Raw genomic sequence first — 72,089 nt, 5'->3', positions numbered from 1 at the left:
CAGGGGGACGAAGGTGTGGGGTGTGAAGTGTCCTGACTGAGATAATGACGAGCATCAAAGGAAGGGAAGCCGTCCTTGCAATGTATCCCTCCTTCAGTCCTATGTACTTGCTTTGTCAGTTTTTACTGCAATTTTTTTGGACCTCTATACTTATAAATGTTAGTCTGTATTGGAAATGAGATTAATCTGAAGAAGTGGGTCTGTCCCAGTAAAGCTCATCACCAAATAAATCATGTTGTTAGTCTTTAAAGTGCTACACTTCTGCCACTTTGTTTTTTTGGAGTACAGACTAACTTGGCTACCTCTCTGTTACTATATATCAGGGGGTAGCCGAGTTAGTCTGTATCTTCAAAAACAACAAGAAGTCCTGTGGCACCTTATAGACTAGCAGATATTTTGGAGCATAAGCTTTTGTGGGCAAAGACCTGCTTTAGAGAGGGAGAGGAATGGAGGACCAGGAGATATAAAGGAGCATAGCACTACCAAAGACTGAGGGATTAAAAACAGGGACACAGAGAAAGATAGGCAAAGAGACGGGGGTGCAAAGGGACAAGGATGAAGACTAGGGCACAAAAGCGCTCAGGCTTTTTCCAGCCAGGGTTTCATCTGCACCACCTCTTTCCTCACATGATTCTCTATGCTTAGATCTGCTTTCCAGGGCACCTGCTCTTCTGGCTGGGCTGGATGTTTCCTGGCCATTTTTCCTCTACAGCCACACTGTTCCTGCTGCTGGCATTTCTGAAGCTGCTCCTCCACTCTGTGCCCACCCACCACCCCTGGCTCTCTGGATAAGGTTCCTATTTCCTTTTCAACACATTTCATGCATCACTGAGCTGGCTTCCAGGCCACAGGGAGTGGTGTTCCTTCCCTCATCTGGCACTCTCAGAAACAGCAGACCCATGAAGCCTGGCTGTGGAAGGAGAATAGGTGTGCCGTGTGCTGAGAAGCCTCAGGCTGCCTATTGCAATGAAAGGGTGGCAAAGGATGTCTAGCAGCAGAAAGGCAACATAATAAAAGCTACATCTACACTTTGGAAGCAGGTCTTTACCCACAAAAGCTTATGCTCCAAAATATCTCTCAGTCTGTAAGGGGCCACAGGGCTTCTTGTTATTAAAAACATAGAAGCACATTAATCAGACAGAGGCAGAGTGAAACAAGAAAGGTTTGGCATCATTTTAGCATAAACAATCAGGAGCTTAGACATGTAACCAAATTATCTGAATTCTTTGCAGTTCTTGTCCCACACTGGGCTGCACACATTGCTACCCTTCTCCTGTCTCCTCTCATTGGGTTTCAGCTACAGCCCACTCCCTTTTAAGCCTACCGGCTTGGCATAGGTAGTAATGCAATAAGCCTGCAAGCCTTAGCTAATTGAGGTATGAGTCCCCAACAGCCTCAGCAAAAGCAGTTTACCAGGTGGAACCAAAGATCATCCAATTTCCCAAGACAGAATGCTGCAATGGCTAAACAGCTGACATATAACCACAGGATACCAGTTTATACCAGCTTGAAGGATTTGAAAATTAGGAACACCAGCAGATGGCCAACCCCCTTGGTAACTAATGGATATCTGTGCTAATGAACTGGAGATAAAAGCGCTATAGTGTGAGTGAAGAGCTTCTGATATTAGTAGGGTGAGGAACTACAAATAAGGAAAAGGAGATGAACCCCATGTATTTGGCAGAACGATGGCAGGATAATCCGTCATAAAAGTTATTTCCTGGCTTGTGTGTCTTGGGAGATGTAGGTCTTGGGAAAAAGCCAGGTTATGGTGCTGAAGATGATAATGGTTAACACTTCAGGGTGTTTTGCAAGGTAGGTTTTATGGCCCCTTTGCACAGACAGAGCAGTGCAAAGAGCAAGCCAAGAGCCAGGCTCTTCCAAATGTATGACAGCAGCTGCCATACAATAAAAACTGAAATACTGAACTTTTCCCATTTACTTAGAACAGTAAATAACTCTGGTAACTCAGGTGGTGTTGCATGCTCACTCTTTGAAAGAGTTGACTTCTTTAAGGGTGGCTATTGTAGGGCCCAAATAATGCACTGTAACTTTTCCCCTCCTCCAGCAACACCAAAAGCTCTGTTAGTCTGTAGCATCACTTGCTGCAGGTCTCTAATTGCACCTGTAGAAAGTTGTATGTATCCCTGAGTTGCTGCACACCTTTGTTATGTTAGACTATGCATCAAACGTCTCACCAGCTAAATGTTAAGTGCTGCATTTCCTTCATTATTTTTATAATTCTATTGGCAAATGCAGTTAACAATGGAATGACCACAGAGTCTGATTCCAGGATCATGTTTCCAAAAGTTCCAGACACTTTAGGGGAAGATGGAAGAAACTGCACCATGGTTAGTTGGGGCACAATGTGCCAACAGATGTTTCTATCTACCACTTGTCATTTAGTATTTGGCTTATAGTTTGAAGCCTGTGGGGTTTATCTCTGCTACATTTTCTATAGTCTGTTTTAATGGAAATGTGAAGGTGCCCAATTCCCACCTAAATGGATGATCTCTTTGAATTCCAGTAAGCCCTGAGCTTGATATCAGCATTCCACCATGACTCCATTCTCCTTTCCCTCTGAGTGTTATGCACACGAGACCTTTCATAGGGGAAAAGGCCATACGCTGCATTTATTGAGAATACAACTGTAGCATATGGTTTTCAGTCACTCACACACAGACACCACACACACAGTCCTGCCAGATGATGTTATAGTTACCAGTCCAGAGCCTGGATCAATCTAGTAGCCAGCTAGATCAATCATAGAAGGGGAGCAGGGCCTTGTTGGTCGCAATCCAATGATCTCTGGAGTTGGTGGCAAGACGAACCCAAAGTACCATGGCAAAACACCCTGCTTTTATAATCCTTTCTCTGTTGAAGTCTATGGATTCTGCTGTGTCAGCCTGTGACTGGTGCATTGTCTTTTTGATATCAGTTGTTCCCAAAACATCTCCAAAAGGCTCATCATTCGTTTTTAGGGGTGCCTGCTCCATGCTTTAGAATCGTCAGTCTGCCAGTCTGACCACTTCTGTGCTGATGGTTCTGTCTGATGCCGTTGAGTCTGTCTTCCCCCACACTTTGCCCCTCCTTTCTTGGCCATCTGGCTCTGAGAAAAACCTTTGCACCTTTATCTTGACACGGACATACCACTTTCACATGTAAACAAAAATGTTACAAGGACTTTCAAAGAAAAAGCATTGTACCACAGTATCTCATATGGGGCAAAGCAAAGGGCATTGTAAATCAAGCAATTAAGACTTCAGCCTCCAACATTCCTCTAATCTCATTGACGTAGACACAATATTAAAATTCTGTCTCTTTACTTACTAAACTTACTAAACATTAAAACAAAGAGGCCTATATTCAACTAAAGAACTTAATTAGTAAAATTAATAAAATGTTAAACTGTTAATATTAACTTACATTGCTACATTACTGAATCTAAAATATGAATATAAAGAGAATAAAACTTTCAACTCCAACAAGAGTACTCTCTCTTTTGCCCCCTGCCCGAGTTTTTGTGACACCATGGCTACGTCTACACGTGAAGCCTACATCGAAATAGGCTATTTCGATGAATAACGTCTACACGTCCTCCAGGGCTGGCAACGTCGATGTTCAACTTCGACGTTGCGCGGCACCACATCGAAATAGGCGCTGCGAGGGAACGTCTACATGCCAAAGTAGCACACATCGAAATAAGGGTGCCAGGCACAGCTGCAGACAGGGTCACAGGGCGGACTCAACAGCAAGCCGCTCCCTTAAAGGGCCCCTCCCAGACACAGTTGCACTAAACAACACAAGATACACAGAGCCTACAACTGGTTGCAGACCCTGTGCCTGCAGCATGGATCCCCAGCTGCCGCAGCAGCAGCCAGAAGCCCTGGGCTAAGGGCTGCTGCCCACGGTGACCATAGAGCCCCGCAGGGGCTGGAGAGAGAGCATCTCTCAACCCCCCAGCTGATGGCCGCCATGGAGGACCCGGCAATTTCGACGTTGCGAGACGCGGATTGTCTACACGGTCCCTACTTCTACGTTGAACGTCGAAGTAGGGTGCTATTCCGATCCCCTCATGAGGTTAGCGACTTCGACGTCTCGCCGCCTAACGTTGAAGTTAACTTCGAAATAGCGCCCGACGCGTGTAGCCGCGACGGGCGCTATTTCGAAGTTAGTGCCGCTACTTCGAAGTAGCGTGCACGTGTAGACATAGCTGTAGCGGCACTACATAGCTAGACATAGCTAGACATAGCTACACGCGTCGGGCGCTATTTCGAAGTTAACTTCAACGTTAGGCGGCGAGACGTCGAAGTCGCTAACCTCATGAGGGGATCGGAATAGCGCCCTACTTCGATGTTCAATGTCGAAGTAGGGACTGTGTAGACGATCCGCGTCCCGCAACGTCGAAATTGCCGGGTCCTCCATGGCGGCCATCAGCTGGGGGGTTGAGAGATGCTCTCTCTCCAGCCCCTGCGGGGCTCTGTGGTCACCGTGGGCAGCAGCCCTTAGCCCAGGGCTTCTGGCTGCTGCTGCGGCAGCTGGGGATCCATGCTGCAGGCACAGGGTCTGCAACCAGTTGTAGGCTCTGTGTATCTTGTGTTGTTTAGGGCAACTGTGTCTGGGAGGGGCCCTTTAAGGAGCGGCTTGCTGTTGAGTCCGCCCTGTGACCCTGTCTGCAGCTGTGCCTGGCACCCTTATTTCGATGTGTGCTACTTTGGCGTGTAGACGTTCCCTCGCAGCGCCTATTTCGATGTGGTGCCGTGCAACGTTGAAGTTGAACATCGACATTGCCAGCCCTGGAGGACGTGTAGATGTTATTCATCGAAATAGCCTATTTCGATGTTGCTACATCGAAATAAGCTATTTCGATGTAGGCTTCACATGTAGACGTAGCCCATGTGACCTCGGCATGTAAATGTGGGGAGGAGGAGTGGACTTTGCTCTTTCGGGAATTATCATTCTGGTCAGCCCCACAAGGCAATGGCTCTGCCCCCTCAATGTTTCTAAATACCAACATGGTTTGACTCTGAACATCTCCACTGAACTTGTGAGCACGTCAAAGCATGTGATCTCTATTCTACACTAGCCACATATGGGTTTCCAGGTGAAGCCTTGGGTGTGGGCTTTGATGCATAAAACTCTAAATGGTTTTGAACCCAATTATATGAGCAATTGCCTCTTTCCCCGCGGTACGTTAGCAGATTTGAGATAAACAGAAATACTAAGTGTACCATTACATCATGTATTACTACAGAGGAGAAGGGACGGTGGCCAGGGGTTCTCTGGACCCTTATGGGTTACAATAGTCCCTTCCCCTCTGGTCTGAGATTGCCTGAATCTGGGGATCTTCAAGGCATATGGAGATAATAACACTTCTCCCCAAAAAATGTGAAAACTGAAGGCACTGTGGTGGGGAACATGAAGACCTGTTGAAGGGGAAGAGGATTTGAGGTCTTTTGTTCCCTGTCTTATTAGGGTTGGGTAATATTAAATTGTGCTGCTGCACTCTGAGCTTTTGATATATGTATGACAAGGCTGCCAAGACATATCAATAGGCATCTTGTTTAGCACTGCCACAAATCTAAATAAGTAGAGTGCTTATGGTCATTTAAGCTTTTCACACATAATGTTACCTAGTCTTTCACAGGAGTTCCTCATGCAGGTCCAATGGATGTTGGTTCTGGTGACACTGGATCTTTTTCAAGAATTAATTGATGTGAGCTTTTGATATTCCCTTAGCTCTGTATTATGGTTCTTGTGTTGTTTCTATGGTAGGTGATTTTTTTTTAAAATTCTTCATAATGGATGTTTTTCTTCCTTAAACCAAATTTAGTTGGATCAGTTGATGCATATAAAATATTTCTCAGTTAATTGAGAAGTGAATTTGGGAGAAAAAAATCAACTTTGTAATTGACTTGTGAGAACATTTAATAATTAAAACATTAATGGAGTTGTTTGAAAGCCACATGATTATGAAAATAAATACCATGAAAGCTTACAGTTACCCAACATAAATATTAGAAAATGAAAAAAGCATAAATGAATCCAACTGACGATGGGGGGCAATCCTTGCCTTTGGGGGAAAATATCATGAGAGAAAAGAAGCACCATGAAGTTTGTCAGTGTTAACTTTTTTGCAATAACTGGATATGTGGGTAATTATCACATATGAAAACCCAGCATGTGTGTTTGCCTTGTGAATTGAATACAAGGGTAAAATTGTCACTCTGTGAATATACAAGGTAAAGGCAGAAGCGGGTAGGAAGGTCTATGAATGGACTTAGGCGATGCAACACTGAGTAGCAAGATACCTAACTTCAAGGTGCCTAGAAAATCACATGAACTACAGTACAAAGCAGCAGAAGTGTAGCACTTTAAAGACTAACAAAATGATTTATTTGGCGATGAGTTTTCATGGGACAGACCCATTGATCTGTCCCATGAAAGCTCATCACTGAATAAATCATTTTATTCATCTTAAAGTGCTATATTTCTGCTGCTTTGTTTTGTTGGACTACAGACTAACGCAGCTACCTCTCTGTTACTACAGGAACAAAACTGATCTACGAAGGTGCCTAGGTTCTCTGTGCACTGTATGAGGTGAGATGGGTAAGAACGTAAGCAAGCACAGCCATATTGGGTCATAACACTGCTCCACCTTCTGACAGTGGCTAATGCAATGTGCATCAGAGCAAATGAACAGAACAGGCAATTTTCAAATAATCCATCCCGTCATCTATTCTGGGCTTCTGGAAATCAGAAGGTAGGGACACTGCACATGGGGTTGTGCTCCTGACTGTCCTGGCAATTTGCTATTGTTGGTCCCATCCTTCAGGAACATATCTAGTTTTTTTCTAGTTATACCCTTAATTCTTTGTATACCTCTAGTCAGATGGCATTCCTAATAACAGTAACAGGGCAACTTAGCAAAACGGAACTGATATATTACTAGTAATGATTAGTGTGTGTGTCTCTGTGTGTGTGTGTGTGCGTGTGTGTGTGTGCATGAAAAGGTTTTTCTAAACCTCAAATAAAACTTATGGCATTGAGTCTCAGAGCCTAGGTCAATTATCTTGAACTCGTGGAACTTGGACTGCCAGGCTAAAATATCAGCATAGATATTCAGGCTCAGGCTGGAGCTTGGTCTCTAAGACCCCCCCTCCCTTTGCTGGTTTCATTTCTGGTCTGACCATCAGCATGGTTATGCTTAACCCTGCTCCCCATGTGGTCCCCGTACATGACTCAGTCAGCTGAATTCCAGTCTCCACCCCTGTTTGTAGCTTATTCTGGGACTTATCTGGTAGGAAGGCAGCAGTGTCCACACTCAAAGCCAGGAAATCAGGTGCCCAGGGAACTTTTGCCCAAAAAAGGTAGGTCCCAGCTGAATGAGTTCAGGCACCTACAGGATGTGGAATAAAGCTTGTAGAGCCAAAACTGATATTTAGGCACCAAAATCTGCAAGTAGGTGTGTAAGTACCTAGTGGATACCATACAAAGACCCTTTCTATCCCTTTACCCTGTGTGCCCTCTCTTGACCAGGAATATTACTGTTAATATCAGTGGCTATGGCTACACTAGAGCAATCTGTTGAGAGAAGTTATGGTCAGAAAAGATCTCCCAACAAAACTGTCAACAGATTGTAGCCAGACTACAAAGCGGACTGAAAGAATGGTCTGCTGTGTCAACAGAGAGTGGCCACACTGTCTCCCCACTCTCTTGACAAAACAGCCAATCAGAAGGACTGCAGACAGGGCTGCCCAGTGTCCTTGAAGCCCTAGCTGTTGACAGAGGGCCCTCCCGGAACAGCCAGATTGGCTTTCTGTCAACAGATCTCTGTCATCAGAGGTGTTATTCCTCAAGGGGAACGGGGTACAGCTGTCGACAAAAGTGCCATGTTCTGTTGATTTACTGTTGACGGAAGATCTCAGGAATGTGGTTTGTCCAGTGACCAGACGTGAAATTAAGGACCATATGAGTAATGGGCAGGTACAAGCGTTATCATGATCAAACAACAAGAGCAAATATAGTTAGACATTCAAGTAGCTACATAAACAAAGGATATAAAAGATCTAACCCAGGTCCCTAAATTTGGTGTTGTTGGGATCCTGAAAGGATGTCAACAGGTTTGGGACCTGCCATCCAACGTGCTCCACTGATCACCTGCTATCAATGTTTTCCATAAACCTTAGGCATATGTAAGAAAGCCTATAATCCTATTTCTGTTTGTAGCTTTAGTCTGTTTAGTCATATTGACAAGTGGGTTTATTTAAATATTAAGTAAAGCTTGTACTTACTTCTGTCATCTGTCTCATCAGCTCCAGTTAGTCAATCAACCAATCAATCAATCAATCCCAATCAAGGATTACAAGAATCCTCTGATTAACCATCTCAGGGGAAATAATCTGTTTGTAAAAATAATTATAATAACTCTATTACACGTACTTGCAATAATTGATCAGGCTACATTATTACATTAGATGCAGCCTGACACATAACTGGCATATGTCACTAAACAATTGACCTTATCAATAGGAATGTATGTCATAATGGCTGAAGTCACAATCCTTTTGCCAGTTTTTAAGCCATACACCACGTTGCCAAGCTCTAAGTGTTCAAAAAACATGTCAGTCCTCCACACCCACTCCAAAAAATTCAGTTTTAAAAACTATTTTTATTTACCTTCTGGTTTTGTAATGAGATGATTCCGAAAGATGTTAAAGGCCCCCCTGTTAAAACACACAGGCATGGATTATCCCAGCGCCAGCGTTACCTGCTGGTCTTAATGGGAAGAAATACAACAAACAAAGGAAAGGAAACTCTAAGCCACTTTATTCAATGTGAGGTAAGTATGTAAAAAAAAAGAAACAACTCAGTGATTTGTGTTAGTATAAATCCCAGCCCCTTCCACCCCTCCCCCATCCCCCAGCATGTCTGATTAATGGTGACATTTGCGCTCTACAGATCAAAGTCCACCTCCAGGGAAGTTTCATCCGGTTGTTCATCTGTACTCTGGGATTTTGGATCTGGACCTGCTACTGTGCCCAGAGATACCAGTAAGCATAAGCACAGGCAGAACTCAAACTGTCTGAGGATTGGGACCACGATTAGGACAAGTAGTAGAGACATTGCCTCTTGGAGATCTCTGCAAGTGAATGTTAACCGAATGAGGTGCATGTGGTCTGTCACTGTGAAGGAAAGTGCCTCAGAGTTTGTTTACATGGGCTTTACACCCTTTGATAACTGCACAGGTTATGCAAATGGTACCAAAGTCCAAGGGAGGAAAGGGTAACCAAGGGCTTCTCAACAACCATCACGAGCAATCTAACACAGTGAGCTTGACCAAATCCCTAAATTGCTACATCACAACCAACACTACACCAAATAACTGTACAGTCTGAGCATTTAGGCTTACTCATTCATTTTTATTAAATAAAAGGTAATGTGATCACGTCTCCAGTACCTTGGGCTTCAAGAAAAACATGAAATATCACCAGAGTTAGCAGCACTGCCTGTATTTTCTTACCATGGAAGGTCTGAAAAATGTTACCCTACATGAAAGGCGAGGTCGTGGACAAGATTATAGCTTTTCCTGTGGTGTTATTCAAGGGAGTAAAGGGGAAAACTGGGCACTGGGCTGGACGCACCTTGGGTCTGAACCAGTATGGCTGTTCTTCTGTTAAAAGAGTACCACTTTTTGGAATAGTATCAGAGGGGTAGCCGTGTTAGTCTGGATCTGTAGAGCAACGAAGGGTCCTGTGGCACCTTATAGACTAACAGAAAAGTTTAGAGCATGAGCTTTCGTGAGTTAACTCACTTCTTCAGATGCATCTGAAGAAGTGAGTTAACTCACGAAAGCTCATGCTCTAAACTTTTCTGTTAGTCTATAAGGTGCCACAGGACCCTTCGTTGCTCTACTTTTTGGAATGTGGGACTTTCATTAGTCATGAGGTTAAGATTTGTTCTCACTTAGAGTGGATTAACAGTCAATGAATCAGTGACTGTGAAAGGAACTACATGTGGGCGCTCTATTGCTCTGTGGTTTTGTTTGTTTAAGTTTGTAAGGGCTTATATAAAGGTGTTGATTGACAGCCCTGAAGATGAAATTAATCTAGTATTTGTCCACAAAACTGCTGCAGCTCAAGCTGTCTCAGGGCAAGATAAGCTATGCTATCTTGTCCCACAAATGTTGTTTAGCCCCAATCTGGAAGAGCTACTTTTAGAGTTTGAAGGTAATTTAGTCTCTGTGTACATTCAGTGCTTGGGCTCTGGGCTGGAACTGCCAACAAAGCTACTGGCACCAGCTTTGGTTACTAGCAGCTACCACCAGACCAGAATTTCCTTTAAACAGTCTCCCCTGCAATGCCCAGCCCTCTCCTGGAACAAAGGACTATTAAGGCCCACTGCTTCTGTGGAGACAAATGCACTGCTGCTTCTTGTATTAGCAGATGTTAATAATCATTTCAGCTCAAACACGGTACAGTAAACCCTCGAAGTGCACGAGTTCGAGTTGTGCTTAACTCGCATTAACACGAGTTAAGCGCAATTCAAAATTCCACTCCACCCCAGCCCTGGCTCAAACCCGCCACCTCAGCCCTGCACAGCCCCGGTTAACCCTGCCCCTGCACCAGTTCAACTCCCTCCAGCCTCTGTTCAAACCTGCCGGTGGGCTGGCTCACCACCCGCGCATGGTAGCAGCTCACCACCCCGCGCGCAGCTCTGGCTCTGCCTCACCACCCCCACGCATGGCTCTGGTTCAACCCCCACACCCTGGTTCAACCTCCTCTGCCCCAGTTCATGTCCCCCCCCAACGCGCAGCTCCAGCTCACCACCCCTACATGGCTCCAGCTCACCCCCCCCATGTGCAGCTTCGGCTCAATGCCACACCCAACCCCCTGCTGCTATAACACACCCCAGGATTAACCCTCCTGTCCCCGTCCCATGGCCCCAACACACCACCAGGCTTAACCCTCCCCAGCTGCCCTGCCAACCCAAGGACTTACCTTTGAAAAGGAGCTCCAAGTGCTCCTGCTGCTTCCCCTCTGCAGAACATGCATTCCATTGAGGGAAAAAGCTGCCCCCCAACATTCTCAAAATCAAGTTATGTGAGGGTGTGTGGGAACACAACCCTTGCATAACTTGAGGAATTACTGGACAGGTGAAACTCTCGAGTCCTGCATCCTCGGGACCTGACTAGTGCCAGATGAGAGAATTTGCTGGACCACAGGAAACATAGTCTAGCAGCATTACCAACACTGCCACTACTTACTGGGCTCTTAGAAGGAAGGCATTGAGGGGTAAATGACAGCTAAATAACAGCACAGAACACTGAGAGCCAGGACTGGTGGCTGTAAACAAACTTTATGGGACTCTGGGAAACTTGGCCACACCCAGGATAAGTGGTCATCCAGCTAACTAAAATCATGCCAGATTACAGATGTTATGGATGTTGCCAGATGAGAGAGTGTCAAACTAGAGAGACTCAACCTGTAGTGGACTGATTTAGAAAAAAGAGAAAACAAGTTTATTTAATCAAAGAGAGAACGCTTTTAAGTATATTGGTCATGAGAGTGACACTGAACAGCCCATTGTCTCTTATCCTTCCAACACTTCTTTGTTTCAGGAAGCATTGTCAATTTGCCCCTTTATCAGGGTTTGTGTAATGAAGCCCTTACCGTGGTGAGTGCAGGCCAGCTAAGCTTTTCTGCACATTTCCTAATCAGTATGTTTCATCTGAAAGTATCCCATCTCTACCTCTTTATTCTTCGCTGTTTTGCGTAAGATCTTTGTAATTGCTTTACATTAATTACTACTCTAGCACATTTGGTCATATAGTTTGTATAAAATGAATTATAGGATGAGAGTGTCACACCACAGGGTGGATGGATTAATCAGTGTTAGGTTAGGATTTCACAATTTGGCTTTAACTGTGGTGGACTGGCGTGCCTCTTATAAACCAGACTATGGCTACGAAGACACAATCAGCCGCTGGATACGGAGTAGCCATCTGCTTTGTATGTCCAATGAGTGGCCCACAAATGTAGCATAAAGGCCAAATTCCATGCACAAATAGGAAGTCTCACAACCATGCCAGTTTAGTGTTCAGGGAGTGCATTTATGCATAGGACACCAATTAGAGAGTGAAAAAAGAGAACATAAGAACGGCCATACTGGGTCAGACCAAAGGTCCATCTAGCCCAGTATCCTGTCTGCCGACAGTTGCCAATGCCTGGTGCCCCAGGGGAGGTGAACTGAAGACAATGATCAAGTGATTTGTCTCCTGCCATCCATCTCTCGCCTTTGACAAAAGGCTAGGCACCATACCTTATCCCTTGCTAATAGCCATCTATGGACCTAACCTCCAAATATTTATTGAGCTCTTTTTTAAACTCTGTTAGAGTCCTGGCCTTCACTGCATCCTCTGGTAAGGAGTTCTACAGGTTGACTGTGCGCTGTGTGAAGAAAAAGAGGCAGCAACAAAGTGAAAAGCCTTGGGAAGTAAGAGAAGGGAACAAATGCTTTGTTAACATTTGTAGCTAAGCAAGCACAGTAGCTTTAAGAGCTTCAAGGCATATATTGACCATATTTATAGATCAAGATGAGCTATGAACAGCCTTTTGTAATTGGCTAGGTGCATTAAGGTATTTTGAGCTTTGTTGATGTGTTGTACCTTTGAGCTATGTTGCTCAAGCCCTGGTGCTGGATGCGTGCCCTCAGTCAATACTGCAATTTCTACGTTTCCATGAAGAAGGCAGCTAGATGTTCTCACCACTGTTATCAAGGAATAAAATTAGCTGTATAAAGCACCTCTCATAGCACAACCATCAACATCGGTTGCACAATGTATCTTTAGTTTGTTCTTTTATATTTGTGTTCTATCTTGTTGGTGAATTAGTCATGTGGAAAGAAATTTTGCAATTGCTGTTCCTTAGGAATTTTAGTAGCATAAGCGTTCTGATTAGAATCAGTTAAATCATGTCAGTAAAACACGTTTGGACAGCAGAAGGCGGCTGCCCTGTAGCAGGAAAACAATGTTCAGGACAAGTGTTGCATCTCGTCAAGCAGAAAGCTTAATGTACTGATGTTGGAGTCTTGAATCACTTTTGGAAGCAAGTTACATGACTCTGAAATGGAGACGGAGAAACCAATAGAAATAAATCTGATTTCTGTGCATTCACTGGTGAATTTACAGGCAGAAAGACATCTACTGAGATTCACTTTCTTCACTGACTATTGCACTTTCTGAGTATTTCCTTTATCTTTTGCAGGTGCTACAGATGTTAGTGTGTAAAGGAAGATTATGCTGGAAACATGCTCCGCTCCGTTCCAGTTCTCTTCTCAAGCCTTTATCCTATTTCTGTTTATCTGGCATGGGGTTGTGGGTTGGAGTGGGTGGGTAAGTCAAATCCCATCTAAGTTAAAAGAAGCAGAAAGCTGTAATTTAAAGATGGAAAATGCTTTTTAGAGAGGTCACCAAAGTTGCCATTTGCTTTCTTTATTTAGATAATCAAATTTGAAAGCATTTTAAAAATAAATCTGGATATTTGTAAATATTTTTATGAGACTCTCAAGATCAGAGCTGCAGCTCCTGGAATGCACAATATGTCTCGTCTAAATTTGACTTCACACTGCTTTGAGCACCAGATACTCATTCCTGTGTTATCTAAATTTGAGCCACCCAGCTCTCATATGAATCCTCTGCCTTTATCCCCACAACTGTTAACGGCAACTCTTTATTCCCAATGTGATGTAATCAGCTGCCCTAGATTCTAAACCTACTGTGTCAGCAAAGTGTACACAGGTTGTCAACCAGTGCCAACTTGATGTTTACCACTTCTAGCTCAGTTCTAGCCCTGAACATGGATTCCAGAATACAAAAGCTAGGTTCTGTATGCATTTGCAAGGCACTGCTTTAAAAGGAGAACTAGAAAAGACAATAGGATGTTCACGTTTAAGCTATTTTTCAAATGGACAGCTGTGTCTTTCTGTAAAAGTTTTTAAAAGTATATGTTTTAAATGTGTGTAAATTAAACTGGTTGGTTCTGGTCCCAGCACCTCTGTTTACATCTGCAGCACTGTAACAAAATACTGGACGGAAAATATCTCCCTTGTAAGTGAAATCAAAGTGAACTTTTCAACACAAGCGACACACAATCAAATTGTAGTTTACCTTTCCTTCCTTTATTGACAAATTAAATCCTCTCTTATCTTTGTTGTAGAAACAACTTCCTTTGACTTTTCAGATTGTGGTGGATAGTTTATAGTTAGTAATTCTGAATTAAAAATCAAATCAAACCAGTTCTTTCTCTCTTTTACATGCTCCTCCTCCCCTTATGTTTCAAGAAAAATATCTAGCTATTTACAGTTCAAGAACATCAATTACAAGTTCTTTGAGCTGTTTTTATTGTCCAGTCCAGGCTCTAGTGTTGCCACTGCTCTGTTCCCCCAATGACTCAAATTATAAACTTAAGGCCAAAGTATATCTGGTTTTGTGCTGGTGCATGACATGTGGAGAGTCCCCTCCTGCTAACAATGCATTCGCTCCAGTCAGGGAGCAGGGCAGTTGCTTAAAAATCTCTCTAGTGGAACTATGCCTTCCATAGACATAACTGTAATAAATCCTTCCACTGCCATTAGAGCAGTAAACATGGTCTTCCCAAGCCAGGGGGTCTGAGTCATATTTTGACCTTTATTTTTTTTGTTTTTGTTAATATATTCTAATCAAAATACTTACATGAAAAGACAGTTTCAAAGGGTATGGGGAAAAAAATGAAACAAAGAAAAATTATTTTAGTGAGAAGGTGATGGATGATCAGGTATTACGTACCATCTTAGACTTTCAGCAATCAATATCCTGGTTCACATATGAAGTGACCTACTATATACATGTGTAGAGAATTAGGCTGCATCTACACTAGCAATGAACTTAGAAGTTAAATTCAAAGTTAGGGGTTATTTTGAAATAGAGTTTGGAGCATCTACCCCCGTTTCGTGTTACTTCTAAAGTAATTTTGAAGTAAGGGAGCCCAACTTCAAGGCCCTTGCTTCATCCCCAGGCAGAGAGCTGAGAGTGTGAGAGAGGCAGGGGGACGACAAGCTCCCTTCTGCATGGCCACCTCTCAAAGCGTGTGAGCCACACAGCCCCAGCCAGCAGTGGCATCAAGCAGGAACCCCCTGCCCTTCCTGGAGCCCACCGGTAGGTCCTCGGAGGGCTCGCAGCAGCCAGTCAAGCTACGCCAGAAGAGGGCCCCTCTTGGACTGAGGCAAAATGGCAGGACCTCCTCAGACTGTGAGGGGATGAATAGGTCCTGCTCCACACAGGTGAATAGCAGAGGAATGTGAATGCATTCAAGTGGCTGGCCAGGGGGCTCACCGCCTGGGGCCACCCTATCTGGGCTGGGGACAGTGTCCGAACCAAGGTGAAGGAGCTGTGGCAGGCATACTGTTGAGCTAGGGACACTGCCAGCCACTTGGGGACACGGCCCACCCACTGCCACCATTACAGGGAGCTGCACTAGCTCCTGGGGCCGAAGGAGATGGCCCAGCCTTTGCACTTCATGGACACCGCCCCCGCCCCCAGTGGACATACAGGAGGAGGCGGGTCTGCCAGGCACCAACAACTCCACACCAAGGGACCAGGGCACAGAGGCTGAGGACGCCAGTGAGGGATGGGATCCTCATCATCACCCTCCCCTCTGAGACAACCAGCTAGGCCTCTTCCAGCTGTGCATCGCCCAAGGTCCTGGAGGTAGCAGCTGCTAGGTACGGGGCATTCTGGATGTCACAGAGCCTGGGGATGCCCATGCCCCTGAATATCTCCACAGTCCACATGCCCAGGTAAGGGGGGCACCAAACCCAGCCTGAACCTCACCATGTGGGAACCCCTCTGCCCCCAGGATCCCATGGGGCCCTCCAGGCCATCGGACAGCAGGGAAGCAGGGTGGGGGCCAGGGAGCGGGAGTCCTGGCCCCTGGGGTTGGAACACAGCCCTCATGTGCCATTCCCCGTCCCCTTCTGTCCCCACAGGTCCGCCATCCGGGAGCCATTCCAGCCCTGTGTCAGACCAGCCCACAGATCCACCTCCTCACCTCAACCTGCATCCCCACAGGGCCACACAACAGTGGCGATGGAGGGATGAGGTGGCCGCCAACCAGGTGGTTATGAGGGAGATGACCGCCTTGCTCTGGGACAGGCTGGTGGAGGAGCAGGGGGTGTGGGTGGCTGGTAGCCTGGAAACCCTCTCCCAGGCTGTAGCCACCGGCCTCACACAACCTCCCACCCCCTCACCAGCCCACCACTGCAGCAGCCCATCTCCCAGTGGACTTATCCCCAGCCACCCACAAGGAATTAGGACGTTAGCTCTTGGCCAGTGCAGGCACACCAGCAGTGGCCCCAGCACCCTCCCCCCACATGCACCTTGGAGAGGCTGAGCCTGCAGCACCCTCACCTTTCCCCTACCTCCCTGTGGGCCTGTCTCTGTCCCAGCTCCACAGGGGGACCCAGACCCGGGGTGGCAGAGGCACCCACAGCTGCCACAGCTCCCACCCCTCCACGCCAGTGGGCAATTGAGCCCTGGCCCTTTCCTGCAACTTAAGTCCCCCACCCCAGCCCCCTCGCATCCCTCCTGTACATAGTTTCCCCTATGTAAAAAGGTTCATTCATTGCCGCGGCATTGTAAAAAAGCATGTTCATTCCCTCTAACCTCAGTAAACATTAACATTCTAACCCTAACCCTGAGTCCTTAGCACATGGTGCAGAAGTCGTGAGGAAGGGGAGCGGGTGGGGGAGGTATGGTGTGGAGGGTGGCTGGGAGGGTCAGTGGCAAGCCCTGGGCAAAGGCCTCAGATCCTCACCCCATCCCTTCGAGCCTGGAAGCACAGCAGGGCTCCTGTCTGCTCTCCACAATATTGTAGAGAGCACAGCAGGTGGCAACCATCACAGGAATATTTGGGAGGCTGATGTCCAGTCTTGTGAGGAGGCAGCGACATCTTCCCTTTAACTTCCCAAACACCTGCTCAACATTGCTCGTGGCTTCACAGAATCACAGGGCTGGAAGGGACCTCAGGAGGTCATCTAGTCCAGCCCCCTGCTTCAAGCAGGATCAACCCCCACTAAGTCATCCCAGCCAGGACCTTGTTCAGCCAGGACTTAAAAACCTCAAGGGATGAAGAATCCATCACCTCTCTAGGCAATGCATTCCAATGCTTCACCACCCACCTGGTGAAGTAGTTTTTCCTAATATCTAACCTACACCTCTCCCTCTTCAACTTCAGACCATTACTCCTTGTTCTGCCATCTGACACCACTGAGAACAGCTTCTCACCTTCCTTTTTAGAGCTGCCCTTCAGGAAGTTGAAGGCTGCTATTAAATCACCTCTAAGTGTGCTCTTCTGTAAACTAAACAAGCCCAAATCCCTCAGCCTATCCTCATAGGTCTTGTGCTCCAGACCCTTAATCACTTTTGTTGACCTTCGCTGAACCTGCTCCAGCAAATCCACATCCTTTTTATACTGGGGGGCCCAAAACTGCATACAATATTCCAGATGTGGCCTCACTGGTGCCGAATAAAGAGGAATAACTACTCTAGATCTGCTTGAAATGCTCCTCCTAATGCACCCTAGTATGCCGTTAGCCTTCTTGGCTACAAGGGCACACTGTTTACTCATATCCAGCCTTTCATCCACCATAACCCCTAGGTCCCTTTCCATTGTACTGCTGCTGAGCCAGTCGGTCCCCAGCCTGTAACAACGCTTGGGATTCTTCCACCCCAGGTGCAGGACTCTACACTTCTCCTTATTGAACTGCATCAGATTTCTTTAGGCCCAGTCCTCCAATTTATCCAGGTCTCTCTGGATTCTCTCTCTACCCTCCAACCAATCTACCACTCCCCCTAGTTTTGCATCATCCGCAAACTTGCTGAGGGTGCAATCGAGTCCCTCATCCAGGTCATTAATAAAGATGTTGAATAACACTGGCCCCAGCACTGAGCCTTGTGGCACTCCGCTTGAAACAGACCTCCATCCAGATATTGAGTCATTGACCACTACCCATTGGGCCCGACCATCAAGCCAGCTTTCTATCCATCTTATAGTCCAAGGATCCGATCCATATTTCCTTAATAACAGAGAGGAAGCTGTGCTAGTCTATACACTATCAAAACAAAAAGCAGTCAAGTAGCACTTTAAAGACTAGCAAAATAGTTTATTAGGTGAGCTTTTGTGGGACAGACCCACTTCAGAGAACCAAAAACAGTAAGCAAGGAGGACATCAAAACACTCCAGATCCACAAACCAGTCAGTCAACATTTTAATGGAATGGGGCATTCTGTCAATGACCTAAAGGTATGTGTGTTACTGAAGAAGAATTTTCGCACCGTTCTTGAAAGGGACGCAGCTGAGCTGGCTTTTATATTAAAATTCGGCACATTAACACATGGTTTAAATCGTGATGGGAACTTTCTGAGTCACTATAAGGGCTCGTCTGCATACTTGGCTCAATCTAATTCTTGACCTTCCCCCCCACCCCTCCACTCTCTGATTTGCTCACCTTGGTTATCTTTTTCTGATTTGTCCTCCTTGCTTACTGTTTTTGGTTCTCTGTGCCTTAAATATTGAGTCTGGTCTGGTCTGGCTATGGTCTGAAGAAGCGGGTCTGTCCCACGAAAGCTCACCTAATAAACTATTTTGCTAGTCTTTAAAGTGCTACTTGCCTGCTTTTTGTTTTGATATTTCCTTAACTTATGGACAAGAATGTTGTGGGAGACCGTATCAAAAGCCTGGCTGAAGTCAAGGTATATCACATCCACCGACTTCCCCATGTCCACAGAGCTTGTTACCTCGTCATAGAAGCTAATCAGATTGGTTAGGCAGGACTTGCCCCTGGTGAAGTTTGGTTGAGGCAGCTGTTAAAAAGCTCTTGAGATGGGATGGTGTGTCCCATGTAAGGACATGTGAGCCATGGGTGCAGTGGGCAGGCGGCATCAGCCATGATACAGGGGAGCATCGTGATCTCCCCCAGTGGGAGCTCCCACAGGGAACTTAGGTGCCCTCCTCCATCCGGTGTCCCAGCCACGAATTTTGGAACACCCAGGCGTCATGCACCTTGCCCAACCACCCCACACAGATGTCCATGAAGCAGCCCCTTGCATCAACCAGGGCCTGGAGGACTACAGAGTGGCATGCCTTCCTGCTTCTCATAGGCACCCCCACTACTGTGGTCCAGGGCCCAGATCGTGATGTGGATTCCGTCCATCATGTCAAAACAGGGAACCCCAGCTCTGCAAAGCTGGCAAGGGTGACACCCAGGTCCCCAACATTGATGACACGGTAAAGGAGCACGTTGTCTATGGCTTGGATGACCTGCATGGGGTGGAAGAAAGACACGTCCATGAATGCCAGACTGGGTGGTCCCCTTCCCCGCTTCCTCTTCCCTGGCAAGACCCCCTTCCCCATACTCTGGCAGGGACCCCATCCCCCTTTCCTTTGCCCAGTAGCCCCCTCCCCTGGGTGGGGCTGTGGTCTGAGTCACGCTTACCTCAAGCAAGATTGCCCCGCTGGTGGCCTTGCCCACCCCAGGCTGATGGCTAACAGACTAGTTGCTGACTGGAGTGGCCAGCTTTCACAGTGCCATTGCCACCCTCTTCTGCACAGGTAGCGCAGGCCGCATGCATGTGTCATGGTGCTGGAGGACTGGTGCAAGTCAGTGGCACAGCTCCTCGAACATCCGCCTGGTCAGGCAGCCGTTTCTCAGCTACCTCTCATCATCCCAGTCCCCCAGCGATAGCTGTTCCCACCATTCCATGCTGGTAGGGAAGGCCCATTGGCACTGAATCAAAGGAGGCTGGGGACAAGGCAGTAGGGCCCAGCCCAGGGCCTGCAGGATGGGGCTCATGCAACCAGCCCTACCATGCTACTGAAAGATGGCCGCAAGCACCATGGCCACAGAAAAGAGCAGCTGCCCCGAGGGAGCAGCTGGAGGGGCATCTTGTCCCTGGCTAGCTCTGCTCCCTAGCACATGGTCTGCCCTGCTGTGTGCAGCCTGGCAGCCCTGAGCATGTGCACGGTGGGGGTTACTGGGAGGGGCCCTTTCAGGGAGCAGCTGGTTGCGAGCCTGGAAGGACTTGTCAGCTATGCAGCCCTTGTCTGTGTTATTTCCTGGCCTCTTATTTCAAAATAGGGGCTGCCTCTGTGTATACATTTCATTTCAAAGTAGTGGGACACTACTTTGAAACAAAGGCTGGGGACTTGGTGTGTGTAGACACGCTACTTCGAAGCCTGTTACTTTGAAATAACTGAAGTTGGGCTTCGAAACAGGCAACTTCTAAGTTACTGTGTAGTGTAGACATGGCCTTAGAGTGGAATACTGGCAACCGCCATATTTAACAGTAGTTGCTGCTGCTGGCATGTTGCTTTCTCCACTTTTCTTACAAGTATGCACTGAGTTTTACTTCCCTCACACTCACACCCATACAAGCAGGGCAATCTATGATGGTTGGACAGATTAGATTTTTAATCAACACATGTCAATTTCACCTTGCACAGGCCACCTACTGAAAAAATATTTCCATGGGTAACCATCAACAGTCACAGAATTAAGATAAATGTTGCTTGAGACCTTTTAAGAATGTTTACTGTATTTTTACATGATGTTAGCAATTTGTATTTGACTGGGTATACAGCTTTAATTTTTCAATCCCAACAGGTACTTTCATTAAATAATATTCTACAATTGTGAAAATTTAAATAAATATAAAAACCTATTGATATAAAGCATAATTACTTTAAAAAGTCTATCTGTTAGAGTATCTTGGGGAGCACCACCTAGCATTACTGGGTTACAGCAGGTCTCAGAAAGAAAAATATTAGTTGGACACAGTGGTTAGGGTAAAAGTTCTAACAATACTGTCCTTAGTTTGTAGGGCAGAAGAGGCATAAAGGGTCTAATAAATTCTTTTCCTCAAGGTTCTGGTCATATTATTAGGTTAACAAAGTTATAAAAACACATGGATATTTGCGAACAAACAAGAAGGGGCGAGGCTACACGTACTGTGGTCTTTCATTGTGATGGCTTTCATGTCATGTTACTATTGTTTTACTGTAAGTAAATTTCAATTATAAACGATCTGCAAGTTGTTAAGGCAATACTGCAGCAATGCAGACAGTGAGATCACTCACTGTTAAGTTAATGGTGGCAACCTGGAGCCTGTGGGCCACAGACAGTCCGTGGAGTGCCAGCTGCCTCTCCCCCAAGCACCTTTCTCACACCAGGGCACTGGAGTCCCCAACATCCTAAGCCTCCCTGCTCCCTCCCAGCACTTTTGGAGTGTTGCTGATCTCCTGAGTCTTGCTTCATCCCAGCTCCTCCCCCTCGCTTCCAGAGGTGAAACACTGAGACCCAGCTGGGTGTGGCATTTCAGCTCTGGGAGGGAAGAGGAGCAGGGACCGAGTGTGAATCAGGCAATTTGCAAGCTCCAAAAGTGCTGGGAGGTAGGGGGGAGAAGCAGATAAGTGTGGGGCTCTGGTGCACAGGAGGCATGGAGGAGGGAGGCATACAGAGGGGCCACAGGTGGAACCCCAGTGGGTCGCAGGCTGCTGCAGCTCACTGAGGTAAAAGAGGGCCATTCATCTGGCCTCCCCACTATTGCTGGCTGCCCAGCTCTTGCTAAGGAATATAAAATAATGGGTGTGCTGCTACACCTCAGATAAAAATGTTAGTGGCAGTTCAGCTTTGCCAAAATTTTGAGGAGGCTATTAAAAACCTGCACATGGTACCCTCGTGCTCTATGCACAGCTCTTCAGGTACCAGAGAGCTTACGAACAAATTGCAGGAAGGACATGGCCTTTGATTCTTAGCTGCACGTTTTGTGTAACCACCTTCATCTAGTCACCAGGCACTTAACTTTTAACTTTTTTGTATTAATTTTGCCCCTCGATCTGGTGCTGATTGGAATTAAGACAGACTCAAGGCCAAACTAACTGCACCAAAAGGCATTTTAATAGGCTAGCATGTAAATGGTGCAAAGCACAGACCGCCTCCTGTCTTTGTAAGGAACCCAAAGATTTCTGGAGTCTCTCCAGTCCTCTGCTCTCAGCACCCGTTTCTGACACTGTAAAAGTGTACACCTCACCCCCCTTCATGACCAGTCCATGCTCTAGTACTGCTGTTAGTCACCCCATTAGCTTGAGAAGCAGGGATCAGGGCAGTGCCTCTTTCAACACTGCTGGTGTCACCTGAGTATCAATCAGTCTTCCCTGTAAGCTGCAGGCTTGTGAAGCCACTCAGAAGACACTCAAATGCTGCCCAGCTGATAAGCAGAGCACCCATAGCTACATTTTATTGTTTCTATTGGTGATGCACATTCACACATGCCTTGGTGAACATAAAATTTTTATTCTGCATATGAAAGGAAAAATACTGCACAAGGATGGAAAAGATTAGAGGGAGCCATTGTGTGGAGTTACGCTGACATAAAGGAATTGCTTTTTTCATCACCTCCAAAATTACATTGAAAGATGAAGGGTGCAAAGTCAAACGTTCAAAAGCGAGGAAATGTCAGAATTAAGGGTTCCTGGCCACCCTCCATTGAGCCCTTGTGTCATAGCACATAGGCACAATCTGTGATTACCTGCCTCCTTCAGTGTGTGAAGATATGTTTGTGAAGCCCTTGGACACTCAGGGGATTAAAGGTTATGTGAGTAGCCCAGTCTGGCATTTAATAAGTTGAGTTGTATCCAAAGTATTATTTTAAATAGTGTTGTGGCTCTTGGGGTTATGAAAAAGCTTATTGAGCCACAGCACTTGTTGTGAGGCTTTGATCTGCTTTGTTTCACCTGAAATTCCCAAAGGCTTTTCTGGTTGAATCTAAATACTTTGGAGATGGTATGGAGCAAACACTGCTGTGGATAGGGCAGCATACATGCCTCTTTTTCCAGTTAAGTTCTGCTAATATGGTAAAGCAAAAACCAAGTGGAAAAAAAAAGAATGACTTGTAGTGTCGGAAAATATCTATAAGCCCATCCTCATTAACAAACATAGCTACCCCATTACCTGCATTTCTGCCTGTCTTTTGACTCAAAATCATTTCTTCATGTACAAAAAAGTGCCTGTGACAAAACAAGGAATTAACTTGAACTGAGGGCAAACTGTAACTTACATGAGTGTCTTTTGCATGTGAGTAATCTGGCTTCACTTCTGTAAGGCCCTGTAGAATCTTAGTTCCTTCCATTTGCTCCATTTGTCTTTTCTCCTTTCCTTCTCCGGCAGCTATTTGGTAAAGCACTGAGGATAGAAAATTAAATGCCATACACAGATGGACTAAAAAACAGACTTTTTTGTCATCATTAGAAAGTCATCTGCCTGTATGGGCTTGTAGAATCCAAACCTACCACATCCCTGGTAGTCATCTGAGGACAAACTTTTCAGTATCTGAATAGGCCTAAGTTTGGACCTTACTGACTCTAATTAGCAAAGTCTGTTCATGTACATTTGCCAATTGTTGTCTTCACTTCTGCAGCTGTAGTCTATTCTAGGGACAGGAGACAACTAACCCTCTCAAACAAAACTGTTTGATAATTGTTGATAAATGGAGGCCACTATCTTAAACCTCCTATTGAGAGCCATACTGTAGCTTCTAAAACAGGATCACAGAGGTAGTGCAAGCCCCCAGCTTTCTTCTCCTGGGTCTAACACATTTCTTGACCAACCCTGGCAACTTCAGTGAGACTCTAGCTACAGGAGCTGACCTGTGCAAATGCACATGTAAGTTATTCCAGCTAATAGCTGCATACTAATAGGAAAGTCTTTCTCCAGAGCACCTAAACAAGAAAAAAAACAGTACTAATCCCACTGTCCAGAACAAGGGAAGAGATGCAAGTTCATACTGCTCTATGCCTCAGAAAGCACATCTGAGTTGATTGTGATTGTAGTGTCCAATTACATCCTTACCCTGTGACATGCACACTGGCAGATTCTTTCACTGCTGCCCCTTAAGCAAGTACCACCAACCAATATCCTCATTAGAAAACCAGATGTAGAAAAATTTCTCTCTGCATTGGGACACTCAAGATGTTCCTCTCCTTGCGTTTCCCAGACTGTTCAAATTCATAAATTGCACCCATATGACTCGGGGCTCGAATAAGTTGCACCATTTTTGGTGTGCTTCACATGCAGGAAAGGGTAGTGACACTGATCTTAGCTGAGATGAAGGCTCAGAGTGGAACTTCTCCACTCCAAGACCATGTTTCCTTCTCCTGTGTGAAGAAACACAAGGATGGATGGGAGGCAGCTTCCACAATCCTAGTAACATTGTGTTCAGTTCAGCAGCCTCAGGATTCTAATAAGGGTTATCTGCTCTCTTTGAGAAAGTTTCACCCATTTTTGCAGAGACCTTACAAATCATATGCATTCTTTCAAATATGCTATACGGCACCACAGTTCATCAAAGGGTTGACCACAAACACTGGACTTGAACATTGCTCAACTTACGAGTCTCAGAGCGCTTTATAAAAACACTAACAAGCTTCACTGTCCAATCTACCAACCATGTGTAACCAGATTTGTCCAGTGGTGTCAAAGTGGAGTTGTGCATAAAAATCAGTGGACTGTTTGGCCCAGATGTAGTAGGTAACTAGTTTCCCACTTAGCTGAGCTCCAATATATAAAAGTATTTAACTTCAGTAGTTTCTGTAATTAGACTAGGTCAACTTCAGGGCTAACGGGTATATTTTAACTGATACGGCAAAGATTCAGGTCTTCATCCATTCTTTTCTTAGTACACAAGAAATAAACGACTTTTATGTTCCCTTTGTTTTTCCAAAAATCCAGTTTATTTCTCACTCTCATACAAAATATTGTTTTAAAAATGGTGACACTAAAGATGTTTACACAACTAAACAGTTTTTGAAATCACCTAGTTGGCAAGAAGAAGTCTTTATCAAGATGATCCAAAACTGTAACAATGAGTGAAGTATACACTTTGAAACACTGGGTATTTTGTGCAATTTTTATACTCATTTTAAAATATATAAATTTTTACACAAGTTCTCAAATTAGATTAAACATTCTGTTTTAAAATTATGTTTCAAGTGTAGCTTATTGCCTTTTTTTTAGCATAAAGGTTACCAAATGTACAGGAACACTACCTGATAGACAAGGCACCAGTTTCGGCATGGGAGTAACAAAAACACTTTAAAATCAATTTTTGTAATGTCAGTGAAAATGGTGAAGACATTCACCTGCTATTCAATCAATGCATACACCAAGGTACAAGTGAAACTGATTTATGTTAATTGAATTGTCCAAGCTGAATACCATGTACAAAATAATCAAACAGCATAAATGGTTAATGTAAATTACACTGGTAAACATGCTTTTGGCTTTACACCAAGGATGATTTTTGGCAGCTTGTGATTTTTAAACAGTACTATTCTGGTGTCTTCTTGAACAATGAAACCCTAGTTCTGAGTTTCCTTTTTATAGCAAGTGTTTAATAAGAATGGTGGGTTTGTGTTTTTGGTTACGTTGCCACAAACCCTCATGAATGAGAGGCTTCCTTATGCTTAGAAAAGAAGATTTTAGAGGGAGAGGGAAATAAAATCATCTAGAAATATCTAAACCTAACACTGAAGATATTGTATACAAAAACAGAGAGAGGCTAGTATGTCCCTCAGGGCCTCATCTTCAATTGTTGTGAGGTCAGCATAGGTCCATTTGTGTCAATGGAGATATACCAGTTTACACTGGCTGAGAACCCGGCCATTAATATACAAAGAAACTCACTGAGGTGGGTGCACAGCAATGACAGTAGGATTTATTTTTACTGTACCACCTCGAAATACCTTATATTTTATTAAAATTTTTGATTGCAGTGACAGTCTTGCCTTTAGTGCTGGAAGTGGAAATTTCTCAGTGGAAATTCAGCTCCACAGCCAAATAAACAGGCCACTGATCATCTAAAATATCTGACATTTTCAGCCTTGTGAAGACTATTTATCACAACTAGATCTTATTAACAATATTCTGAAGTTTGTTTTTTTTTTATATATATATATATATTATATATATATATATATACACACATATATATATATATATATATATATATATATATATATATATATATATATATATATATATACACACACACATATACACACACAAAATCTTAAAAATATTGCTTATATGTAAAGCTTTGTATTTACCTTTTGCAATTCTTTAGACAACTAGACTGGGTCTACACTAGAGAGTTTTGTCGACATAACTCAGGGAGCGTCTACACACTAAAAGCATTCTGTCCACAGATTCTCGATAGAACTCTGCATTTGCCTCGACAGTGCTATCCCTCAAAAATTTGAGGCATATCAATCTCTCGACAGAAGCACACTGTTGCTGCTTCTGTCGACAAAGAGGGCTTCCGGTTGCGGAGGAGTCCTCTTTCTAGAGCTGCCATTCCACTTTCTGGCACCAGAGGGCAGTGCACTCTGGCATATACCTGTCAACAGAGCAAGTTGTACGTAGATGCAATCTGTTCACAGAGGCTCTGTCGAGATTTCACTGTCGACAGATGCTTCTAGTGTAGACACAGCCACAGTGTTTTGTACTGACTGGACCATGGGAATTCCACACAAAGTAACATGACCCTGTTATCATACATAAAATGTGTTTTGAAGTCATATAATACAGGTTAAAACAATTTCCATCCTAAGGCATATCTTTACAGAGCAAATCCTAAAAGTAGCCGTACAAAAAAAGCAAAAACAAACACACACCCTGAAGTTTCTCTTTTTTTAAAATAGAAAGGAAATGTTAATGCACAAAAGAAACCTAGGAGCATACCAAAGATGAACAATCTACCCAGGAGAGCAAATGTTAACCAGCTGAAGACTTACTGAATTCAGGAACTGGTAGTTTATATTTTACTATCACAATCACAAAGTCACAATTTTATATACACAAATACATTGTAAAAGTATTTGAATATGCTTGAGCAATGCATTTGTTAATCTTCCTCAGAGATCTGTCTATATTTCTACCTGTAAATAGCAACCATTTAAAATAAATAGTAGGGTATTTACTGCCCACAACAGTGAGCATCATGCTTGAATTTTTTTAATGATAAAATTTTATCAATGCTGTCTGTGTCCAGTTTCATGTTATAGTGTGTGTCACTTCTACTCAGAGAAAGAAATGACAATGATTCCATAATATGATTTATTTTTCATCTGTCACTGCTTCCTTTGCCTTAGGGTCCTCTTCCTCTCCAGTGACCTATACCTAACCTGGATTTTATAGTAGGCATGGCCAGACATATAGTATAAAACTGTAGTCAGCATTCATCACCTCTAATGCAGTTATACTGAAGCTCACAAACAGATGAGGTACAAAGTTTAGCTATAACACTAAAGCTAACAGTCTTGCAGGACATGAGTTCAGAATATAGGGATCTATTCTATTGCATCTGCATTAAAATTGTTATTCCTATGGCCCGAACTCACAACCTCCAAGCATATTACTTAAAGTGCTTGCATACAATACTTCTCCACATCCCCTGACAGAGTAAGTTTAGCAGGTACTAGTCTAATAGGAGGAAATATACGTTTGAACATTGTTACATATGTACAGTACATGGTGTTTTTTTCCGTTTTTCTCTCTCATCTAGCATAATGCTTCTTTCCATGGAATCATCTAGTCCCTTAGTTTGAACTTTTACTTGTAAAATCGAAGTCTTGATCTCCATTTATGCAGGTAAGACACTAAAACAAGTTATTTTGATATCCATTATTTTTCCTCTGAAGACAAAAGAATAAAATAAAGCTTTTTACCTCTCAAGACAAATAAAAGAATAATTTGAAGAGGAATACTTAAAATACGACATACACTGAAGTCTTGTATTAAAAGTAAACACAATAGAAAAGTAGAATGCTAAATAGAATGCAGAATCATTGTATTCACATAATTTTAAGAAAAACATCTAAGATATGAATGTCAAGGTATAGGCAATGAGTACAGGTCATGAATCTATTATGCACCACAAAATTTATGCAAGATCTGCATACTTAGAGCAACCCTAAATATATTGTTGACAAACCATTTCCCTTAGCAAGAAAAAAGCAGAACCAGCTACATTCCAATTTTAAAATATTTTATCCTCTGAGAAGTCTGACAACCCCAGTTATTTACAGATGGCAGTGCTCAGACTGACGCACTTATCTCTTTACACATGTTTCTGCTAATGTCCTAAACTTAGGCTCAAGCTGATCTAAAAAGTCAAGTGCCTCCTCTTCTTGCTGATCAGTGCAGCAGCCTACAGAACCAGCCAATGATCCTCTTCCTTCATAGTTATATGAGAGGACATAGTCTTCAGAATGCTTATTTTCTTCATCCTGTCTGCACATATTCACCTTCTGCATAAAAAGAAAATATACTATTAGTTTTCTTAAACTGTTATCCTAAACATATGGCATAAAAATAATTTTTGATTTACCTTTCATTGTTTAATTTTTAATCAGAGTGTGTCCTCTAATGGGTTCCTATATATAAAAAATGCACATGATTGGTCTATATCTTTCATACTATAAAACAAGTAACAAAAATAATTTTCTAATGATCACACAATAATAAAATGTGAAGAAACTGGTTAACCTGTTAAAACAACTCAAATCCATTTGAAAATAAGAATAAAAGCATGATTTACACATAAATAGAACCCTACCAAATTCACAGCCAGCGTGTTTTAAATAGGTCAATTTCACATTTTCAGATGCTTACACCTGAAATTCTACGGTGAAGTTCTATAGTGTGACCATGCAGTTTCCAACCGGAAGGACAGCAAGAGGTGGGTCTGATCTCATCTTCTTTCTGCACTCCCCACAAGCAGCCCTGCAAGGCACCCAGAAGTGGATTGATCTCATCCCCTGCAGTGCTCCCCCAGGCAGCCTGGCAGTGGAAAGACTTGCAGCTAGAAGCCCAGCTGGGGTGCTCCCAGCAGAAGCAGGAGATCAGATCCACCTCCATAACACACCTTTAATTCCAGGAACCTCCAGGGCTGATGCCCAGGCGCAGAGCTTTCTGCATGGCACTCAGACGTATATACATCCATGAGCAGCTGCATAGGGGATGAGCTGGGAGATGTCGATCCCCAGCTCAGCTGGGACTTGCAGCGAGGAGACCCCATGACTGAAGGTCTCAGCAGCATGACGAGATCAGATTTCACAGGGAAGGGCTTATTTTATGGTCCATGACCCCTTTTTGACAGCTGTGAAATTGGTATGGCCCTATACATTAAACTTGTTTTTTGGTGTATTTCATACACACATTTCCTAATGTTCGCAGCAATACATGCAGCACGCATAGCATGTGCATGCGGCGTTAATGTTTTTGCATTGATGCATTTAGATAAAATCAATGCTCTGGACAGTTATACCAAAACAAGTATATCTGTTCATATACAGAATTGTTACATACTAAATGGAAAATAGTTCTGCTTAAAAAAAAAAAAAAAATAGAATAGAATAGAAAAGAAAAAGAAAATCATTTAACTATATCCAATTATCCCCAAAGACAAATGCACCAAAACAAAAAGTGGCCTAACAGTCACAGAGGAGAAGAGCCAGGGAGAAACGGTTATAAATTCAAAAAGCACAATACATATCAAAATACTTACTTCACCTAGGCGAGCATGTGTGAAATTCTGCCATTCTGAGTAGGAATATCTGCCTTGTTCCATCATGGACTGTCCATATCCCCTGACTGATTCGAGGGTCTGATGTCCTCCTTTGGACATTTCAAAACTTTGTCCCCCACTTGTTACTTCATGTCCTACTGTGCCCATGCCAACCCCTTGATCACAAGAATTTACAGTGGCCGATTGCAGAGGAATTATATTTGGATCCTAAAAGCAAAGATAATAGTGGTGGTGGGGGAAAATCTTACCAAACTACTTCAGGTGTAAATTTCTAACAAAGAAGTATTTCCTTTTCTTTATCATCATCCTTGCTTTTGAACACACAACTTTGAAAGGTTAAAAGTCTTGGAACCTTTCGGTATTTAAACTGAAGTGTCTCAGTTCTGTTTGCATAGAGCATTGTACTTAATTCAGATTGAGCATGCTCACTGATGTCAAAAGAAATATGTGCATAAATCATGAGCAATTGAAGACCTTAAATGCATAGAGTTTAGATAGCCATTTACAAAGATCACTTTGGGAAGCAAAAAGCACTGATACTTTCATATTACAGAGCATTTGCTAGTATGCTATAAAGTATTACAACAATAAAACAACATTATTTAGGTTGCAAAGTCAAGCACTAAAAAAATTGCAAAGCCAAATTTATGGTTATCTGTGCAACCTTTATTGTGTTCCCTTGGGCATTTCAGTTCTTTGCACTGAATGAGGCTGGAGTCCTGTGGAAAAAAAATTGTATATAATCACATCATTAAAAAGCTTTCAAAATGCCTAAGCACAAGGAGGCCAATTTGAGGTTACACCGGCAATCATAAATCTGACATTTTCTACCTTTTTGAACCTTATGAAAGATTTAAGGTGATTTTTAATAGGAAAAAACAGCTACTGTGTACAAATGTAACACCCCTCCACACCTCCAGACAAAGCATGGTTATACATTTGAATCCAGAGAGTTTTAAACCAGAGTGCTTGATTTTACACCTTTAATGTTGTTTGAACCTCTTGAGCCAATAGAGTAACAGCTTCTGCATGTTATCACCCTCTGTGCAGACCGGCCACTAGAAGTGGAAGAGGCAGTATTTGCCAGTGGGCTTCTGCCGATAGAAACAAAGAGAAGTCTTGTGGCACCTTACAGACTAACAGATGCATCTGATGAAGCAGGTCTTTGCCCAAAAAAACTTATGCTCCAAAATATCTTTTAGTCTATAAAGTGTCACAGGACTTCTTTTTGTTTTTTGTTTCTGAAGATACAGACTAACTCAGCTACCCCTCTGATACTTCTTCCCATACTTACAGCAGGGGAATGTAAAGACAGGACTCCTGGATTCAATTCCAGGTTATGGATGACAATGCTCCCGAATTATGAGACTCTTCTGCCCCCCACAGCACAGGTCTCCCTCTGTTATTAAACATACCTACCACCTCACCAAGATTTGAGCTGCCTACCCCTTTTCCTATCTAGCCCATGTATCTGTTTAAAAATTGAAGCACACTTTGCAAATGCTCTGCAAACCATACATTTCCTAACGCATAAATCTATCTTTCTATTGTTTTGCTTACTGATTCACAAAGGGTCTCCATGTCACACTGTGATGTTAAAATACCTTCATTCCATGTTCTTATAGTTAAATAAATAAATCCACAACTCACCATCACTTCTTCTCCTGGTGCTTCTGTGTTTGATATAATTAAGTTCTGGTTAGCTAAATCATCAGTCACATGTTTACTCACTGTCCTCCTGCCATAACAGCTGCAAAGTGTAACCAGGATTACTACATAATGGAAAATAAAATGAAGAAAAAAAGTATATTGAGTAGAAGGTACATCCATATATTCTGATTTTTTCTAATTTTACATTTTCTCATTATTAGAAAATGATTAATATATAAATTATTAGAAATGTACAAACTTTAGTTAGATGAAACTACCTTAAATATGGAGGATACATGAGAGAAAACATCAGTTTTAAATTCAAAACATGTTTTGATAAAAAAAGAACCAGTTGTAGTTAGTGAATTAAAGAGTTTCTGGTGACCATGTCCTTCCGTAGTCTAGAACTTGTAAATACTGTCCTCCCATATCAAGTTTTTATTCTCAATAGGAAGAGGGAAAACAAGTTGTCACTTCCCATTCGGACTAAGCCAAATACCATCTACTTCGCTATGAAGCTATCAGACCTGAGGAATGTCCTCCTAGTACAGAATGGCTGCGTCTACACGTGCACGCTACTTCGAAGTAGCGGCAGTAACTTCGAAATAGCACCCGTCACGTCTACACGTGTTGGGCGCTATTTCGAAGTTGAAATCGATGTTAGGCGGCGAGACGTCGAAGTCGCTAACCCCATGAGCGGATGGGAATAGCGCCCTACTTCGACGTTCAACATCGAAGTAGGGACGTGTAGACGATCCGCGTCCCACAACATCGAAATAGCGGGGTCCTCCATGGTGGCCATCAGCTGGGGGGTTGAGAGATACTCTCTCTCCAGCCCTTGCGGGGCTCTGTGGTCACCGTGGGCAGCAGCCCTTAGCCCAGGGCTTCTGACTGCTGCTGCTGCAGCTGGGGGTCCGTGCTGCATATACAGGGTCTGCAACTAGTTGTTGGCTCTGTGTATCTTGCACTGTTTAATGAAAGTGTGTCTGGGAGGGGCCCTTTAAGGGAGCGACTTGCTGTTGAGTCCGCCCCGTGACCCTGTCTGCAGCTGTGCCTGGCTCCCTTATTTTGATGTGTGCTACTTTGGCGTGTAGACGTTCCCTCGCTGTGCCTATTTCGATGTTGGGCTGAGCAACGTCGAAGTTGAACATCGACGTTGCCAGCCCTGGAGGACGTGTAGACGTTATTCATCGAAATAGCCTATTTCGATGTAGCAACATCGAAATAAGCTATTTCGAAGTTGGGTGCACGTGTAGACGTAGCCAATGTGATAATCTGCCTCCCTAGAAACATAAACACATCAAGACTGTTGCCATTCACTGTACTGGCTTCTCATAAAATATCATTCAAGATCTCAGTCCCCTATTTTTAACACACCTCAGTGATTTAAGCACACAATATATATGTTGCATAAAGCTGCAGGAAGAGGACTTCATATCTCTGGCAAAAATCAAACTGTCCACTACAGGAGTAAAGCTCATCTGTGAAGGCAACAGCACTTTCTAATTTCAAACCTTATAAGAACTTGCATGAATTTAATACTACTGCCACAAACCTCATCCATGCCTGTTCCAAATGCAAGTTACATTTCTTCAGACTTAGTTAAGGAACAAATAGCATAGCTAACATACAAATAAATTCAATAAAATGACTAGGGCTTTTAATGAATTGCAGTTAACTCAAAAAACCACCCTCTAGGACTAAAAAAGTCAGTCCCGATTAAATACAGCTTTAAAATCACATTAAGTAATAGAATACCAGTTCAAATTAAGTATTTTGGGTATTTTCTAAATTTTAAAATATATTAATTTAAATTACAACATAGAATACAAATATAATTGCAACAAAATTTTAATTACAATATAGAATACCAGTGCTCACTTAATATTTTATTACAAATGTCTGCACTGTAAAAATGATCAAGTGTTTCAATTCACTGCATAAGTGTACTGCAGTGGATGCTCAATCATGAATATGCAACTTACAATGCTGATTTGTTTGTTACATAACTGCACTTAAAAACAGTATAAAACTTTAAAGCCTACAAGTCCACTCCGTCCCACTACTTGCTCAGCCAATCATTAAGACAAATAAGTTTGTTTACATTTACAGGACAAAATGCTACCCACTTCTTGTTTACAAGGTTGTCAGAAAAGGAGTTTGCATGGCACTATTGTAGGCAATGAACAAGTTGTTTAAATTCCATGAGAGAGTCATGTTTCTTTATGCTTCAATCATCATATGCAGAGGACTTCTCCATGCTAATGATGCTAGTTAAATAATGCATTAAATTGGTGACCAAACTTCTTGGCAGAAGACAGTCCACCAAGCATTCTACCATACATTTTGTGTTACAGCAGGCTTTGAGAATGAAGAACACTTTCACTGCAGGTTTGAGAAAAAACAAAAAAGGTGCCAATGTGAAATTTCTAAAGACAGATAGAGCGCTTAACCCAAGGTTTAAGAATCTGAAGTGACTTCCAAAATTTGAGTGGGATGAGATGTGAAAAATGTTTTCAGATGTCTTAAAAGAGCAGTGCTGATGCAGGAACTACAGAACCTACACCACTAAAAACGAAAATTATCTGGCTGCATGTGGCATTTACATGATGAACATGAAAATCTATCACTTCATAATTCTTTGGACTGATACCAAGCAGAACTAGCCATCTGCATGGACACATCCTCTGGAATGGTGGTTGAAGTACGAAGGGACAGAAAAATCTTCAGCCCACCTAGCATGCAAATATCTTGCAATGCAGGCTAAACCAGTGTCACGTGAAAGCCTTTTCTGTCTTTCAGGTGACATTGTAACAAAAAGTGGGCAACATTATCTCCTGCAAGTTCAACTTTCAGGACAGAATTTCCCTCATTTTTAAATGGTGTAAATATTAGTAATCAAAATAAATATGGTGTGAGCACTGCACACTTTGTATTGTGTTGTAATTGAAATCAGTATTTTTTAAAAAGTAGAAAATATCCAAAATATTCAAATAAATGGCATTTTATTATATTTACAGTCCAATTAATCATTAAACTATTTTAAATAGCATGACAGCCACAAAATAATTATACAAAAGCCCAAGACAGACATCTGCTTTCCACTAAATAAGGAATAAAGGGAAAAGAACCACTAGTGACAGATATTAATCACATCATTTAATGCCCTTCTAAAAGCTGCTCAGATACTGTGGTGATACCAGTTATAAGAATCTTAATAGAGGAGGAGTGTCAATTTTGCAACAGCCTATCTAATTTTAAAAAGGGTATTTTTGATTTTATACAAAAATACCAACATACTCACATAGCAATAACAGTGCTCCCAGAATCATTGCAAGAATGGCCCATACACCAAGAGTAACAGATGGTGAACGTGATTGCTTTATAACGCAATCCCTTGGAGTAACGCAATTACAAAATTTAACATTAACTATACTTGTTCCTTCTTTTCCTCCATTATCCATTATTGCAAAAGGAATTCTATACGTTCCAAATGGCAAATTAGCAGCTGGTGAAATACATAAAGTTGTACCTGTAAAGACAAAAGAAATCCAATGTTGCATGTTAAACAATAGTTACCCTTTCCTTGTAACTGACAAAAAAAGAAAGTTCAAAGGCTGCCACCCTGCAAAGGAATACATGCAGATGGACTATATTACTTAAGTACATGCAGTCCTGCTGAAGCCACTTTTGTATTAAATGAAGGCAGTGAGACAAGGGCAAAGGACTACCCACACAGACCTCTTTTCAGGATTGGAGCTGAATTCTCTAGCTTTCAGTTACTGGACAAGAAAGCAGTTATTGTGTGTTGTACCATACAAATAAGTTTTGTCGCTGACGTGGAAAACAAAAAATATTTCTTCCGGCCCTTCTCTAAGTGCACTTAGTTAATGATTAAGGAGAATAAATGAAAAGTGAAAGCTGCATAGTCCTTTTCTAGAAATCCCTGGTAATATTCAATCTCCCTCCATTTCTTAAGGTGGGATGTGTCATAAATCAATTAGATTTGCAGTCTCAGTTCAGCATCTTTTTCCAGGTAGTGAGTACTTTGTAGCAAGATGTTGTAAGACATGTAGGACAAGATGCAAGAAACCAGTTTTAGACTGCAATGCGTAAGATGCCCGCTAGAGAAGTTTCCTCATAACTCCCTTCAGTTACTGGCTGGCTCTCCTCGAGACATTGAAATGTATATTATAAAATATTTCAGTTTGTCTAACGAATCTGGATTTTGAATATAAATTTCAAATCCCTCCAAGTATTTGGCCTCATATTTTTTGGTAGCAAGTCTGATGTTAACTTTCTATTGTACCTATTTCTTTGTATTAGTTTTAAATTTGATGTCCTTCTGGGAAACAATGCAATGATTAGTAAAAGAATGAAACTAAGTTCCTAAGTAATCAAATTTCTGGAATTAAGGCACAGTAAAATCAGAGAACACTACAACTGGAAGGAACCTTGAGAAGTCACTGAGTCTAGTCCCCTGTCCTCACAGTAGGGCCAATTACATCTTCTAGACCATCCCTGATAGATGTCTATCTAATCTGCTCTTAAATATCTCAGTGATGGGGATTCCACAGCCTCCCTAGGCAATTTAGTCCAATGTTTAATTACACCAACGGTCAGGAAGTTTTCTTCCTAATGTCCAACCTAAACCTCCTTGCTGCAATTTACTTCTTGTGTTAGCCTCAGAAGAACAATTTTTCTCCGTCCTCCTTCTAGCACTCTTCTAGGTATTTGTAAACTGCTATCATGTCTCCTCTCAGTCTTCTTTTTTCTAAGCTAAACAAGTCCAATTCTTTCAGTCTTCCCTCATAGCTCATGTTCTCTAGACCTTTAATTATTCTTGTTCTTCTCTGGACCTCCAATTTCAAAGTAAGAAGGTATGAAATGGCTTTGAAGATGTTTATGAAGAGCTCCTCGCAGGAGGAGGGGAAAACACCTCATACTTGCGGGAAAATATGACAAAACAGGCAACATTTAATAGAAGAATGGAGGGCCAACACAGATGTCTTAATAATGAAGATTTGTCGGTAGCATGATCTAGTGCAGAAAGGGTCAAAAGTGAAGTAATCTGTGCATTTGACTCACTGGAGAAGGAGGGAGTAAGCTGGGGTAAGGGAAGATGGTTGAAACAACAAGCAAGGAAAATGAGTACCGGGGACAGGACTTTGAATGCAAGTAAGCAGGGGAATGGGACATGTGTCAAGTTTGGGGAGGAGGAGGCTGTGCAGGAGGGAAACATGTGGCTTCACATGTCAGGGCAATGCTGGCCTGTACTAAAGGTTCTCTGTACAGGGATTACAAAGGAAACTGATCTGCCCCTAGCTTGGAGTAAGTGATTCCACAGCTGCCTTATCTGATGAAGAATTATGCTAAAACTGTAGCATTTCTGCCATGTCCTTATTCTCCCTTAACTGTCCTCTTTGCTCTGTTGTAGTCCAATAGAACCATCTCTTACAGGTCTTCTTGCTTCTCATACTTAAAAATCTTCCTCTTTGTTTTCAGATATTTGGCTATTTGCTCTTCAAAATTGCTTTTCTTACTCCTAACATGCATACTTTTTGCCTGCCATGGTCTTCTGTATTGGCTTCACTAGAATTGGACTTCTGTTTTTCTGAAGGATGTATTTTAAGTTTAAAAAAACCTGTACCTTTCTATTTGAGCATACTTGTTTCTTTCTTGCTTTGTGATTTCCTGTCTGAGGATTTGCATGCTTTCTCTGACTCTGGTATAGTGTGTTTAATCTCTGAATACTTATTTGCAAGTCTGTCTCACACAAAGAAGTAACAAAACTGAACACCAAAAAAAATACAACAAATCTGACTATTAATACATAATATTGCATACCGTCACGTAGTTCTTGTTTCCAGGCTGAATCAATAGCCCTCTCAGTAATACGGAATATGAAAGGATGACCATTTGGAGGCTCATCAGGATCGACTGCAGTAATACAAACTGGTTTTCTATCCTTGCATATTGTATACTCATCTACAGGTACACGGGGGACATGCCGGTTGCAAGCACCTACGGTAGCCCATATTGTTCCTGTACCAGTTTTACCAGCTAGAAGACAGAAATAATAAATTACAGTGCTGTTTAACTTTTAATGCTCTCCAAGTTTTAAAATTGTGGTTTTGTTGCATACATGCTAGTACCCAGAGTTTAAAAGCAAAATCAGAAGGGGAGTTTCTCCACCTCACCCCCAGCTTGTAGGAACACCCATTTCCCCCTTGGCTGATGCTATGAGAGCTCAGTAAGCAGAGGACCATGAAGTGAAGTCAGGAGATAATGCTTTGCTGGGAGGTTTTGGGGGGAACCTGGCATTTCTGGCAGTAGGCAGAGTAGCATCCGATAGGTGAGAAAAAGCTGTTCAAGTGTTACTCTCTTACACACCTCAGCTCTTCCACAGAAAAATCTATCCCTTGCTGGCTCCTCCCCACTCCCCCATGTCCAAAAACAAAGCTGCAGGGAGACCTGTGACATGTGCTTTATCTCCCCTCTACAGAAGAAAAATGAATAATTGATGACTCAATGATAAATCCCTGTCTTTAATTATCCTCAGATCTTATACAATGCAGGTAATTCTACGGGTTATTTCAAAACTGTGTGAAAGAATCCTGCCTTTGTCTCAAGTCTCCAACATTGGTTTTAAATCATTAAAGATTCTCCATCCTGATCACAACTAAATTATGGTATTTACAAAAGTTGGAGCATGATGCACCAGGAGGCTGCAGTTCCAGAAGCTGAGATACGCACACTTGGTTTGGCTGGCTATGGTCCTGTTTGGCAATGTGAATTTCTTTCACATGCAGTTCTTCTATTGTCCCTATGCTTTCCTCTGCATCAGCTTGCAGTGATGGGCTGCTGCAATGCAACAGCACCAGCGACCTAGCAAAAGAGACTTAGGATGACAGCCACCAAAGGCAGTAAAATCCTCCTTCTAGCTGAATTCCTGAAACAGTGTCAACACTTGAAGTTATCTAGTGACCTCAGCAGAAATTATTAGGACTAACATATGCAGAATGCTAAAGGTTAGTTATTTCTTACCACTTCCTTTTACAGGTATCTGGTCGTACTGAATTTACATATTATACAGTGTAATATAATCTGAAACAAAACTAAAATACTAAATGCCAATAAACTGCAAAATGTGAGAAGTAATACTGAAAATGAGTTAAACTTTTTAAGAACAGTTCTGCATACAAAGCAACTTGAGTTTTAAAAGATAAGGGCTTGATCCTGCCATCAGGTCCAATGGTTTTTTGCTTTCAATATGAAATGTATGTTTCCAATGCCTTTAACAATACTCACACTGTCATAACAAAAATACTCAATTATTTGGGCTAAAAATCACTAAATTTGCCTTGACCATCTATTGTCTATACTAAGCACTTAGGCAACAAAAAGGGTGTTTTTCCTTAGCTTATCTCAATTATGTCTTTTCCTAAGATAACAAAGGCTACAGATGAGTACATATAAGTTGTACAATCTTTAAATGTAACGTTAATTTTCAAAAACGAAAATCTGTTTTACAGTGAGAACCTCATTCTGCAACCCTTTGGTATGATGAATACTATTTGTCTGGTTGAGTAATCCCAGGTGAAATAGGGATTACTCATCTGAATAAATCCTACTTATAGTCATACGTGTGGCAGAATCTAGATGAAACTAGGGTACTGGAGAAGAAATACATTACAAATATAACAGAAAACTGTAAATCAAAGTTACTCTTAAAATTGCTCTTTACTCAGATGCTTCCAAGTTAGACAGCAAAGGGTCAAACAGAAGATTAGAAATAAGATCTGCAGGGTTTACAGGGATTTTGTATTTACAGAATGACAGCCTGATTTCACCCATCCTGACAGCCAACCTCATGAACTGTCTGTGTTACCATCTAGTAGCAAAAAAGAGAGGGAGGGAAATGTTCACCAGTGAAAATGATCTGATTTAAAATATTAAAAAATATCAAAGCATGTGAAATGGGAGCTGAGCTCTTGTGAAAGCCTGGCCCCAGTTGTGAAGGATGAATACTTTTCGAACTCTGGCCCTAACTGCTGTATGCAATTGCTCAAGCCAACAAAAGCTGCCCCCATGCCCAGTGGATGACTGTTGTTATTTTTCTCCTGTCAGGTGAGGGGTATTACCACTCCCAATGAACACAATGATAAAAAGCCCATCTCCATGATAATCAGCTTCCCAGGAAAACAGTTTAATGTCACACTTATCTAAGAATATTTGTGTACACACACAAGCACAGGTAATTCATTTATAGACCAAATAGATTATGTATAGCATTTGGTACTCACTTCGGTCTGTTGCAATGACTGAAATGTTGCACTGCCGCTTCTCCATTTCTACATCCAAACGTATAGCAGTTTTGAGCTCACCTGAGTTCTCATCAATGGTGAGCCAGTTGCACTGGTCAGGTGCTATCTTATAACTAGTAAACATAAAAATGTTTTTAAAATTTTACAAGTGCTTATCTCCTCAGACCCCGAAACACTGTAAACTTAATAAACCCGGTAAAATAAAGTTATTTATACCGTATGCCTTCACTATTTCCTGTTTCTGGGTCCACAGCTAAGTGTTTGCCAACCACTGTTCCAGTTGCGAGGCATCCATTAATCGTCATATTTAACAAACAAGGGTTGAATACTGGCCCCTCATCTTCATCTAGTACAATGACTCTAACATTACAGATGCCCTGGACATGTACTTTTGAATATGATACTGCTGCATAAGGCATCTCATTAGACACAGTAATCTCAAGTATCCTCGCATTGCCAGTTTCGTAGTCCAATCCCTGTAAAATAAATTTAGGGCTAGTAAGTTCACCAAAACCAGTTTCTATTAGCAGAAAGAGCCAAAAGTCATACATGGTCATGATTGTAGAAAAGGAAGAATTATTTTGGATGCCTCAATTCTCGGGCATTCAATGTGAGAAGCCTTTAAAAGGCCTAATTTCCAAGAAGTGCTAAGTACCATCTGATTTCAGAAAAAGTTGCAGTATCCCTAATTTGGCACAGGAGCACCATAAAGCAAGGTTTTATTTGCAATTACATTTGGCTGCTCTCCACCCCAAGTCAGAAATTAAATAAGATTTATTACTGTAACTGAAGCCTGGTCTACACTTAAAAATTAAATTGCTCCAGCTATTATCACTCAGCACTGTGAACAATTTTGCACCCTGAGCACTTTGTGTAGATTGACCTAATGTCCAAGAATTCTCCCATCATCCTGGCCTCCTTTAGAGGTGGCCTACATACATGAGTAGAAAAACTCCTTTCATCGGTGTGCGAAGCATCTATACTATGGAAGCACATATGCAGCATCATAGCTGTGCTACTGAGCACAGAAATGCCCTAACTTTTTTCCTAGAATCTGTGCTGAATTTCTTTCCTGCTGTTGTAATTCATGAATCCCTTCATATTAGAAATGCATACGGGTACATAGTGAGAATTCAACCACAGCAAGAGACTCTGAACTTGCAGTGTAGTTGGCATAACACAGGGTTATTTTTAATACATGGCATCCATGCTGCCCACACAATGGGGATTTCTTGCCTTTCAGAAGGGGTAACCCTCCCTTTTATTTTACACTAATAAAGACATCAGGTTGCAGTACACATTCAGAGATATCGATAAACATTGATTTAAAACGTATCTTTGAAATGCTTCGTTTGGTTACCCCATCCTTTCCAACATAAAATTCTTTTTAAGAGGACAAATATGATGAAGCCATACAGCAAGCATGGACATTATGGGAAGAGCACAGTGTTAGCTCTTAAGCTAAAATACATTCCTCACTAGCTGTAGCCCAATTGTTAGAACAGTTATCCTACGTGGCCTAGAGAATAGAAAGTGACAGCCCACCACTACTACTTCAAATGAGTGGTATACTTTGGTCACAGGAGGATGCTGTGCATTTAAAATAGAAATCATATTTTTTTCAATAAGCTACCCAAACCCACACTTGCCAGTGTACATAACAAGATTCAATTTTTCAATTATTAACCTTCTGTCCACCTCAGCAGGTACCTTTAATTTAATTAAAAAGCGGATGACGAAATGGAAACACAAAAGAGGTTAAGGGTCTTGCCTTGGAGAAATTGTGATCCTCCCTTCATGGAGGACAGATCCATCAATACTTAGGCTATATCTAGACTGCTGAAAATTGTTGGTAGAAGACAAGCAAACTGCACAAAGCATTTGCATATCTTCTGCCAACAGTTCTGTCAGGAGAGGCTTTCCCAGCATTTGGCCCATTCACACAAGGCCAACTGTCTGGAAAATGCCCTCTGCCAACACCCCGCTTCTTCCCCAGGGAACGAGGATGAAGCAGAAGGCTCCCAGAGCAACAGACTTCTGTCAGGACACTTCTGGGCTCCCAACAGAAGCCTGCAATCTAAACATAGCCTTATTGGCCAAAATTAGTTGGAATGGTATCCCTAGCCTATGTATGTCAAGGCCGGAAATGGGTAGCAGGTGAGGGATCACTTGATGATTACCTGTTCTACTCACTCTTTCTGGGGCACCTGCCATCAGCCACTGTCAGAAGACAGGATACTGTGCTAGGTGGACCTTTGGTTTGACCCAGTATGGCTGTTCTTACATTGTTATCTTATATTGCCTGTCAGTAAAATAGATTTCTTCTACACTAGGTATTAGCAGACCTACACATATACAGCAACTAAGGTGAACATCGTCACACATAGGTAGAAAGGCAAGAATCATTTATCAACACACTCCAAACAACCCATATAGTTAAGAAACAAAAGGTTTTTGGTGGCTTACTTAAACTATGAGTTTCTGTTTCCCAACTGTAAAATGTGGGAGGACGTAGTTCCTTCCTTCACAGCAATTTTATGAATTGTAGCTAAAGATTATACTGGATAAGACAAAGCATTAACCATAGTCACTGGGAGAGACAGTATAAGAACTCAAGACTTCCTGATTTTAAGACCTCACTTAATCCGTTAAACTATATTAACTTTCAGAGTTAATGTAAGAGCCCGAGCCAGCTCCCATTGACTTAAATGGAAGAAAGATCAACACTTAATAAAACGGGATGTGAACCTGCAAACCTACACATTGGTATTTTGTATTCTTTAGCTCCTTAGTCTAAATGTAGATTTTACAGGAATGTCAAAATCCAGACTATGTGGTGGGGGGCAGGATGTTGAATTGCAGGGCACTACAAAACACTGTGCTCTGATATCTCCATGTAGACCCTGCTGGTGTGACCTAAAAAATGTTCCTGCTTCAGGCAGATGTAGTCCTGTTTCAAACTAGTGAAAGATCCTATTCTTTTTCAAACCCAGATTAAACCAAATATGGAATTTTAGGTCTCACTTTTACAGAATTAAAAATAAATGCATCCCCTTTTCTAATCCACCCCCTACTCCCAAAATGCTGGGAAAATCCAAAAAAAGAGAAATGTATCCCCACATTTTGTCAAATCTCACTAAGTATGTTATCCAATTTGCTATACTTTTTCCAGAAAAATTCTATTGTTGGAGAAGTATCAGGCAAATGTGTTCATTCAATTTGGGAAGGAAGCAGAGTGACAATCCTGCAGATATTTAAATGTAATTAATTAAGCAGCATTTATACCTAAAAACAACAACTAAAAGAAAACTAGGTTGGTATTAAAAAAACATCATAACAAAACCCCAAGATTTTGGCTGATGTTTTCATCTTTGCTTACCTTAGAAATACATAATACCCCTTCATTTGTTTTTTTATCTGTTGTAATAGTGAAATGATTATCTTCATTTCCTTTTACAATGCTGAATTTGCAGCACCAGGCAGGTGAGTTAAGTTCGTCCTTATCCAAACAAGGAATTCTCAGTATTTCCACATTCACTCGGTTTTCAAGTACTTTTATTTCATACTGAAATAAATGATATTATCTACAGTTTAAATCAAATACATATGAAATACAGTATCAATTACATAGTCAGTAAAGAAAGTTATATTAAATTTAAATTCAATTACTTAAATCTAATGGCAAGTGTAAAGCTTTGGTAATGAGATTTTGGTTCTTGGGTTTGTTTTGTTCTTGGCTTCTTCTGTAAGTGAAACATTCAGCATGGTTTTCTGTAATTGCAGGCAAAATTCTCTGGTTGAACTCTTAGTTCCATTAACTTCACTCGGGCCAAGATTTCATATAAAGAATGTCACCTTCCCAACTACAAAGACTTAATGACTTCCTTTGAGAAAGAAAAAACAATTCTTACACACTCACCACAGCAGCTTTACAGTTTCAACTGTTACCAAAGCGACATTAGCTAAACCTGAAAAAGGCACTCTTGTACCCAAATAAAACACCACTGGTAATGAATTATACCAGTATAATCATAGCAGCTTAAATTTACATTTTACCTTATACAAATATAACTTCCTATGTAAGCAAGCCCTTAGATAGTCTGGCTGGATGAGATAACAGAGAAAGAATTCACAGTTAAACTCTGTTATTAAAGGTAATTGAGAAATATATTTGGAGACCAGTGACACAGGGGAAGGGATAAACAGACTGGGAGAATCACTCTTGGAGAAACAGAGTCCCTAGAGCCTCTTGGCTTCCTTTGTAAAAAGGAACTTCTCCTGTAACTCCATAGGAAACCCATCTAAATTTGGCATGTAGTAAGTCATGAGATTAGAGGACAGTAAGTATGCACATACACTATTGTTTTGAAACACTTATCTAATTTTCTTCCATTTCTAATGAATGTGCTGCTCATAAAATGTCTGTCTGTCAGTGTGCATCACTGTTCACAGGCTACCTCAAGAGAGCATCAGGCAAGTGCCTGAAACCCACTAGGCCTACTCAGTTAGCCCAGGCAAGGTATTGTACCACACTGCTCTAAGAGGAGGAAAATGGCAAAATTCCATTCCAAGACAGGTGGGGGTGCACCTCAAGGGTTCAGCAACGGTACACAGGCTAAGTTCTCTGTAAGGTTGCTAAGCACCACACACTGGCTATTAAATCCTGGGCAAGAGGCTCAGGGCTGCAGCAAGGAGATGGGGCCCCTACCAACTGGACCCAACAGGTCCAGCTTCTAGGTGGGTGAGGGACACAAGGCTCCACATGCTACTCCTGCCATGACCACCAGCTCCATATTCCCATTGATAATTCCTACTGGGCAATGGGAGCTGGCTGTTGGCCAATAGGCTCTCAAGGACAGTGCTGACAGCTGAAAGCAGGAAGCAGACTGTGACACAGAGCCTCATGTGCCCTACAGGAGTCAGACTCACTCGCTACTTCTGGGGCACAGCATGGTGCCCCACAACAGGCAGGCACTAGGCAATTTGCCTTAGCACCACTGACCAGGAGCCATACAGATAAACCCTGGTCCCCTGCCCCATCCTGAGCCCCTGCCCCTAAACCACAGCCATCACCCACACATAAGAACGGCCATACTGGGTCAGACCAAAGGTCCATCTAGCCCAGTATCCTGTCTGCTGACAGTAGCCAATGCCAGGTGCCCCAGAGAAGGTGAACCGAAGACAATGATCAAGCGATTTGTCTCCTGCCATCCATCTCCCGCCTTTGACAAAAGGCCAGTCACCATACCTTACCCTTTGCTAATAGACATCTATCAACCTAACCTCCAAATATTTATCGAGCTCTTTTTTAAACTCTGTTAGAGTCCTGGCCTTCACAGCGTCCTCTGGTAAGGAGTTCCACAGGCTGACTGTGCGCTGTGTGAAGAAAAGCTTTCTTTTATTAGTTTTGAACCTGCCACCCATTAATTTCATTTGGTGTCCTCTAGTTCTTATATTATGGGAACAAGTAAATAACTTTTCTGTATTCACTTTCTCCACACCATTCATGATTTTACATACCTCTATCGTATTGCCCCTCAGTCTCCTCTTTTCTAGACTGAAAAGTCCCAATCTCTCTAGCCTCTCCTCATATGGGACCTGTTCCAAACCCTTAATCATTTTAGTTGCCCTTTTCCGAACCTTTTCTAATGCCAGTATATCTTTTCTGGGGTGAGGAGACCACATCTGCACGCAGTACTCAAGATGTGGGCGTACCACAGGTTTATATAGGGAAAGTAAAATATTCTTCATCTTATTTTCTCTCTCTTTTTTAATTATTCCTAATATCCTGTTTGCTTTACTGACTGCCACTGCACACTGCGTGGATGTTTTCAGAGAACTATCCACTATAATTCCAAGATCCCTTTCCTGATCTGTTGTAGCTAAATTTGCCCCCATCATATTGTATGTATAATTGGGGTTATTTTTCCCAATGTGCATTACCTTACACCCCAGAGCCCTGACCCCATCCTCCACCCCAACCCTCTACCTCAACCCTCCAAATACTTTAGCCACTGCCTCCCGCACCCCAAACTCCTCATTCCCAGACCCGCTGAAGAGACTGCTACCCCTAGCTGGAGACTTCACCTCTCCCACCTGCCCCAGCCCAGAGTCCCCTCACATATCCAGAGCTCCTATTTAGAGCCTTAACCACAACCCCTCAGCCCCACCACACACTGTCAGTAGGGTATCAGGCTGTAGAATACCATCAGTGTGTGGAATACCTTTGGTTATGTGATACATCACCTCCATATTGGTTCACATAATGAAAGTCATTTTGCCTATGGATGTACAAAATTAGAGGGAACCCTGGACAGAGGTACAATCATCTCCACAATTATGACAGACATAAACTTACAGATGAAAGGCCACATTGTGGGGCATGGTCATTTATATCCTGAACAGTAATGACAGCTGTTCCTGTAGTACACAAACCGAAAGGCTGACCTCCCATATCTCGCACTTCAATGAGTAGTATATATTTGTCTACCAGCTGAAAACATTAAAAAACATTACAGATGAAACCTTCACATTCATGTAATAGGCAGTTACTTTTACAGTACAATTAAACGTTCTGTTTCCTTCCCCTCCTTTGTAAAGGCATGTTAAGTGTGCAATTATTTTCTAGGATACGAGAAATCAGACAACTAGCTTTACGGAGAGGAAAAAAATAGTGACAAACCACGAGTAAAATATTTTTCAGTGTCCAAGCAGTACACAGAGCTCAGAAAATTTTATTACTAACCCATTAGCCATGTTGAATGACAGAGGACCTTTATAATGGCTTAAGCCTTTAACAATCTCCCCTTCCCTTAAACCAAGAAAGCCCACACACACTTCCTTGTGACAGCCAGTTCTCCACCATCCTATGCACACCGCTGTCTGTTGAGAAAAGCAGCAAGAAGTTCTATATAGCTTGATACCCTACTCTCTGGTGATAGTGTGAAAGTTTCCCATATGCTATGCTGTCTTCTCGTGGACCTTCTGATGATGAAGAGCTTCAAACACTCTCTTCTCTCACACTTCTGGCTAACAAGATGTTCACTCTTTCCACCACATTACTCACAGATGGAAGGGGGGAAAAAAGAAAAGATGCATCCTTCAATGCATCATTTAGTTCCATAGTCTGACCCTGCCCCATCTCATGTTATATCTAAAGAGAAAGAGCAGAAATGCTCCTGTGATTAATCTATGTTCAGTCTATGTACAGTAAGGCATGCTTACCAGCAAGGTCTGACAATGCAGGAGCAACACTTTCACATATACTGATAGGATCACTGAGGGGTGCACAGGGAACAAGCATATATATGGACAATAATTTGAGTCAGCAGTAATATGCCTACCACCTCCTGAGAGAGAGTCTCTGATATATCAGGACTCCCTAAATTTGCTGGGCTAAATTTGGTTTTCTAGGGAAGAAGAGATAACTTGGCTTCCTAATCTCTTAAAATTCATCTGTTGGAAAATAAGTAATAATCCATACTCTTTGCTCAAGATGCACTTTCCATTGCCATCACCCTAATATTTCTCATTCACAATACACACAATCTCAACACTGTTCTTTTTCTAAGGCTTTGTATACCCAAGGTAAATTGATGGACATATCTATTTCACAATATCCCTCTATATGGATGCTGTAGTCGTCTTTCATTTAATCCACTCTTCAGCCACATTGCTCTGTTTCCTCACTCTTTGTTGCTTGCCTAGGAATCTCCAGCCACCTCTGCAAGTGGCACAGTCAAGCAATGCTGACAAGGTACCTCAGATGATCAATTTTACTTTACTGCCCCACTTTCATATTGGGTCAGGTAAGGAGAAAAAATTCTGACTCCAATTTAGCTGTGTTTTCCCCAAGCCATGAGAGATTCTTGCTTATAAATCATTACAGACAATTTGAAACCACATCTTGTGCCTCTCTGAATATATACATACACAGAACTATGAACTGAACTAAATATTATGCTGTAGATAAAATTTACCTCTCTATCCAATTGTGATGACAGAGTGGTTATTACACCTGTTTCAGAGTGAATAGAAAATACTCTAGATGATGGTTGTTCTGATACAATTCGATATCTCAAGTCAGTATGCAGAGTAAAAGCTTCATCTTTGTCTTCTGCTATGACTTCCCCAATTACAGTACCTGTATATAGAGGACATAAATTTTAAGTTAAAAAATCCTCCAACACTGTTTGAAGCTAATTATTTGTTATATATGTGCATATAAAATAGAAATATATAAATTTTGCTTCTTCACATGACGCGTGCATCTGTGTGTGTGCGCGTGCGTCCAGCTACAGGCTTCACTGTGAAGGTGGTGCTTATTTGCCCTCTCTTTTATCTACATGTTGGGATTGGAATTCCAAGGGGCAGTGATGCAGGGCTAAAACAGTATCAAGACATTAAGTCCGGATGGCCCACGAGGCAAAAGCTACTATTTCCTGCACAGGACAACTGGTTTATCAAATCTACAGCTACTGAGGCTAATTGGGAAGTCACCTATCAAAGGCGGGGAGGGGACTATGCCCCCATTTCAATGAGAATGTTACACAGGAAGTCCTCAGACTTTGACACCCTGGTCCCTGAAAATTGTAACTTGGAACTGCAGTTCTCTCCAATGCAAAGCACTGTAAAATCTAAACCAATGACCATAAGTCAAATCATGGTGTCAATCAGAAATATCATTAAGTGCTGTTTGTCTTAAAGTCAATTGTCATAAAATGGAGACAGGCCTATAAGTTTCCCATTAACTGATGTGTGCTGGGCAGCTGGCGCCATGCAGTTGTCCACCTTGGGATGACAGCAGGAGCCCCAGCCAGCCATTCTCCAGTTTATTGGTTATCCAGTCTGGCCCTGGTGCCAATTAGATCGGATAAACAGGGTTTCTAAAGCAATAAACACTTGTTTATATTTTCTGTGCCTCAGTTTCCTTACCATTTTGGCAAGTGCTTTGGAAAGAACCCTATGAAAAGTCTGTTGGTCTGTTATGACCATCACAAAGCCCTGATAAAGTAAACTGTACAAGAGAAGGCTCACACCTTTGGTAGAATTCTAAGACATGTGCCTGACCCACTAGTGATGCTTGGAAGACTTGTTTCAGGCCTAGGCAACCGGATTACAAAGTTTCCAGTGCCCAGAGGGACAACAGATATAAAAGGACTACCTCAGGAATGCATGCCAAGAAGTACAAAGTCCAAAATGATGCCTAATCTCTCCCCATCCCCAGCAAAGTAGGGGCACATGGGACTGAGCCTTTGGATCCCCTCCAGAAACTCTGCTAAGCATCTAGTAGGGGGAACTTGACCCGATCTGTAACAAGTTTACTATGGTGACATCGACACTACAACAGAAAATCAGCCCACTCAGGGTCAATTTTCCACAGTTCAGTTATGCACATCTAGTATGGACATGCAAAATCGAGCCCTTGGGGTCACAGTCAACCTCTGTACTCCTCACAAGGAGTAAGGGAGGTTGATGGGACCTTCAACCTTCTACTATATAGACAGACAAGTCAGCTGATCACAGATAACGTCAATTTTAGTTGCAGTCAACTTTCTTAGTCTATAAACATAGCCTCAGAAAAACAAGATCTGACTATTACTGAAAACTTAGTGAAAAGAAACATCAGTGTTTTATATTTTTAAGTATTTGCCTGATGCTTTTCAACAAAGCTGTTTATTGCTGCTGTCAGCTGGATTAATACAACATGCAAAGCAGGCAAATTGGATCTTCAACAGAAATACAAAAAAAAAAAAAAAAAAGAAAAAGAGAGAGATGTCAGTGAATGATTTGTATCTGAACAGCCCAAACATAGCTATATTCCTGAAAACCTTTAAACACCTATCAGGTTATTTCTGCTATACAGTAATTTGATTTATCCATTTGTGGAGGATCAAATTCTGATAGTCATAATGAGTAGCACTATTCTCCATATTCAGAGACCTAGAGTGTAACTCCAGAATCTGCTTGCTGTACAAGTGGCATGAAACTGCACTTCCTGAAGTGCTAAGCTGGGCAGGGAGAGAGAGAGAACAGGCACTGGTAAACGCTACCAGCAGATGTGTTGGGTTGTGTCGACAAAGCGCATCTGGCATGTAGATGCCCCACAGGTTTTCCCAGCAAATCGGGGCTTTTGTCGGGAAACCCCTCGTGTGTATGTAGCCACTAAGAATATAATAGGAAATTTACACCCTATTGATGATAATGATTCTGATAACACCAGGGTACAAAATTTGTAGGAAAGACAGTAAATTGTGCTGGTCAGAGTGTGGCACTATACATGAAAGTAGAGAGTCAAATACAGTATAACAATCTTCAGAATGTATCACAGAATCTCATGGATAGAAATCCAATGGTTTAATAAGAAAATTTGCAGTAAGGATACCAACCACAGAACCAGGTTCCGGACAATGACTGAAAACATATAGGGAGATATTTAGGCCGAAGTGGTGAACAGGATCTGGTCCACGAAGGGAATATAACTTGAACTGCTCAGTAATAGCAGCCATCATATAAATAAATTAAAGAATAGTAAGTCACGAGGACCACATGGCATTTGCCCAAGAGTTCTGAAATTGCTGGACTATAAACTGACATGTAATTTCTCTCTTAAATCAGTTTCTGTACTAGAATACTTGAAGGATCAATTACATAACACAAATTTTAAACAAGTCCCAGATTCCTTTAGCTTTTACCGCTAAAGAAGAGATCTTGAGGAGTTATATATAGTTCTCTAAAATGTGTGCTCAATGTGCAGCAGTTCCCAAAAGAGCTGACAGACTTAGCAGGATGGAAAATATATTGCCACCGTATAAATCCTTGAATAGTTTATGCACTTTTGGTCACCTCACCTTAAAATGTATTAGACTTGGAAAACACAGAGAAAGGCAATTCAAAATTGTTTGGGGGTATGGAACAGCTGCCATATGAGAAGAGATTTGGAAAAGAAAAACAAGACTAGAACTGTTCAAACAATAAACTGTCAACTAATGGAACTTGTTGGTAGGGCATTTTGTGAAAGTCAGAAGAATAACTGGGTTCAAATAAAATTTAGATAAGTTAATGGAAGACAGGCCCTTCAGTGCCTATGGCAGTCAAGAAATAGATACTGGGACCTGAAAATCCTACCTAAAGCACACTCAGTAAGACCAAGTTTTATAAAGGATGACTGATTTGTCTGTGCACATACCCTAGTACATGTATATACAGGTGTGGATATTGCATGCAGATTGGAGTACGTGCAAAAATTTAAATAGGAAGCTTGCAATGTAAAAAATACTTAGTTAGTCCTATTAAAAACTGATGAAAACATCAGAATTATACATACCTATCACCGGAATATGTCACTGTCGGAAGTTGATAACATTTTAGATATTTATTTATCAAAAATCATTTAAAAATAAAATTATGCTTACCGGGTTTGCAATGTTCAGGAACAACAAAATGATAAATGTCCTGTGTAAAGCATGGGGCATTATCATTATCATCCTCTATTTTGATTTTATGCAATAGCGGTACTTCTGGTGAATATCCATCTGGAGTGTTTGCATAGCAAACTATCTATAAAAAGAGAAAGAAACAGCGGGCCGGGGGAAGGTGGTGGAAACTTCCTTAGTTGCCAGTTGTTCTAGAGCAGGCTGAAACAATCCTTTTCAGCCCAGTGGATAACAAGGTCCATAGAACAGTTTCTGAAAGTTACAACATGCCAATGTACCCTTTTTATAAGCAGAAAAGACTCAACAGACTTATACTGCAGGCGTAAGCCAAATTGATATTTTGCATCTATTAGCATATACTAATCACTCCATGCTGCCCATACAAGACAAAGCTGAATTCTGTCTAACCATTCATGCACTGGGTTTCTTATCCTTTTGTCATCAATGGTTTCTGCTTCAGGACAACATGCTAGACCCAATTTCAGTAACACGTTTGTCTTCCCCCACATGGGAGAAGAGATGTTGTAGGCCGGATGTGGCAGAAGTAATGCATTTAACTACTTCCCAGTCCCAATCACAATCATTTCATTATTTTCAAAAGTTGCATGTGAAAGATTTCCATCCTAGGACCTGAATACACTAAGTAAGAACTTACATTTGACCCACCGTTGGTCACCAACCCATCTTGTATCCCAGTGTCACACTTTGTAGTGCTTACTTTAGAGTCTAACTTTCAGCAAAAGTGGTAAGACCCAAGGGAATAAGCAACCAGTGCAATATCAACAAATTCTTTGTGTGGGGACTATTACCCACATAAACAGAAACAACAAGGTAGAGGAACGACTGCTTCAGTTTTATTGAAAGGTGCCTCCGAGCATAGTGGCAGCCCTTTTAGTAGGCTTCCCATACTTCTTAATGGTATTGCTATATTCTCCAGGGTGAGCAACCTGAAGATTCCTGGTTTGACACTTTTCTCCTCTTTGTCAAAGTCCGAAATATTTGGGAGTTTTACAAATTCCCATGGCAGAGCCATTACATAATTCCATAAGTTTATCTGAGGACATTCTTCCTTCCTCACGCTACAAAGAAACAAACATCGGCTGACATTAGCCCAACAACTAGAGCATGCCACAGCAGCATAAGTTGCCAAAATAGATCCAGCACTCGGTATAATTTTGCTTGTTTCCTCCTGAGGCAAGAGCAAGCCCAGTAAAGGATGACATTTTCAATATTGTACAGACAAATGGAGTCCAAACACAGCAAGACAGCCTTTGCTACACTTCTGCTTGCATCTTTGAGTTGCTCAAAGTGAAGATGCAATGGCAGTAGATATAACTGACCACCTGTTTTTCTTATTTGCTTTCATTTCAATTAAGGCATGACCCTGGTTAATCAGCTGCCAGAGAAGAGAATGAAGGAAGCAAACTCACTGAGAAATAATCAGGAGGGAAGCACAATGAACAAGCAAATCTAAGGTGCTGTGGAATTAGTCTCTCTCTGTTTTTTTTTGTTTGTTTGTTTTTACCACTTCTCTATTACGAATAGCTTCTTGTTGTGCAGGGAAACACTAATATTGCATTGTTCTCAACAGCCCACTGGCAGCAGAGCTACCCCCTGCTGTCAGTTCCTTACATCTCTTGGCCAGCAGAGAGAGCAATTTACCCACTTAAACGTTACAAATGAACAGAACAAGCAAATGCTGGAGAACTAAATACTGCTGTTTTAATTATCTGTCTGATTTTAATTTTATATGGAGTTTTTCACTTCTTCTACCAGAAGAGAGAAAGCCTTATACAACATCCTTCACCACCACCAGCAATTTCAGCCTGTAGACATCAGAAATATTATTTGAGATAGTTCTCTGAGCACTCATATATTTTGCTCTCATTCCTATTAGAACCTGCCAGTCAAGGACTATGTCTACACTACAGCAATCCTTCAACAGAAGTTCTTCCTGAAGATCTCTTCTGAAAAATCTTCTCTTGAAAGAGCACATCTACACACAAAGAAACGGATCGAAAGATTGATCTGCTCTTTTGATAGACAGCGGCCACACAGCCCCCACTCTTTCAAAAGAACAGGTCAGGGATCAAAAAAATCCAGCACCATGAGGTCTGCTCTTTCAAAAAAAAGGCCCTATACACTTTTTTTTCTGAAAGAATCTTTCGGAAAAAGGCACTCTTCTTCATCTGGGAGAGGAAGAGGATTTTTCCAGGACAAGTACCACTTTCTTCCAATTTAATATCGAAAGAATGTATGTTGTGTGTAGACGCTCCACAGGATTTTTTGAAAAAAAACTCTAGTGTAGACGTATTAAGTACATTAGCAATAGAAATAAAAACACATTTAATTATGTATACAGTTCAGGCCCTTACCGTAAACGAAGGATGTGTTTCACGATCTATTGGGCGAGTAACAAAAATATTCCCAGTTTCTTTCTCTATATAAAACAAACCCTTTGGATCTTTATCAATTCCGGGACCAGATGCAGAGTAATAAATTGTATAATGTTGGGCTGTGTCAGATTGGACCTACAAAAGACAGTTTGTTAATGACAGAACAATTCATCATTAACCACCTTTCTATTTCTGTGTTGTCAATACAAATATGGAATAGAAAATTCAGGCAAACTTCAGAAGTATGCATAAAATCCAATCCTTATTTTCAGGCAGCCCAAACTTTTACAAAGAACAGGGAAATGGGTTGCTCTGTGCAAATCTTAACCACCTTTGTATTAAGTGCACTTGTGAGAAAGGCTGCAAATATCAGTGTAAGAAAATCCAGCATGGACAATAGTGTATATGGAAGGGGAGAGGTGAGTGAAATAAAATTAACAACTATTTAGGCTCAGCATCATTATAGACAGAGCTTCCAGATTCAGCTAAGTTTGCCTACCACTTTTCATTAATACCTTATTTTCAAACACTCACTCATTCTAGTTAATTTTTTTATGTCTCAGTTTGACTTAATTTTCAGGCAAAACTGGTTCAACCATACATGGCTGGATGTGGTTCGTTTTGTTTTTTTACTGGGAGATGGGGTCATTTTGAGTTTTTTCCCAGTTTTGGTTCTTCCCACAGTTTTAAGAAATCTAGCATCTTCCTCTGGAGCAGAGATTTAACATTTGGCAAGAGCAAAGCCCTGGGGTCAGGGAGATGCCCTTTTTTTCCTGGTCCTCTTATAAATGCACCCTGATTTCATTCCATTCTCAGTTCTGAATGGAATTTGCACATAAATTGAGCTTTTTTAGAAGAATACTGCTAAAAATCTCCAGAACTGAAATAAGCATGCTCCGGCCCCAAGGATCTGCATGGCAATGACAATGAGCATACTTTCAGGCCCCATCCTGTCTCCTACAATACTAGGCAGGGAGCTACTGGTCCTTATGGAATTTAAATGCAGCACCCACATCTCCCCCTTTTACCTAACTGAAGATGTGGGCTGATGTTAACAATGTTGTGTAGTCCTCAGACCTTAATAATAAGCGTAATTTCACATTTACTTTATGAAGCATGCAAGGAGTTTTCCCTCCCCCTTTACAGCCTGTGTACTGCCCATGCTCCCTTAATTTGGTCCTTTCATGTACATGCATGATGCAGTTTTCAGTGACATGATCACTCGTGCTAGGGGCCTGTAGAAAAAGCAGACAACAAATGGGACAAAAAAGTCATAAGAAATAGGACTGGGATTCAGGAGCTGCGTTCTAGTCTTACCTCTGCCTCATACTTTCTATGTGATAACTGTCAAGACTGTATCAATGCATATACAGGCTGAATCTCTCTTGGGACCTGATCAGCAGCTGAGAGAATCTGCCGAACCATGGAAGGTCAATATCGTCTAGTAGCATTGCCAACACTTCCACTGCATACTGGGCACTTAGAAGACATTTAGGTGTAAATTACAGCTAAACAACAGCACAGAATATTGAGAGCCAGGACTGGTGGCTGTAAACAAGCTATATGGGACCATGGGAAACATGGCCACATGCATGATAAGTGGATACCCAACTAACTAAAATCATGCCAGATTACAGATGCTGTTGTACAAGAGAATGCTGGATTAGAGAGGTTCAACCTGTACACAACAGAGGCTGGAAAAAACTGTAAGGTTTCTATTTTCTTGAAGAATAATAAAAGGGTTCATAGTTGCTTTTCTAAAATGATGTAGCTGGTTTTCTTCACTTTTTTGCTAAGGCCATGTCTACACTTCAGGGTTGATCTTCAGGGGTTTGATTTCGTGCAGCTGGTGGAGATGCATGAAATCAACCTGGCTGGGGTCAGTCAGTCTAGAGCCATAACTAGAATTGCATACCTGAAATCGACCAAGCCTAAGATGTCATCTGAATCCAAAGGCAGCGATCTACGTTCTTATCTGGCCAATACAAAATACTGTAACTTACTATTACAAAAAACACGTGATGTATAAAATGTACCTGTTGAATTTGCATTGGAAAAGGTCCAAGAGAGTTCTCCATCACAAAGGATGGTATAGGAGCCCACCTTCTTTTGGCTCTCCTGAGGACTGTCTCTCTTGTATGTCTCGTCTTTCCAATCTGGATTTAGAAAGCCAAAGTAAATAATTAAGTAAAGATCAACCCATGAATTCTTAAGGAGTTTACTTCCCTTCATTTTTCCCCTTGCAGATTTTTCAAAACCCCCTTCAAATCTTACAGACCAATTTTTTTTTCTTTTAAACCAGAGGTGTCCAACCTTTTTTCAATGGAGGCCGCACAGAAACGTTTTACATATTCCAGGGGATGAACACAAAATAGCCCAAAACCTGCCCCTCCCCCACCCCCCAGCTAAGCACTGCCCCCAGGCTTAAGCCCCCCACCTCCCGCAGCCCCAAGTTCCCCCAGGCTTAACACACACACACAGCCATGCAACCTACACCGAAGACTCATCAGAGCCACCACCAGAGCCTTAGGAGCCTCACTGCTGGAGCCGCACTGGCCAGAGCCAGAGGCCTGCGCCAATTACACTGGCCAGAGGCAGAACCCACACAAGCTGTGCTGGCCAAAGCCGCAACCTGCACAAACCATGCCAAAAAAAAAAAAAAAGGCAGCACTGCCAGCAGTGTGGCCTAGATAAAAAGGCTCTGCAAGCCAGATTCTGGCCCGCAGGCCATGGGTTGGACACCCTGATTTAAACCATCTTTTTCACCATTCCATTTAATCCTGATGTCTTGAGAATTCTTTAGCCCAGTGTTACACACATTATTTTAGTAATTCCTACAAATATGTAAAGCTGTACAGATTGTTATTTGCTTAAAGTTTGCTTTTGTGAAATCTGAAAACACCCCAGATGACAGTCATGATTTCCATTGTTTGCCACCTCAAGGAGTCCTGAAAATTTGAAACTCATTCACTTATTAGGTGTTGCTAAATAGAAAGAATACAATCTACTATAAATAGCTATCATTTTAAGATATAAGCAACTTTTACACAATAAGAAGCCACACAGTACAAAGGCAGAATCTAAAAACCCAAGTTGAATATCCAACAATTATAAGCCGACCTCTTCTTGATGGCCCAGTAAATTGACATGTATCTTTTCTTCATATCCTTGGGTATCCTTGAGTAACATGGTAAAAGTTTTTTCCTCAGAAGACAAAGAAATTGAATTTGTTGTATATATAGATCCATCTTCTAGAATTCTGAAGTCAGGATCACTTGAACTAATATGTGCTGCAGACTTAAGGCACTCCGTCAGATTTACTGTAAGAAAAAATTCAAATGCCCTCTCAAGTCAAAAGACAAACATTTTCAAACTTACATTCCACAAATTTGGCCTACATTTATGCATCTATGTAACAGTGGCCTGATTTCAAGTAAACGTCCTTAGCACCGCTGAAGATCAGGATACTTTTGTTTTAGAGAGTCTAAATATGAATTTAAGCCCAGCTTTTGAACAAGTTACACGCATGTAAAGCACATGAGGCCATCTGCCAAAAGATACGTGGCCACAGTATTTTACATACACACTATCTTCTGCCCCTACCCCCTCCACCTTTCTGATAAACAGATTTCATTTTTGTGACTTGTTTCACAAATTCATATCATTATTCCTGTGTATTTTGGCCCCCTCAAAGTGATTACCTTTCCTAAAATAGTTCTTCACCTATGTACACAAATAATTTTGCTACAAGACAGTGAGTAAAAACTTTTCCTCTTTGAAGTCACTGGCAAGATTCCCACTAAGATCAGTGGAACCAAGATTTTGCCCAGTATGTTCAGATGATGGAAGACAAACTTGCTCATAAAAAACAGTATTCCATCTCCATGTTTCCTAAGCACAACCACCGAGTGGGTAATTTGATAGCATGCCTTCCCCTTCTTAAAAACAGCCTAACGTTACTATAGAGCATGTCAGCAAACACCTGCCCTTCTTTGGTCTGCACAAAATCAATTTAGAATTCTCATCATTCCAGACACCACGGAACTTTTGTTCAATGAGAGTCTGATAATGGCACTGCTTTCCCAGAAATGAGTGCTTGAGTATGAACTCTACCACCGAGGCAAGGTATATCAGCATTATTCCTAGTACTGCACAGCTCTGTGCACTCTTATATCCTGCAGGATTTTAAAATCACAGGCCATTGGCATGGATGCAAATTCCCCACGCCTCATTAGCATAAGGTCACATGATTTGGAATCCAGAAGATGTTCTTCCAGACTCCAAAACAACATGTAGAGGCATGGTCCCCTGGGGGGGGGGGGGGCGGTGTCTTCCAAAATTTATTCGGAGGAAGTGGCATGTGTAGAATTGGCCATAAGGAACTTTGCAGTTGTGGGGAAAATACTTGTTTTACCATTGCGCTATGAGTCACCACAACAACAACAGCATCCTTTCTCAATAAAATCAAAAGGAACCGCATTCAGGGTACAACAGCATGGATAAATATTGGCAGACCTTTAACTGTTGCTGGTTCAAGCTTTTTGAAATATTCTTCTTGAATGAAGTGAAATTAAATTTAATTACTTTTACATTCATTCATTCACCACCTCCCCAACGCAAAATACACAAATATCAGCAGCATACATTCTCATTATAAAAATTAACATTAAGGTAAAGTTCTCCAACATGTGTTCTTTTTATTCACCTTATTTTTAATGGTAATCTTTATTAATATACATTCAGATTGTAATGGGATAAAGGTTGACTGCAGCATTTTCCTTCAGCAGAATCTACAGCCACTATCCTGAACCATGTTCCAAAACTGTGCCCATACTGATATAAGATAGCATCATATTCAGCTTCCAGAGGATCACCATTCTGTAGGAAGATCCTCAGATGGCACTGAGCCTCTGTAGCAGCTCCTATAGCTGCCATAGGAAAAAGAGCTTGAAAAAAAGAGGGTGTTGTCCAGGGTTTGCTAATCCCCATCAAATCATCTGGACAGCTCAACCCCAGGACTAGGGGATTTCTTTCCTGAATAGTGTATTAAACAATTCATAGCCACAGCTGAGTATTTGAAATATGTGATTTCACTGTTGGCACAACTGTGACACAGGAGAAAAATGTGCTTTTTGTTGTTAAAAAAAATACACATAATCCAAGTTAACCACTATAGAAAATTTCTCTCTTCTACGTGATTTGTGAACATTCAGCACTTCTGAGGATTACACAACATATTTAAATGATTTTTTTCCAAGTGTTAAAACATTGGCTTCAACTTCTGCCTTGAACAAACATCCCCATCCCCACCACCACCACCCCCCAGATCTGCTATTTTGTTATAACAAAAATCAAATTGTGTACACACTGCATTAAACTATACAACAAAGCACAGTTAATGCTTCTGTAAAAGGCTAATCCAATATGCAATTAAATTTAACTAGGTATTGTCCTACCTGCATTAAATTGTATTACAAAAGGAATCAGCTCAGCTGCATCTTTATAAAAGCAGCTACAGAAATAGTGAAATAATATATAGTTTAAAGTTTCTCACCTCTGCCAACTAATGTTCCAGCCTCTAATTTAGAAGGAATGTTGAAAGTCACTTCCTTGCAAGCTTCACAAAATAAACTCAATACCTGAAAAGAAAAAGAAGTAGACACCTTTGCTGTGAAAATTTTTTAAAACATTTTAAAACTTCTTTTTTTAAATTATGGCATAAAAAGTATATCGTGGTTAGCTTTTTGGTCATGTTACAGAACACCAAAGGGAGCTGAAATATGCATTACACGCTTTCATGATGGATTTCAATTTACACAACTAATAAGACATTAGGAAAAGGTTCATTGGTTGCCTTTTTTTTAAAAAATACAGTCCAGTGAAAAAACCCAGAAAGTATTATTTATTACATTGGACAGGAAAGCACTGTGGCATAATGTACAGGATTAGAGCTCAGAAGATGAACATTTTGTTCTTGACTCTCTCTTGTTGTGTGACTTTGGCCAAAGAAATTTATCCTTTCTGGGATTGAAAAGCTGGACCCATTACATGGGAATGACAGAACTCAAACTGACTTCAATAGGACCAGGTTTACACTTAGTCTGAAGTGAGAAAATTAAAAAAAAGAAGTATCTTCCTTTAAAGAACACTTTGGCTCCATGAATGCACTGTACTATGAATTAAGACTCAACAATTTCAGGAAGTTTATTTCCACAAGGTTACACTTATTTGTAATTTGAGAAATATTTTATTAATGACAGATGATAATACTTTGCATATATCAAAATGCATCTTCAAAAATACTTTATTAACAAACTACTTAAGCCTCAAATCCTTTGATTGCATCCAATTTAAATACGGGCAGAGGTCTGTCCACTCACTTATCTCCTCTTAAAGCCTTGGGCTTCTAACTTCATTACATCTATCTGTAGCTTGTAAATAATAACATTTTATAAAATGATATAGAGGCATTGAATGGTTCCCAACTCCCAGCCTGAGTTCAGATTGTGTCTCTATTCAAGATTGTATTTAATGAATTTATATTAAAAATCTAAAGTTACAGAGCCACTCTAACTGTGGAATATTAAAATTAAAAAAAAAAAAAAAAAAATCAAGAAGGGGGTTGTGTGTTAATGCATGTAATGTGGGTAAAGAACAATTTATAGGGAAAAAATGACAGACAACAATATTCAACAGATGAGATCCCTTATTTTCCATAAGCTTTCAGTTACATGTTGAAGATACTAAAAAAGAAGGACAAAGTGAAAAGAGTTGCTTTTGTTGGCAAAATTTGTTCTCGCTTTTTGCATTCTTTAAAAATCAAGGAACGTCATGACTGGCTACAACTGCAAACTGATAAATTTGAAGTATTCAACATAACCAAATCATTTAATTAAAATATTGTATCTGCTTCAGTGAAAGTCCCTTTTCCTAATCAAATAATTTTTGATAGCATCCTTTCATAAATCTCAGCTATGTAGCTCAAATCATTTGTAATAGTGGTTAATCCTTACAAAAATTCCCCATCTCTCCTGGAAAAAAAAAAGTTTTTTTGTTTTTTTTTAAGCAAATATCATGCACAATATAATCACGCATAGGTTTTTCTAGGCCAATAAGAACAAATTTCAAAACATTAACCACCAAGTTTAGTCTGATACTAACATGAAGAATTATGAAAAAAATATATATACAGATATATGAATAGACCTGTCGATAAATACAGAAGCATTCTGTATGCCAGAGGTGAGCAAACTTTTTACATCAAGCCTCATTTTTCATCCCTGAAATTAGCAGGGCCCCCAACCTGCCTAATATAATCCAAACTGATGGAAATTTTGGTTATGTTCATATAAAAAAACACCTTTTCGGTAGGCATGAGAAAATAAGTGCATAGAATGTAACAACTGTATCAATCAGTATATAATGTTAACACACGTACATAAAAACAGTAACACTTGAGCAACATTTTTAATGGGATGGATGAGCCCGAGACCCAGCAGCCGATCATGCTGCATCCCCTCTTATGAAATGTCAGCCCCTCCGCTCCCTCCATATTTTGCGCACCTCTGCTGTATGCTCCAAGCATACATATGACATAGATGCCTATATTTGAATTAGATAAAAAATATATATTAGGTTGAGTTTCATTTGTCCTCTGCAGAAGGAGGCTGAAGAGGGATGGAGGAGAAGACATGGGAACTTTGCTTTCTTTATTTGGATTAGTGAGTAAAGTATGATCAGCATGTATGTTTCCCCTTCATTCATCAAGGTTACAGTAATGAATAAGTAAATGGATTGCATCTGAGTTGACAAGTTAAAAAGAGTTGTTTTCCTGAAGGCAGACAGAATTGGTCATGGCTGATAACATATGGATATAAATAAATAGATTTGTTATCTGGCATTTAAATGGGCCAAAAGCTGTCCCATCACCAATGCATGTAGACCCTTTGAAGTAAAACAGGAGCACTTGCATGCACAAGCAGGACTAAATTTGACTCTTAAAAAGACAACATATATACTTAAAGACTTTCCTTGCATACACAATTTGCTGACCAACAATAAAGAGCTGCTTTAATGATAATCCTTTACAGCTGTCATAACTAGCATGTCTAGTCTGATAGTCCTAGTAAGAGCCCAGCACTTAAAACAAAACCCAGGCACCATTTTGAGCAAGCGGACTGGCCAGATCGATACATTTCAGCGCCCAGGCACCGAAAAGTCAGTTTAATTTTTCTGACTTAGGGCCAGTCCTCCCCTCCGAAACTATCTTCCTCCCTGTAGTTCGCCTCCTTAGGGATTTTGTCCCAGAAAGGCACCTTGCTGCTCGCCACATAGCATAATACTCCTCCCACGGATGGACTGACACTTCGGACACTTGTCTTCAGAAGCGGGCGGTTGCTGAGCCCTACCAAAAGCAGCCGAAAAAGTAAGCCAGGAGTGAACGTCGGCAGCCCGGGAGGGTTGCAGCGGACTCAGGAAAGTTAAATAAACCAGAGGGCGGGATGGAGCTGGTCTCCGACCCAAGGCTGCACCGTCCGCAGCAGCGAAACCAACGCGCGACGCAGCCGGCGCCCCACGGGGGAACCGCACGTTTCACGACCCCTGTGTTTTCTAACGCGGCAGCCGCGGTGGCCGAGACAGAGCCGCACACCCCAAACCAGCGCCCCCTGCCCAGACTGCTCCAGCTCCCCCGACCCGGCCCAGAGCCCCCCACGCCTCCCCCTGCCCCACTCACCAGGAGGCCGAGGAGGAGCGCGCCGCGCAGCCCGGCGGCGGCGGCGGGGGCCATGTCCGGCTGGCTGGGGGCTGGCGGCGGGGCAGCTGCAGAGGCGCCGTGCGGCTCCTGGCGAGGGACTGACCCGTGTGCGCCGCTCCGCGCCCGGACCGGGCAACTCCCCTCGCGCGCCGAGCCGGGCCGGGCGCTGCTCCCCTCCCCCGCGCTGCAGGGAGGGCGGCGCCCGGCGCACCGGAGTCCCGCCCGGCCGGGCGGCGGCCCCCTCCGAGCCTCCCCGCGGGCAGTGCCCTGCGGCCGGGCCCGCCCCCTCGCCTGGGAGCCGCGCGGCGCTGCGTGGCTCCCGTGCGCGCCGAGCGCAGGCAGGGGCGCCGCCCGGCCGGGGAAGGCAAAGCCTGGGTCCTAGTTCAGCGCGAGCGCCAACCTTCCTGTCTCGCAGAGCTGGAGGGGAACAACAAGCACTCCTGTGGCGCCTTATAGGCTGACAGGTATTGTGGAGCATAAGCTTTCGTGGGCAGAGGCCCGCTTCGGCAGCTGGACTCTGAAGCCAGCGCCTCCTGCACTCCTAGCAAGGCTGAGCACCTCAAACCACTGAGCTGTCCCTCCCCTGCCGTGGAGGGAGTGCGAGACCGTGCACCAAACGCGGGCATGAGGCTAAATGCCCAGCACGTGTGTGGCTCTTTCTCACTGGCTTTGGATTTTTTTAAAATTTTGTTCTCATTTGACAGTCGCATTTTTGAGCAACCTGTGACACCTTCGCCGCTAACAAATGTTCAGCTGGGTTTGACCCCAGAAAGCTCGTAACTGATGAAGTGGGTCTGTCCCACTAAAGCTCATCACAAAAAATCATTTTGTTAGTCTTTAAAGTGGTACATGTCTGCTGCTTTGGTTTGTTGGGAGTACAGACTAACATGGCTACCTCTCTGTTACTGATACATGTGTTAGTCTCTACAGTGCCGCCATTTATCAAGCTACAGACTAACACGACTACCCCCAAGACATTTCCCAAGTAAACTGCTGACCAAGATATCTTTTTTTAAGTGAAAACTGTTATTTTTTTTAATTTAAAATTATGTGATTTCTGGCACCCAGCGTGTGAAGAAAAGGCAACATGGGGCCCTGCGGCTCACATACAGATTGTGTTGATTTTTAAGAAGCATTTACAAACAATAAGAAAAATAAAACTATGTGATGGATTAAAATATTAAAAGTCTTTCCAAAAAAAAATTGCCCTCTGCAGCATTTGCAAACAGAACGTTGCAGTGATAAACAGAAAATGAAGCTGAACAGAAACAAAGGTGAAGATGGGTTTTATATTTTGTTGTCGAAACTGAGATACTAAAAGTAAGCAAACCATTTAATAGTGAAAATAAATTATTATTTGAAAATAGATTTGGTTTATAAGGTAAAGAGCTTTCGGATCTTGTAAGTTAATTGAAAAGAGTACACAAACTTTCTTTAACGTGGAAGGCTATGTCTACACAGGCAGCTTCTGTTGACAAAACTGGGCTTTTGTTGACAAAACTCTCTGAGTATCTACATCTGGGTCTACACAGCACAGCTTTCCCAGCAGATCCATGCTAATGAGCAGCCTCGAAATTGCAAATAGCAGCTCATTAGTATAGCCACGCGAGAGCTCGGTCTCGGCAGAGGGGGTTGCAGGCAGTAAAGAGGCTGTGTGGACATGCCCCTGCTGGAAAAAAGCCTCTCTGTTGCCAGACCCTTAGGCAACAGAGGGGCTTTTTGCCGGCAGGGGCATGTCCACATGGCCTCTTTACTGCAGGCACCCTCTCTGCCTAGACCAAGCTCTCGCACAGCTATGCTAATGAACCATGGGACCATGCTGATGAGCTGCCATTTGCAATTTCAAGGCTGCTCATTAGCATGGATCTGCCAGGAAAGCCGGGCCACGTAGACCCAGCCTACATGGTTAAAGCACTCTGTTGTGAGTTTGTCAACAAAACTCAGGTGTTCAGCCAGCAATGGTATACCTCTCCCTGATCGGGTATAGTGCCTTTGTCCACAGTACTTTGTCAACAGAGTGCCCATGTAGACACCTCTGTCAACAGAGAGCTACCCTAGCACCACCCTTTCGAAAGGGGGCTGCTAATGAGAGACATCAGGATATGCTAATAAGGCACTGCAATGAGTATGAAGTGCCTCATTAGCATAATGGTGGCCGCGGTACTTCAAAAGTGCCGCTTTTGATCACGCGCGGCTTGTCTCCATGGGGTTCTTTTGAAAAGGACCCTGCAGACGTCAAAATCCCCCATGAGCTGATGGGAATAAGGGGACTTCGAAGTAGGTGGCGTCCTTTCGAAAAGGACCCCCGTCTGGACGAGACTCATGGCAGCGAGGCGCGTCAATTTCGAAGTGCTGCAGCCACCCGCATGCTAATGAATATGCATTTCAGCGCTTCCTTAGTAAACTTCGAAATGGCCATTTGTGTGGCCATTTCGAAGTTCGGGGCATGTGTAGACATAGCCTTAGAGAAATAAGCAGGAAAGAAGATCTGCCCTAGAGATGGGGGGTGTCACCTGTACCACACATTTTCATTGCAGATTTTTCTGTATATAATGACCCCAATAATTAAATATTTTGGTAGATATGTGACCTGGGAAACTAGAATTCAGGAGCTAACATTTACGAACTGGGAACTTTCCCCCTTTTTGTTTTTTTCCTCATAAATACATCCACCCATTTCCTCCCTCTCCCTTTAAGGCAAATACAGAGCCAGAGTGTGACCCATTCTGCATGCCCTTGGAGGCAATTAAGAAGTACTCTGTGCCCTCTAAGCATGCTGTAGATGGCAACATGGTGAGGAGAGAATCTCACTCAAGATCACTGCATTCTTCGTAATTCTTCGTAATGTGAATTTGGATGGAGGGTGGATGTCAGGGAACAGAGAATACTGCACTCCCCTGTATCAGTCAACACAGTTGCACCAGGAAATACATACAGCACAGAAGTTGCCAAAAGTTATCCCCTCCATCAGGGAAGCAGATGGTGACATCTCCTGGGACAGCATAGCTGTCTGTTGCCCCATACATAGGGCTTAGGGCAAAATCACAATTGTCCAATAGTAATTATCTTAGAATGAGTTACAATACCATGCTGATCTTCAAAATATTAATGGGTCATATCCTGCCATCAAAATTACACAACTGTCATTTATTTCAAAAAGAGTTACAGACATGGTAAAAATCCCAGGATATGGCTACAATTTGGACCCAGTTATGAGGTATGTCCAAATGTAATGCTTCAAGTGAATCAGGCTACACATATTAGTAAGCACTAAGCTCAACAATAAGTATTTTCGCTTTTGAATCCTTAGTTATGTGTCAGCATATTTGCTTAGAGAAATCCATGGTAGTGTAGTTTACAAGAGCTGGATGACACGCTTCTTATTCTGAAAGAGTGACTAAGATATGAACTCTCATATGAAATTTACATAACTATTTCAGACCTTGTATAATTGTACTCTGATGCCTCGTTTAATTCTACAATAGGCCGTCAATCTAAGTTACACAACTTCAGCTTTTCAAAAAAACTTGCTAATGTAGACATAGCATTAGAGTTACTGTAGAGTTTTTTCAAAACTTTCATTAATATGAATGAGAATTCCAACTGCTGAGCTATAGCAAATTTCCAAACATCTGCCTTTCCATGTTCATTCAGAACTTGTACGAACATTCATGTCTTTTTCAGCTATAGGAAAAAGTACCACAAGGTGCCTACTAATGAAGACTATTCTGGGGCCTCAGCTAATTGAAAATACAGTGACTTACCTGGTTAAAGTGATTACAATAAACCCATGTCCCATTCATTACAGTAGTTTTCCCTCCGCTTCCAAATGCTCTTCAAGGTGTCAGTTTTTTAACCAAAAAAGCCCCATGTAACTTATGATCTGGCTACTTTAGAGACTGTCTTGCTGTGCATCATTAAAATGGCTTCAATGAATTGGTGCACCCAAGTGGAAAGTCACTATATGAGGCCTAGAGGCAGGGACCCACAACTTGCAGCAACGTTTGGCACTTTATGTCACATAGAACATGGAGCCCCTTCCAAAGGATCCCAGAGAATCATGTTAATTCAAGGTGAATAATTGCAACTTCTGTACCACGTCTTCACTACTAGTGGCATAGAGGTATGGCCTTGGAAAAAGGGATGTGTCATTTGTTTTACTTATTACTAGTTGATGAGCTTTGGGTTTGTCCCAAGAAAGATTGTCACCGAATATATCATTTTGTTAGTCTGTAAAGTGCTACATTACTGCTGTTTTGTGCTGTTAGATGACAAACTAACACAGCTACCTCTCTGTTATTACTAGTTGGTCCATGGGCCCTTTGGAATATAATCTTATTTCAAGTGTTTCAAGAGTCCTGGCCTCTGGCCATTCTGCCAATGGGGTGGCTGTTGCTGGTCTGGCATCACTGGGAGGGTGTGCAGCTGGAAGCTCGTGCTCTCCCTGCAGCTAGCATGCTCTCAGCTTCCTGCCACAGGGTTTCTGGGTCTTGTGCATCTTTAAATGCAGCTGGACACAGTGGCCATAGAGCTCTGCTCTAGCTGGCAGGAGCCATGGAGGACTGCTCTTTCAAAAGAGCAGCCCATAGAGCGTCTACACATGTTTTCTTTTGAAAGAGTCTCTTGGAAGGGGGCACTTTTCCTGAAATGGGAATGGAAGAGTGATTTCAAAAGGCAGGCCATATTCTTCTGAAATTCCTTTCAAAAGAACACATTTTGTGTGCAGCCACTCTCCAGGATATTTCGAAAGAGGCCCTCCTTTCAAAATTTATTTGGAAAGGACTTGCTAGTATAGACACAAGGTGTATTATGTCATGTATGAATATACCTTTTGTCATAGCAAAACTTGATTTTCATCTGAAGTTCTGTGACTTATGAGATCATTATAGATACATACTTCATTGTGCCTAGTCATTCAAATAATGAACTTGCAGGTTTAAACTAGCGTAAATGGTGGTTTCTTTGTGACTTGAAGTCTTAAATCATAATTTGAAGACTTTAGCAACTTGGCCAAAATTTACAGGTCTGTTACAGGAGTTAGTGGATGAGATTCTGTGGCCTGTGAGGTGCAGGGGGTCAGACTAGATTATCATGATTGTTCTTCCTGGCCTTAAAGTCTGTAAGCCCTTTTACCAACACAATTTACAGTGATACTTTCAGAACTTAAAACAACTGAAAGAGATGTATTTTTACTAACATTACTAACATTATTTTATTTCCAGAATTTGAAAAACATTCTTTATCACATGAACCTGGATTCTGCATACAGGGAGAAAAATGTTCAACAATTTCAACCCTAGAAGAACCTGTTCGTTATTGAACAATATATTACCTTCAAAATGCTCCTCAGGCAAGACCTGCAAAAAAGATGGATGGCTCTTACATCATGCTTTGAACACCAACTGACTTGGTTTGTACTAGACTAGTGGGAGAAGTGAACACCAGAGTGAAGGACCCTCTTCTGAGAGTCTCTGTCCCCATTCCAAGAAATGGAGAGTTGCCAGGCTGACTAGTGCCCAATAGAGTAGAAAGAAATTTTTTCATGTAGTCAGCACCTCACTATTAGGGATTTACATATGTATGTGGCCTGGAAGTAAACAGAAAATCGGTACCATTCAGAAATTAATTTGCCATAGCTCTTATCATTAAACAGGTGAGAGCTTTATTCTGTACTAACTGTAGTCTCTGAGAAGTTGTCAAAGATAGCCTATGCACAGGATATTGCCTTAATCCAATTTGAAGGCTAAAAACAGATGGGCAAGTGCAGAATTGCCTTTGTCAGAAATAAATTATAGGAACTGTCTTACTGAGTATGATTTTTCTTAAAAAAAAGGAAAAAAAGTGGTTTTGACTGCTAATGCCACCTGGGAATCTAAATATGAGATAAATGCCCCTAATCATAGGTCTTTTGGATAAAGGGTGAGTGAACTCCTGAAATATTAGGAAAAATTCAATTCCTGTCATAACTTCTCAATAGTTCCTCTAGCCACTAGCATCACCTCCATCTTGTGGCATGCATTCAAACTCAGTTTCACATTTAAAAGAATCAGGAACCTCCCTTCCTCCTAGCAAGAATGCAGATGTATCTTTTTCCTGTTCAAGATATGAGTCCATTGTTAGAAGGAAATCATAAACCACAAAACTATTCAAGTTCCTCTAGCCACTAGCATCACCTCCATCTTGTGGCATGCATTCAAACTCAGTTTCACATTTAAAAGAATCAGGAACCTCCCTTCCTCCTAGCAAGAATGAGTAGTACTTGCATTGACTGCTGACCCCTGACAATTCAATTTTGCTCATCCCCAGTAGGGCACAAAATCAAATCCCCGAAAATCAAACTTGACTGGGTCAATCTCCCAATAAGTGTTGGTGTACCATAAGGGATTGTTCTCCTTCCCTAAGGTAGCCTGCTGACATGATCATACCACCATAGTCATCACTGTCTGATTATTGAGTCTGCAGTCTGCTGACCCCAGTGCAGCTCATTTTTATTGGTTAGATGATCTCACCAATGTATTCCCAGGATTCTTATTAAACTCATTTCCTTTTGAGTACTTTCACTGTCAGCCATGTTCCCAAGCCATACTAATGTCAGAAAGACAATAGCATTATAGAGTTGCATTTGAGTATGCAGCTGTATCTTTTTCCTGTTCAACATATGAGTCCATTGTTAGAAGGAAATCATAAACCACAAAACTATTCAAGTCTCTCTGCCATGATCAGACCACAATCCAAAATGAAAGGTAATTTTTATGACTTCAGGTTATATTAAATCTACCTCATCACCATTTTGTTAATAACTTGATTCAAAGAACAGGAGGATTAAAGACATGGTGATTAGTGATTATATGCCATCATTAATGCATGTATTTTTGAGTCTTGAGGCTAACACACTAAGCCCAGAAAAGTTAGCACCTGGGCAGTTGTTTCACCCAACAACAGATGTAATAGTTCCATACCAGATTTTCCTAGACATAGGAATGAAGGCCACCATGCAGGCCTTATAGTACCCCTAAAATCATATTGAATTGCCATTCCTCTCTGTAGGAAATGTTCAGCTCTGCTTCTGAGTAGCACAGGTTTGCCAACCTGACTACCACTTGGAAAAAGTTCCCTGGTCAGCATTACATGAACATTCTAGTGGAATAGAAGAAGCATTCTTTGTTTTCACTGCAGCTACCATATACAATGTCAAAAGAATTTCTTGGCATAAGATATCAGACTCTGTGCAATTTCTGCTTCTGGTGTCCTCCCCATGGTTCATTTTTACATGCCATCTGTGTACCCATTGGAACGGCATGAGAGGAGAATAATTTAGGGGCCATTGGATTGATAGGCAAGGACAGAAGATGTCTGTGATAATTAATAGTGTTAACAAGAAAGAAATCTTGAAGCAGATTTAGGCTTTTTTGTGCTGAATTAATCTGGATTTAGTGCTGTGATATGCTTCTTAGGTACTTCTTTATTCATGTATTCTGATAAAATTATTTTTAAAAGATAATTATTTTTAAAACAGAATAAAACATTGCTGGATTAAATTGTAACTTAATCTAACAGACTCTGTTCCAGACTTCATATCATAAGAATGATATTAAAATATATGGAAAATATTGGTGATGGCAATTTGTTACAGTATTATGAATAGAAAAAAGTGGAAATAACCCTGGAAAAGAAAATTCACCAGGTTTTCCTCCTTGTAATATACACATTACAGAAGGTGAACTGGGCCAATATTTTTATTGTAGTCCTGGATTTAAAATACACAGTAGGTTAACTTTACATAACTATATCTAAGCCTTACAATAATTTAATATATATTTCCTACATACAGTGTACTATTTCCCAAACTAAATCTATTTCAGATATAAATTACTAAATTCCATTCTAATTTACAATCTTGTAAATCCCATAAACTTCACTGACTTCCTTTATAGTATTACTAGAGGTTCTAATAAAATAATTTTTAATTTAACCCAGACTTGTAAACTTTTTGTTTCTTTTTTCAGTCATTGAGTAGGGTTTCTCAAGTCCTACATCTCCTCTCTCTAGTTGTGAACATTGAGTTTCTCATCTGCCCACAGGGACTTGTTTTTCTAGCTGTTCCTGGGATATCTCTCATCCTTGCTCTATCACAATTATTTATTTTTAGAACATCAAAAAATGTTCTCCTCATGCTGTATTGGGTCTGTAGTGCCAACAAGGGGAAAAACAATAAAACCCTTATGTTAACAATATCAGTGATCCATCCTCTCTGTCCCATTCCCAGTTTCTGACAGAGGCTAGGGACACCATCCCTGCCTATCCTGGCTAATAGCCATTGATGGACCAATCCTCCATGTATTTATTTATCTCCTGTTTGAATTCTGTTATAGTCTTTGGCTTCACAATGTCCACTAGCAAGGAGTTCCACAGGTTGACTATGCATTATGTGATGAAATACTTCCTTGTGACAAGGGCTCTTGCAAACAGGGCGACTGCTAACAGGCAGGAGTTTTGAGAGGGACTGTCCTGGTGAAGGAGGGGGCAAACTACAGCACCTTCAGGTAAGTGGCTGTCTAGAGTGTGTGGGTGTTTGTGTTTGGGGGTTCTGGGCTTGTGTTTGTTTGTTTGGAGTTTGGAGTGCTGAGCTGTCTGTTTGAAAGGCTGTGTGCTCAGGCTGGCAGTTGGAAGCTGTGAGCCTTGATTAGGTTTGAAATCTAAAACCTCTGTGCTGAGTGGCTGAGCTGTAGCCAGGAGGAGGGGCTATCAGGAAGGCCAGAGCCTTTTAAACCCTGCTGGCAAGCGAGCAGGGCGCTTGCAACTTGGGCTCTTGCAAACAGGGCGACTGCTAACAGGCGGGAGTTTTGAGAGGGGAGCTTAGAGGGAGCTAGTTACTTCTAATGTCCTTAAATCTTTTATAACATCCCCATCTGAAACTTTTACTTAAAAACATATAGAATTAAATTAAATCAGAGGAGGAAATGGAGGCAGAAGCCCATCAGCAGAGTGGGGGCTATCCTGTTTATTGCATCGAGTGTAATATGTATGATTACCTACCCTGTGGGCGAGTGGCGTATGTGTGCACTCGATTCAATGAGCTCCTGGCCCTCAGAGACCTAGTGCGGGCTTTGGAGACCAGGGTGGCTGAACTGGAGGATCTAAGGGAAGCAGACAGCTATGTTGATGAAGCTTTCCAGGACATAGTAGGGCTGTCCCACCTCCAATCTGACAGCCCCGATGCTGTTAAGGAGGATGCAAGGCTCAGGCAAGGAGAGTAGTCAATGGGGGCAGAGGGAAACCATCCCACAGTTGGGACCCTCCTTCCAGAGGGTGCTATGGTATCCTCTCACACCAAGGATACCTCTCCGGGGGAGAGAACGCCAGTCATTAGGAAGAGGCAGGTGTTAGCAGTGGGTGATTCGATCATTAGAAATATAGATAGTTGGGTTTGTGATGACCGGGAGAACCGTATGGTGACTTGCCTGCCTGATGTGAAGGATCTTGCAGATCTTGTGGATCTTTCGAGGCATTTAGACAGACTTACATGCAATAGTGGGGAGGAGCTGGTGGTCGTGGTACATGTAGGTACCAATGACATAGGGAAGGGTAGGAGAGATGTCCTGGAGGCCAAAGGTAGGTTGCTAGGAGGGAGACTGAAATCCAGGACCTCTATGGTGGCATTCTCAGAAATGCTTCCAGTTCCACGCGCAGGGCCAGGTAGGCAGGCAGAACTTCACAGTCTCAAGGGGTGGATGAGACGATGGTGTAGGGAAGAAGGGTTTAGATTTATTAGGAACTGGGGACACTTTTGGGGTAGGGGGAGCCTATACAGGAATGATGGGCTCCACCTAAACCAAGGTGGATCCAGGC

The 72,089-nt window shown here is 42.0% G+C and overlaps 1 protein-coding gene across 4 annotated transcripts; it reads right to left on the bottom strand.

Annotated features, from left to right (window-relative positions):
- Positions 1-26,127: 26,127 nt before the first annotated feature.
- Positions 26,128-62,462, bottom strand: LOC142009349 (desmocollin-2-like). 4 transcript variants are annotated; one of them, XM_074987248.1, is made up of 17 exons: positions 62,220-62,462; positions 59,040-59,124; positions 56,606-56,805; positions 55,522-55,641; positions 53,465-53,620; positions 51,069-51,213; positions 47,634-47,797; positions 46,013-46,147; positions 43,034-43,219; positions 39,871-40,130; positions 39,634-39,767; positions 37,175-37,390; positions 34,632-34,859; positions 31,328-31,449; positions 29,657-29,884; positions 28,478-28,523; positions 28,266-28,397 (listed from the first exon to the last, which is right to left on the bottom strand). In XM_074987248.1, exons 1-16 carry the CDS (start codon positions 62,271-62,273, stop codon positions 28,488-28,490), a joined length of 2,469 nt encoding a protein of 822 aa, XP_074843349.1. In that variant the 5' UTR covers positions 62,274-62,462; the 3' UTR covers positions 28,266-28,397; positions 28,478-28,487. The 4 variants fall into 4 exon arrangements, with proteins under 4 accessions (XP_074843348.1, XP_074843350.1, XP_074843349.1 ...); XM_074987247.1 differs by lacking the exon at positions 28,478-28,523 and having other exon boundaries at positions 26,128-28,397; XM_074987250.1 differs by lacking the exon at positions 29,657-29,884.
- Between the last annotated feature and the right edge of the window lie 9,627 nt (positions 62,463-72,089).

This window comes from Carettochelys insculpta, chromosome 2 (assembly GCF_033958435.1).
Source record: "Carettochelys insculpta isolate YL-2023 chromosome 2, ASM3395843v1, whole genome shotgun sequence".
Classification (NCBI taxonomy): domain Eukaryota; kingdom Metazoa; phylum Chordata; order Testudines; family Carettochelyidae; genus Carettochelys; species Carettochelys insculpta.
This window is presented reverse-complemented; position numbering and strand designations above follow the sequence as displayed.

Excerpts from the sequence above, each read along its gene's own strand:
- LOC142009349 (XM_074987247.1), bottom strand. The coding sequence starts at position 62,273 with ATGGCCCCCGCCGCCGCCGCCGGGCTGCGCGGCGCGCTCCTCCTCGGC. Across the intron at positions 53,621-55,521 it reads TTCCAATGCAAATTCAACAG|GTCCAATCTGACACAGCCCA; the intron begins GTACATTTTATA and ends TGTCTTTTGTAG. Across the intron at positions 43,220-46,012 it reads CACAATGTGGCCTTTCATCT|TATGAAATAAAAGTACTTGA; the intron begins GTAAGTTTATGT and ends CATTTATTTCAG.